The 61,394-nt window shown below is 35.0% G+C and overlaps 4 protein-coding genes across 5 annotated transcripts; 1 reads left to right on the top strand and 3 right to left on the bottom strand.

Moving 5' to 3' along the window:
• Positions 1–3,573: 3,573 nt before the first annotated feature.
• On the bottom strand, positions 3,574–49,095 carry LOC129943404 (WD repeat and FYVE domain-containing protein 3). The gene is made up of 21 exons (XM_056052828.1): positions 48,556–49,095; positions 29,912–30,523; positions 29,540–29,785; positions 29,110–29,464; positions 28,857–29,043; positions 21,254–23,589; positions 21,030–21,184; positions 20,546–20,970; positions 16,757–20,486; positions 16,546–16,695; positions 16,261–16,479; positions 15,923–16,202; positions 15,732–15,862; positions 15,568–15,671; positions 14,591–15,497; positions 14,345–14,522; positions 14,050–14,265; positions 7,555–7,677; positions 7,343–7,477; positions 3,975–4,089; positions 3,574–3,902 (listed from the first exon to the last, which is right to left on the bottom strand). Exons 2-21 carry the CDS (start codon positions 30,203–30,205, stop codon positions 3,737–3,739), a joined length of 10,452 nt encoding a protein of 3,483 aa, XP_055908803.1. The 5' UTR covers positions 30,206–30,523; positions 48,556–49,095; the 3' UTR covers positions 3,574–3,736.
• On the top strand, positions 44,341–45,982 carry LOC129943405 (putative nuclease HARBI1). Its single transcript, XM_056052829.1, has 6 exons — positions 44,341–44,653; positions 44,717–45,039; positions 45,094–45,197; positions 45,271–45,415; positions 45,495–45,632; positions 45,695–45,982. Exons 1-6 carry the CDS (start codon positions 44,514–44,516, stop codon positions 45,943–45,945), a joined length of 1,101 nt encoding a protein of 366 aa, XP_055908804.1. The 5' UTR covers positions 44,341–44,513; the 3' UTR covers positions 45,946–45,982.
• On the bottom strand, positions 45,983–47,389 carry LOC129943406 (uncharacterized). 2 transcript variants are annotated; one of them, XM_056052830.1, is made up of 4 exons: positions 47,188–47,389; positions 46,926–47,109; positions 46,680–46,872; positions 45,983–46,623 (listed from the first exon to the last, which is right to left on the bottom strand). In XM_056052830.1, coding segments are annotated over exons 1-4 (774 nt in total). In that variant the 5' UTR covers positions 47,190–47,389; the 3' UTR covers positions 45,983–46,228. The 2 variants fall into 2 exon arrangements, with proteins under 2 accessions (XP_055908805.1, XP_055908806.1); XM_056052831.1 differs by lacking the exon at positions 47,188–47,389 and having other exon boundaries at positions 46,926–47,168.
• A 10,424-nt stretch (positions 49,096–59,519) lies between the features above and the next one.
• LOC129947890 (uncharacterized) lies at positions 59,520–60,103 on the bottom strand. The gene is made up of 3 exons (XM_056058645.1): positions 60,058–60,103; positions 59,851–60,005; positions 59,520–59,774 (listed from the first exon to the last, which is right to left on the bottom strand). Exons 1-3 carry the CDS (start codon positions 60,101–60,103, stop codon positions 59,520–59,522), a joined length of 456 nt encoding a protein of 151 aa, XP_055914620.1.
• Between the last annotated feature and the right edge of the window lie 1,291 nt (positions 60,104–61,394).

Below are 61,394 nucleotides of genomic sequence, written 5' to 3'. Positions count from 1 at the left end.
TTCTCTTTAATCCTTCCGTATTTCCTTAATCTTGCACTGAGTTTAAACCTTAAAACATGTACAATCTTATTTAAAAACGCTGTATAGAGCTTGCATGAAGTTATGTAATCACTACAATGCCTCTAAGCCCAAAAATGCTATTTATAAAACTTATGCAAGGTTGCATAGTCCCATAATAAGCTAAACGCATTTTGAGGTTGAATAGAGCATACATAAGGAAATTATTGTTATTCATTGTTGAAATTAAAGAGAAAACAATAATGCCTTTCCAGTTTAGCTCGTTTATTAATGATTTTAATAATTTAAGTCGTCTTTTACCAACTCCATAAAGGCGGAAAGTTTATAAAAAAAAGGTTCAACCCAATGAGCCTAAGAAACGAAGAATTTAAAAAAAATATAGATTTTCGAAAGAGAAATACAAATATTTGGAACTATACATTCGGACCTCAGCAGCGACAATAGAGGAGGCCACATCCCCATAGATATCCAAGTAATGGCTGCAATAAGATATTGGGTACGGAACAAGGTAAGTTTGTACTAAATGTTGACACTAAATCGAAATGTGTACCTTTTAAGATTTGTTTATAGATTCAAGACTACGAAGCAAACATCCACGGATTTAGCCAACCTACGCTTTGTCAAATTTGTAGACAAGTGGCAAGAGAATTAGCTACCAAAAGACCTTTGTTCGTTAAAAAACCTATTTATTTTTTTCGCACTAGCTAAGAACCATTTACAAGTTCTCAAGTGGTTAGGGCAATTGGCTATACCCACATAAGGATCCCAATAGTAGGTGGCGCATCAGGGCAGTATTATATAAATCGAAAAAGGTACTACTCGCTGAATACCCAAGTAGTATGTGTTACCGCCACTGTCAACACCCTGTAACTTATTCTACTACATTTCGTTTCAAACTTTCTTATACCCTTTTTTCTTAATATTTTTTAACTTAATCTTATATATTATATAATTGTCATTTTCATTTTACTTCCGATGTCTTGAATTACTTATAATTTAATCTTACAAATTCAATCCAAACTGATTATACTTTGTGTGATTAATAATCTTAAATTTGTGCTTTAATCCTTGGTTTCTAAACCATAAAGTAAGTTTATTATTAAATCATATTCTTATTAGTTTAAAAGCATAACAATATATTTCAGGAATTTTAATCTTCTTTAAACTGAATTAAAAAATAAAGAACCACTTGTTCTAAATTGCATTTGGTTGTCTTTTCTTACAAAGAGATTCAAAATCTTCAAGAGCCAAGCAGATTAACCCAACAGTATGTTTGGCCCTGGGCTCATGGAGCACGAATTTTTAGAGAAAGCAGAATTAAACAAAGATTTGATGATGGGGAATTCAATTGTCGTCTACTTGGGGACGTTGCATATCCTTGTACTAATATCCTCTTTACTCCCGTTTTGAATCCTTGAACGAATGCTGAAATAAGATAGAATATATCTCATATAGCTAATCGTAACACGGTGGAAAGATGGTTTTATAGCCTTATTAATAACTTAGTTATTGAATTCCAGTTATTCTTCCGCCCACAACACAAATGTGTATATTTTATTTGTTATGACAAACAAATAATTTGATAGACATATAAATGGAATAGATAGCTCCATGTTGGCATTTTTTTGACATAAGCTTTGTATAACTAAAATGTATAGCAGAATTTTGTTTATAAATAGGAATTTGTAACGTTACATAGAGCCTACATAAATCCTCATGCACTATTCTTCTGTTCTGTTAAACAAGAGTGGTAAAGTGTATTAATAACCGATTGAGAAATTACTAAAAAAAATCGTACCTTGTATGGACAGCTGGGACAAATGTGTTGTTTAAAACTATAACTAAAATTCAAGTATGACAGTTTTCGGATTTTGCCTTTGTTAGGCAGTGCTAATAGAAGTCAAACGATGCATTTCTACGAAAGGCAATAGAGGTTCGTAACATTATTTTCTCATAGCTCACAGGCTTTTACATGATTTAATTAATAGCATTTAAGACATCTCTTAAAAACTTCCTTTACCAGATTCATCACGAAATTATATTTTCAAAAGAAAAAATCCTTTTAAAAATCTGTACAAGATTGAAGGAGAAACTTTTATGTATATCTTGAGCTATATTATTTTGTTCACCAAAGTTCAATTCAATGAACAAACTATTATATTGTTTTACCAAAAACAACAAAAAATAAATTTAAAAGGCACATAAAACAAACTAAAATGCAGGACACCACAATTCTAGATTTTCATCACAAATTCACACAAACAAAATGTAAGAAAAATAAGATACTAAAGGAAAATTGAAAAAAAATAATTGTATGTTTTATAAATAAACTTTATTGTATATAAATTAAATAGAACATTTACATGCTTCTTGAAATATATAATTATGTTATGTTGTATAGTATAGTATGTGTGTTTTATTGATAATCAAATATGTAATAATATGTAAGTTTATGTTTTTCAGTAACTTTAAAACTTGTATCAAAAAAATAGTAACAAATTAAAAAAAAATCGATGCATAAAGGAGGTAACTTTAATAAATATAATATAATTATAATAATAAGTATAATAAATTCCCAAGAACAATAAAGATTATAAATTATATAATACTACAAATAATTGAAAAAAAAAAATCACATAAAATGTCATTTGTTTTTTTTTTAATGTCATTATTAAAATAACTTAATTATACTTACAATTTTTGTTTATAAATAATTATATAAATTATATTTAATATAATTATATTGCAAAGCCATTAAAATAATATCGCATATAAATAAACAAATTGTCAAAAATATAGAAAACATGCTGTTTCTTTTTTTTTGTTTAGAGACGTTCTTTAAAATCAAAATTTAAATCTTTATATAAATGTTTTGTTTAAATAAATTATTATGTTTATTTTTTTTTTTGTATTTATTAATTATTTTCAAGCACTCAATACTTACAAATGTATGTAATTTATTTTACTTTTGTCTTTTTTTACGTAAGTTTTAGACTTTTTATTTCTAGTTATTGACTTTCAAAAACCTTCACGTCTTTTTGGTTCTCAACTATTTTATATTTATATATATATATATATTTTTTTATTTTATATTCATATTTGAACAACACAATAACAATTATTTAATTTTGTTCTTATTTGCTTTCTTTTTTATTAATACTTTTATTTGTGTATCAATTTGAAATTCTTCTTTTTCTAAATTCGACCTAAAAATGTTGATACATTGTTTTTTTTTTCAATTAATAATTATTATTGTATTTTGCATGGTTCATATATTTATATATATATATATATTATTTAATGTATTTTTAACATTTTTGTTTACATATTTTAGAATGTATGTCTTTTGTTTTTATTTTAAATAAATTATGATTTTCTACTTATATTTTAAAATAATAACAAGCAACACATTTACATTGTTTTTGTTTTGTTTTTGGTACAACTATTTCACTAATATTAAGTATACCTAATTTTTATGCTCTAAACATAAAAAAATACAGAAATATAAATTAAAAATACAAAAATTCCCTACATTACATAAACTGACTTATTTGATTTTGTTTTTTTCTATTTTCCATGATTATATAGACAATTAATGAGGAAAGAGGGTTCTTCTTTTATTTTGTTGCTATTAATTTTATATGATTTATTATTGTTTTATGTTTGCTTTTCTTTTAGTTTAAGTGCAAATTCTTAATTCTAATCATCATACAATTGTTTAACTCTCAACAGATTGAGAACGTAAGCTGCTGTAGCAATTTTGACAAACTCGTACTGGCTTGAGTATTCGTAGTCGTGATATTTCTGATTCGAAACGGCTGCACTTATTGCAAAATACTTGACCACAATTACGACAATGATGTTTACGTTCGTATATATTGAATCTGAAAGAGAAGTTTTTCGTATGAATCTATTTTTGTATTTGGAAAAATGTTTAAGAAATTATGAAAACTTACTTGACATGACATTTTACACATTGATCAGCACCTTCATCTTTAAGCCAATGATCGGCTACACCACGACCAGGTTGTTCTGTAACACTCCATGAAAATATTCTACCACGGGCGTCACCTAGAATAGTAAATAACAGAAGATATTTGTGAATGGAAATGTTATTTTTATATTGTGATTTAAGCACAGTGTATTTGTGACAAAAAAAATGAATAAATGAAATGAGCTACGTACGTTTTTCCAACTGGGACTTGATGGTATAAAATTTTCTTCGTGTTTCAATCATTTGATTAAAAAAAACATTTTCGATATGGCAAGGTTCACGATCGTAAAATCCTTACGAATTAATAAAATTTAGTAACAAAATTCCGACTGGGTTACGACAAATTTAAAAGCGTTAATACAGAATTTTAATCGTTATTGACGTCTTTAAAGACAAGGAATTTATAGTCTATTTCAAAAATTTGATTATTTTTGCTATTGGACGTTTTAATACCAGTGAGATAACGAAATGCCGAGTATATTTTTGCCGTTAAGAATTGGGCCTTGTAAAGTTCACCATATTGCAAAATTTACAAGAGGATCCTCGCTTGGTATTATTAAGTCATAAAGTGCATTGCAAGTGGTGCAAATTTTGAGTAAGTACAGGCAGGGATAGTCGCCAGACTTCTTGCACCTAATTAGACAATTTTATAGCAAGATGTGTTTTTATGAGCAAAGAGGATATTAGTTATTAGTCATTTTGAAATCCTCGTAGGTTTCCAAAAACAATATTTTATCCTGGAACCCAAATGTAGAGTGTGATTTTCACGTCGGGACGGATTTCCTTAGAATGTTTTTCCGATTAAAATGACATGTTACAATAAATTGAAATTTTTTAAAAGTACACGCTGAAGTGGTTAATTGTGTCAAATCGTAGCGATAGATACATTTCAAATTTAATTTGTGCAACGTGTTTATACAAAGACGGTCCTGCCTACATTCTTCCTAGATCGTATGATTATACACCTCTTGACTTTTTTGACTTTTTCTTTGAATGAAAATACGTTAAATAATTGTTGTATGCCCATAAGTGATCCTTATGGATTTTTTCAAGATTAGGATACTAATTTACACCTACAAAATGTTGCAGTCACAAAACTCAGAAAACATCATCTTGATTTTAATCTTGACCGGAAATCAGGATTGTGGACAAATAAAAAACATTGCTAAGCAATTTTTTCAAACACATTCGAGATAATAGTTACCGACCAAGAAGCAAAGCATCCACAAAAATGGAATGTTTAGTACAGTTTCAAGTAGTATTCTAATTATTCACGTTTATTTCTAAGCTTCAAGATAAAGACAAATTTGTATATTCAATCAGCTAAGGTGTAAAGACTCCTTTGAATAAGGTTCTATTCCACTTTACTTACTTACTTAAGGTGGCGCTTATTGCTTATTACTTTTTTTTGTTATTTTTAATTTACTTCAGGGTTATGGTCAAGAATTAAACTTTTTTATAAAGATAAGAGTTTACTATAAATGATTTTGGGCAACTAGCCGAGAGGCCTAACTTTGTAATGTTTTTTTTTGCAACAATTAGGCCCGCACGTCATGTTGTTCAGCAGAAAATCTGTTCATTATAAAATGGTAAACCAACCTGAGCATAAATCAAGTCTGAACTTTCAGAAAGACCAATTCAAAAAAGGGTTTGCCAGATTGAAAATCACATGTCTTAAAACACACGTTTTATCTTTATTTAGCTAGACAAGGTAAAATTTCTGATGGTATTTATATCTGGTCCTTTTCTATTTCCCATCGAATAGTTTTTTTGTTTGTTTTTTTTTTTAAAGAAATGTTGCTAACATGTTAACATCTTCCAAAGCTTGGGTCTCATAAAAATGAGATACATCGAAATGAAAACAAGGAACAACCTCAGGCGAATTTTGCCCCATGGAACCAATTATGCAAGAAACAACACTTACTAAGCTAGTTGATGACATGCACCCTACATAATTTAAGCTCTGTAGGTAAAAGAGTTTCTGAGATATAACACTTCTAAAACCGCAAAAAAACCGTAACTGACTGACGGATAATCATACTTATGAAGCACTTCTAGACATCGCAGAATTTGACATAAATGACATAAAGGTAGGTTTTGTGGTACAAGAAAGGAACAAATCGTAAAACTGCAATTTCAAATTTAGGGCATAAGTTAAAAATAAATAATAAAATATTCTAGTATGTATTGTAGAATAATTAAATTAAAGAGAGTGAATGGGGTCAATGTGTATGGAAGGACAAAAATCGAAAATATGATATTATACACCAAGAGTGCGTGGTGTTCGCCTTCTTCTCTTGTATTTGGAATCGTTTATATGAAATACTGATTCTTATAAAATGATGAAATACAACAGTGTTGAAGTGATTGATGCTTGATTGGAGCTTGATTTGTAAACAAATGAGAATATTGGAATATTGTCAGAATTTGCATTAAATAAAGTAACACTTTCGTTTACGATTAAATTTTCATTAATGCAACAATTGTTTCAATTTATTTTAAAATATCTGATCTATTTCTTATAATAAAACTAATTTACGTTTGTAACAAAAATAAATTCCACGTTTTTGTAATAATAGTAATAATTGTTTAACTTTTTTTTTGTTGATATTCTATAATTCCTATAAAGGTTTACTCTAACCCATATTGAGGCTTTAACAATTGTTTTTTTAATAGTATGGTTGTGGTTTTCCATTCTTTATTAGTTTAATAGATCGCAATCATATGATCATTTAGATGCCTTACCATAAATGTGATGAATATTCTTAAAAATATAAATATTTTCTTTCATTTTGCTTCAGGTTCAGTCAAGTTAAAAAGTCGACGCACTGACTCTCTGACGTCAATGATGATTTTTTGAGCACAGCACATAAAATAGTATCGAAAAGGTTCTTATACATGTTAAGTCAAAGTTATTTGGAACATTTGTTAAATTTGTTGTTTTAAAAAAACAATTAAAAGAGAAGTACAAATCTGAGGTGAAAGGGTGGTACGGAAAGTAACCTGCGTTTGATTCAAATTTGAGTTGACAGAAAAGATACAAAAAAAAGGTTCGTTAATTTTTAGCACTTTAATCTCAGCATAGATCATACTTGCACCACTCCTTACTTGCATCCTGTTAAATTGCGACAGGTAAATTTTGGTTAATTGCTTTTCTATCTCCCTTTCTTATTCTGATAACAATTATTATCAAAAAATGGGAAAACTAAATTAGCACACATAAAACGTACCTGAATTTTAGAATTAAATTATAAAACTAACTAAAAACTTTGTATGAAATGAAATGAGCAAAAACGACATGCAAACTAAAATGAAAGCAAATCCACTTACCAACATATAAAATTTTGTGATCCTTTGAAACAGTTAATGCAGTTATACTAGCTGGTTCAGCATTATCTTTTCTATCGTAAGCTGTATGCATTGTTAATTTAGATCTAAACATTAGCTGCCTATTCCATCTAAATCCTGTAAAGAAAATTAATTTAAAATCAAACTCATAAACAAAATTAAATTAATTAAATTAAGCCGTTTCTAAAACAAACCTTTTCTTAATAAATTATCATTTTTATTACGTTGGTCGTTATCAACAACAACAAATGACTCAGTAATACTTGTGTCTGATTTACTTGGACGTATCGCACGATCTTCGATATTACTCTTTTCAACTAAAATGGAAAATAGAAAAAAATATATTTAGAGTTATATTTATATTTCATCATTATATCATCTATTTATTTATTAGCTTATTACAAGCTTTAGCTTAATCTAGAAATAAAGAGCAAATACTACTATTTTCGTTTGTTTATTTTTGTTGGCGTTTATTATTTTATTTTCAAACCTTAAGAGAGAGACAACAGAAGAAGAAACTCAATTCATGTTGCAGGGAATGACAAAAGGCTGTGTTAAGTGAGAGTTTGTAGTTACATATATTAAAGTCAAAGGAATTTGTGGCCTCATTCGTGAGTCGTAGTATTTGGGACATACATATGTTCAAAGTAAGTTAATTATATTTCTTCCCATGTAATTTCGAGAGCAAATCGAAAAAATCTTGTTCTTCTTACTTGGCAAGCTTATCGAGAGTAGGTCTCATAAAAGTGGTCTAAAGAGATTTTGTTATATAGATTAAATTCCTTAGGCAAAGTTTTATAAAGCCAAGAGATCAATGGGTTTTGTTATAAATAGGATCTATGTTGAAGTTTAAATTAAGTTTCCTATCAGAGATAACGCTGAGGTCGCACTTGGAATCAACTATTTGGATAGGTTTATTAAGAAAGAGATACTCTTTTGGGTTCTTTGATAATCTTTTTTGGGAAATGGTAATATTTTTACATCTATACTAATATTATAAATGTTTGTTTGTAATAAAGTACAATGACATTCTCAATATTTAAGTGTAGTTTACCCTGATTTGATACATGTCATTACATTTTTTTTATAAATTATGGTCACACCGAATATAAAACAGATTCAGATCATTTTAAAGTTTAGTCAAACCAATGGAAGAAGAAATAAATTTGAATATTTTCATATCATCCGCAAACAAAGAGAAGAGTCTTTTAAAATAAGACTGCCATCATTTACTACTGTAAGTACTAAGATCAATGGTTAAAGGTGACTTCCTTGAGGTACCTGTAGATTCGATTCTTCTTCTTGAACAGGTGGAATTATTGATTTACTGCTGAGACACCTGAGCTACCTTCTCAGGAATTAGGAGCAAAAGATAAGATAATCGCTCTGAAGAACCAGTTCTGCAAGAAACCTAAATAGAAGAGGTAACTGAGCTATTTATGGAACTAAACAAAAGTTACAAAAACAAAAACAAATATGGCAATGAGTAAAACAAATAGATATAATACCCCAGGTGGCAATCCAGATAAACTGGTAAATCCACTCTCTTCGGAGATCGGTCCTATGGATTCTGGGGAGGACCAATTATTGCTTCTAGGAAATAGACGGAGTTCAAAAACACTAAGAACTCCACCAAAAATATCACCAAGGGTTACTCCATCGAAACCCCCAACGCAAAAATCAAATGACATAGAAGTCATTAACGAAAAAGGAACCATCCATGAAAAGATCGAAACAAAAGATCAGCAGTGTTTCACAAAAAACAACGAGATCCACCAAGTTGAATCCGAAAATTATTTCGATAAACGGCAAATAGAATCTTAGCCAGAAAACAACTTGAAGCCCTTGTTGAAAGTCTTCAGCAACAAGTGAAGAGACTCGAAGAAAAAGTCAGCTTGCTCGATAAAAAGTCCGTGAAAGACAATATATTAAGTCAAAAGTCACCAGTAGTGAAAAGCCCACAAAAAACTGCTAATGAGTTTCATACTGATGAGGAAGAGCTCCTCCTTGAAACTGAAGGAAAACGAAAAGCAGAGAGTAGCCCAGAGGCTGTTATAAAATGTCAGCAAACAGGTTCAAAATCAGATACTGCTACAAAAATGAGAGCATCCAATAAAGAAATAAGAGATTTACCCCAAAATAAGTCTCACGTTAAAGGTACCAGGCAAACTGCCCCACCCCCAATTATGATCTCCGGATTGGCAATGTTTGGCGAGCTAAAGAGCATAGTAGAAAAATGCACGAATAAGGCATGTAAATATACATCATACAATAAAGACAATTGGAAAGTCATTGTTGAAGACGCCGATGCGTATAGATCTGTCACTGAAGAATTGAACAAAAAGAAAATTCAGTGGCACTCGTACGAAAATAAAGCTACAAGATCGATAAAAGTAGTAGCAAGAGGCCTTCACTCTTCATGTGTTGCCAAAGAAATTGTCGAAGACCTTATACAAAAAGGCTTTCAAGCTCTCGATGCCAATAATCTTATTAAAAATGAGATAGTAAAAGACTCCACTGGGGTATCAACGACAAAAAAAGAGATCTCTACCTTTATTTATGCTCACGTTTGAAAATAAAGAAAGTCTCGATAAGATTTACAGTATTAAATCAATTATGGGCATAGTTGTCAAAATTGAACCACTGCGAAAGTCGAAAAGTGTTCCACAATGTAAGCGCTGTCAAGCCTTTGGGCATACACAAAAATACTGCAATCGCGAGTTCGCTTGTGTTAAATGTGAAGGCAGACATGCAACCAAAAACTGTCCCATGGGCAGAGAACAGAAAGCGAAATGTGTTAATTGTCAAGGCAATCATCCTGCAAGTTACAGAGGATGTCCAGTAGCAAAAAAGTTCCAAGACACAAAAAGAAAAAACAAAACTGGGAACAAGTTTAGAAACTCAACCAACACAAAACCAGTAGTTGAAAGCAAAAAAGTAACGGTCGATAACATTACTAAAAATCAACCGGGAAAAGCAATTGCACTAAGCAAAAGTGATGAAAATAAATCCTATTCCCAGATTGTAAAAAATGTGCGGAAGAATGAGGAAACTTCTATAAAAGAAATGCTGGAACTCATCCTGAAAAGGATAGACCAACAAGATTTAAACATAAAACAGCTAAGCGAAGAAGTCGCTCTTAAAAAACAATGATGGACAGAACACTCAAAATCGCAACATGGAATGCAAACGGTCTCTTACAGCATGTATCAGAACTAAACATCTTTTTAGACATATAGCATATAGACATTTGTTTGGTGTCCGAAACCCACCTCGCTATTGAACAAAATCTTGATAATAAATTACCAAACTATACATGTTATCACACTCCGCACCCAGCTGACAAAGCTAGGGGAGGATCAGCAATACTTATAAAAAAGTGCTTAACACACTTTGAAGAACCAAAGTTTACTAAAGAAAACATGCAAGTAACAACAATTAGTATTGGTATAAAAAAGAAAGAATTCAAAATAACAGCTATATACTGCCCTCCGAGGCGCTCTCCAACTGAAGAAGACTATGCAGAACTCCTACATTCGTTAGGACATAACTTCCTTGTTGGTGGCGACTTCAATGCTAAACACACCCAATGGGGATCTAGGCTCATAACAACAAAAGGTAAACGGCTATACCAAGCAGGCCGAAAATACAACTGCGAATTTTATTCTTCTGGTTCGCCAACATATTGGCCATCTGATACTAACAAAATACCAGACCTTATAGACTTTTTCGTAGTTAAAGGTATTAAACGAAATCATATAAGTGTCGAAGGTAATTACGATTTATCATCAGATCATACTCCAGTAATTTTATCACTGAGCGAACCAGAAATAATAGAAAAAAGTAATCCCAAGCTCGTGAATAACAGAACAAACTGGAACGAATTCAGAGACAAACTTGAAAATTTTATAAACCTAAGATCCCCTATGCAAACAGTTGAACAAATTGATCATGAAGTAGAACAATTTATTGCTGATGTGCAGCAGGCTGCAGAAGAAAGTACTCAAACTATTTCGAATGCGAGAGAAAAAGAAATAAAATATCCTATCGAAATAATGGAGTTGATATTGGAAAAAAGAAGAGCTAGAAGAAAATGGCAATCCACGAGATTCCCAGATGATAAGGTAGTTTTTAACCGTCTTAACAACAAATTAAAAAAAAGAATCTGTGAGTTTAAAAATGATTCACTAAGTAGATTCCTGAAAAGTCTGACGACGGATGCTTCTACAGAATACTCCTTATGGAAAGCAACTAAGCGCCTAAAAAGACCTCAGACACAAAACCCGCCGATAAAATCTCAAGATGGTAAATGGATCGGAAACCCGAAACAAAAGGCTGATCTCTTTGCTGAACATCTCGCGAATGTTTTCAAGCCATTCCCAGCAAGCACAGCTACAGATCCCTTACAGTTTGTTGACAGAAACGACGAATGTGAAATACCTTTTGTCACGCTCAAAGAAGTAAGAAGCATGTGTCAACATAAGCTGTCAAACAAAAAATCACCAGGGTACGATCTTATAACTGCTCAGGTTCTGAAAGAAATGCCTCTTATAGCCTTCAAGAAACTCCAATTTATAATAAACGCATGCCTTAAACTAAGATATGTGCCACATCATTGGAAAATTGCGGAAGTCATTGTTATACCTAAACAAGGTAAGCCACCAACAGAAGTTACATCTTACAGACCAATATCGCTTATACCAATCATGGCAAAAGTTTTTGAAAAACTGCTACTTAAAAGGCTTAACAAAATAATTGAAGAAAGAAGACTAATTCCGAGCCATCAGTTTGGATTTACAAATAAACATTCCACGATAGACCAAGTGCATCGAATTACGGATGTTGTGGAAAAGGCACTTGAAGAAAAACAAGTATGCTCGTCTGTATTCTTAGATGTTGCTCAAGTTTTTGACAAGGTTTAGCACTTGGGACTTGAGTACAAACTGCATAGGGACTTCCCCGTGCAGTACTACGAAATCCTACATTACGAACCGACTCTTTAGAGTACGGTACGACCAAAATTACTCGGAACTTAAGAAAATTGAAGCCGGTGTACCACAAGGAAGTGTCCTAGGACCAACCCTGTATCTGTTATATACTAGGGATATTCCAGTGGACATCAACGCTATCATGGCCACCTTTGCTGATGATACTGCAATATTGGTGCCAGATAAATCCGTTACGAAGGCTACACAAAAATTGCAAAATGCAGTCGATAAAGTTAGTGATTGGACGCACAAATGGCGTATCAAATTAAACGAAACAAAATCGACGCATATAAACTTTACAAACAAAAACATAAACAATGTTCCAATTTTTATAAACAGTACAGAAGTACCTTACTCCAATACCGCCAAATACCTTGGAATGAATTTGGATGCAAAGCTTAAATGGAAAGAACACATCAAAAAGAAAAGAGAAGAACTAAACTTGAAGTACAGAAAAATGTACTGGTTAATAGGAAAGAACTCTGACCTATCTATCCAGAACAAACTAATGTTATATAAGCAAGTATTGAAACCCGTTTGGACATATGGCATCCAACTATGGGGCTGTACAAAGAAAACAAATGCTGAACCCATCCAAAAATTCCAAAGCAAGGTCCTTCGTGGAATAATAAATGCCCCTTGGTATATAAGAAATAGCGATCTACATCGTGACCTTCAAATTGAAATGGTTACAGAAGTGGTTAAGAAACACGCTGTATCACACAATCAGCGACTGCAAAGTCATACTAACTCTGAAATGGAGACCGTATTAAATGTACGAGACAATGTTCGGAGATTAGGAAGAACCAAGCCTCATGAGCTGATGGGCTAAAAGCTACGGGAAAGTGTTATAACCTTAAACTTCCCCCAATGCGATTTTAAAAATTAAGAAATAAAAATCATTTGTCGATCTTTCATAGATTGGTCCTGATTCACCGGTGGTTTTAGTGCGGTAAGAGTCCCACACTACTCGGTACCGATTCTTACCGAGTGTCTTTTGAAGATTTCCATCGGATATATAAAAAAAAAAAAAAAAAAAAAAAAAAAAAAAAACTGTGAAAATAGATTAAACTTTCATCTACTTTGGAAATACAGGCTATCGATCTATAATTTTCGATAACTTTGTTGGGATTTTTAAATTGAATCTTTCCAGTAAAGGAAAATATCGGTGAGAGGTTCGGATATAACATGCACGTATTTTTTAGTTAAAATAAATGGGGTGCCACAGGACCAGGACTGTAATTATCTTAGAGCTTATACATATTTAGCTAAAACAATAATTTAAATAACTAAAGAAGCTTTCATTGGGTACAAATGTGTTTTTATAAGTTTCATATTGTTTGTGGTGTTTGAGAATAAGAAGCTCGGTTTAAGTCCGTCTGACGCGTTTTTGTTGGACAAGAACTTTCAACTTTAAAAATGCGCAAATGCGAAGTTTCATCAATTTCTCCGAAACATAATGCGGAATACAATACGTTCCGAATGCATTCTAGATTTTTAATTAATGCTAGGCTCACTGAAGAAATGAAAACCACAATATTTAAAAAAAAAATTATCTATGCTGCCACCAACAGGTCAAAACTGGCCTGAAACTGAAAAAAGGGAACCGATTGAATACTAGCTGAACTAAGGATGGATCAGATTTAATTTTTCTTATACAAAACTATTTCATGCAAACAACGAACCCCAAATAGTTCTTACCAGTACTTTCGGATCGATCTAATGCTGCCGAACGTGTCTCATCCACTGTTGATGATTTCATCTCATGCAATGACTTTGTCCCGGCCAAACTACTCTTACGTCTTTCTGTATTTGCCAAATCATCCAATTTCTTCTCTGAATCATCAGATTTTGTTGACTTCTCCGATAAATCACATGCTTCTGATATACTACTTTCTGATGCCGATTTTGCAATTTCTGGAATAGACGAACAAAGAAAAAAACATGATTTCATTTAAGTTTGGTTCTAAAGTTTAAAGAAGAACTTAGATCTTACCATTTCCTTCATTTGACGACGTCATACTTTTCATTTGTTTAAATAAATCCAATTTATTTGAGGCTTCATTTGCCGAATCCTTTTCATCTTTTTCGGGGACTTTATCTTCCGATGTCACCTCAGCACATCGTTTTAATTTTCTTTCGATTGGAACTTGAGAATATTCTAAGGACCACATCTTTCAAAGAGACAAAAAAGAATTCATGGTTGATTATTTTTGGAGGTATTGGAAAACTAGAAACTTACTCTAACCACACCATCTGTGGATCCAGTAATAATTACATTCTGTTGATCCCATTCTCGTATCTGAGAAAATGCCACACAGAGAATCTGTTGCATTCGATCGGCACTTCCCACACTCGTGTTAACAGTCGCCAGCGCATCTCCATTAATCGACCACACATGCAGCCAAGTTGCCGAGCAAGTGGCGATGTCTCCAGTCAATTCATTAATGGCCACAGCAGCCACAACCCCAACATGTCCTCGAAGTTGTCTAACAAACGTAAATCTCGACATATCCCACACGATTGCAGTCCCATCTCTCGATCCCGACACAATGACATTGTAAGCGGCGCTAGCTGCCAGACACGTCACTGCATCTGTATGTCCATGCAGAGAATTTCTCACGATCAGAGTTTTCTTATTCGCATCGAATTTCCAAATAGTCACCACCGAACTGGTGCCAGCAGTTATGATCATCTTGGAATTGGGACAAGCACACGAAAGTATCTCACCAGAATTCTGAGCAGCAGCCTCCGACACAAATGACGCCTTATCCGAATCGTACAAACCAATTCTCAACGAATGATCAGCAAATCCCCAAGCTATGTACTTCGTGTACGAGGGCGGCATCATTACTTTATTTTGTTCCACAGCATAAACAGTCTTATCAGGCTGCAGGATCTGTCCCACAGGTCCCTTTAGCTCTTTAATTGGTTGCAAACTTGGTTTTAGGTTATCCAAATTATGGAAGAACAACCGATCAGATTGCAAAACCGTGGTATTTCCAATCAGTGGACCTGGATCGATAACCGAATGACGTGAATTACCCATTTTCTTAGCCGGATGAGCTTTCTTAAACAATTGTTTGGGTATTTGACCAAAATTATTGATAAAGCCAATTGTTGCATTTTTCTTCAAAGGATCATCAATGCTAAGGAGGAGAAAAAGTGTGAAGATCAATTATTCATCAAGAGAGAGAAAAAGAAGCAAAGAGAACTCACTTATAAATATCAACGTTTCCTTCGTAGAACAAATGATGAAATACATTAACTGCATCCACAGCTGCAGGTCCTTGTTGTTTACATCCAAATATTAGATCAATCCACTTAAAAAAAGGGAAACATGAATACCATCCACCAAGGAGTACAACAAAGAAAATAATTACCAAATGTAAATTCTGACTAACATAATCACACTCTAAGGCACTCCGATGAACCCTTATGAATTCTCTGGGATCTTGTTTGGCCCATGGAGGGAGAATAACATGATTAAGGGTATCTCCATTCTGCTTAGAACCTATAAACCAACACATCAATTTTAAAACAATATTAGTTTTAGATCAATAAAGGACTTTACCCAAATCAAAATTATTTGAATTCGTTACAAACTCAGGGAGGTAGAAAAATTCAGGTATTAATTCTTTAACATCAGCCATGTTGTAAATTGAAGCCGATAGCCAAGCTTCTTTTATGCTATGGAACATACGATCCGCTAAATCAAAATGACCACCTTGTAAACGAAGAAAATGCTGTGTGAATGGTTCCAAACGAACCAAATAGGAACAAACAATCATTGCTGAACTGTAATGGGTGCCATAGTGATAGGGTGGTGTTTCGCCATGTGGATCATCCCATTCCTAGAAATTTAAACAAACGTCCAGGTCATCTATAGAATCAAAACACTTCGACACTTACCTTAAATCGCTTTAAAAACTGTTCTAATCTCTCTTCTGATTGGGCACCCATTGGTTTTGAGAAATCTCTGAAAGTCTTGGGATTTGTTAGATCGAGTTCCTCCGAATCGTAGTCGGCTAAAATCCAGGGGAAGACGGGGTATTGCATGAGATCATTGTATGATCTTCCCGCAAGAGTATTTAAATGCATCAAGTACTGGAAATTTGATATTTCTCCACGCTACAAAAAAAAAACACCCTTATTTTTTCCAAAACCGCCAAATTTTCGATTTGATTTCAAACTTACCACCCATCGCTGTGTAACAGAAGTTTCCCCAATCAAACTGCTAAATATACCCGATGTCTGTTCAACACTCGCTGTACGTTTTTGACCAGCAACTGAAAGCTGGGCGTTATCGGAAATGGCTGTTGCATGCGACATAAATCTTTGGTATACCTTAAATCAGACAGATTCTCAATAGAAGATGCTCTCACAATTCTTTAAAAAGAATCCTTACCTTATTTCTAACTTTTCGAGGAAAACTGAGCAAATAATTTCGTCCATCTTCGGAAAACACCTCCAGGGCAATCGGCTGCAAAAGATACCTTCTCTTGTGGACCTCGCGAATCTCCTCGTAGGAGAACTTCGAGCACTGTTTCATTTTCTGGGTCCTTGTGGTTCCCCCAGAATTCGGTATAATTGGATCATAAGTTCCGGGGGGCAATGTGTCAATATCACGAATTTCTCGATTTTTCAGCAAAGTAAATCCATCAACAATGTAACAGTGTTCCTTGCCGAACAACAGAAGGCCTTCGGTTGTGTCGAGACCTTGAATGCGGGCACATCGGAACATGTAGGAGATTTTCTCTTGTTCTTCCAGCAAACGCAGGAATGTCTCATTATCCGACACCATCGACATATCTTCCTCCTCTTCGTCCAAATCCTCTCCGGCAATTGTTCCATCAACCGATTCCTGAGGGGCTCCGATGCCGGCTAATTTTCCCGGCGGTCCTTCTCCTGTTGGACTCTGTGGTGGACTTCCATTCGAAGCACAATCAGTGGACGATCTATTGTCAGGACCATGTTGAATCATACTCTCTGTCTCGCAGAGAATCCTCGGAGGCAATTGGCAATGGGTGAAGTAGATTTTGCTATCGAAACTCGTGGCAACTTTGTATTTTAATTGACGATTGTCTGGCAAATCGATGCCAGGTCGATATGGATACTGCAAGTAGAACAAATCGTTCCGCATAGTCTTCTTTCGCATGCGATGCGGTCCCTCGGTGGTGTCCAACATCCATTTGTCCAGGGTGGATACTCCTTCGGCACCCCAGAGGCCTCGTTCTCGAGTCAATTCGGTTTCGGATTGGATCCAATCCTGAAACACATAACGCTGAGTGTGTTGAATCATTTGGGTGTATTGTTTGCACCGCATCTCCCACAGATCCTTGATCAACTGGACATGAATAGCTGTACATTCAAAGGCACTCTCCTTGCTCATGGTGGACTTGACGCGCACCAGCTCGTCTTTCTTGACTTTTGTTCGGCTAGCCAACCGGGTTAAGCCTCCTGTGACTTTCTGAATCTTTGATTGGATTTGGTTGTGGATCTCCCATGGAATTCGGTATGAAGCCTTTCGCTCGGTGTCGACATAATTGAACCACAGTTTGGATGCAACTTCCATAACTTGTTCCCGAGTTGTTTGCAAATCAGGAGCTTTCGAGTTGTTTGGCGGAGCAGTCAGACTGATCTTGAAGACTTCCTCAATCGCTGGTTTTTTGCAGACATACAGCTCCTCCCAGACTCGGAAGGCTGCTCCCACAATGAGATTTCTTCCCTGTAGCTGATTCAAATGGTCGTCACGTGGTTCGATCACATCTACTTGAGGATTCACATGCCATGTGGTGCTCCTGCTTGTCGAAGGTTCCAGGATGATCTTCATGTCAGCGGTCAGTTGCAGAAGACAATAAGTCAGACATCCAATGAATTCCAATTCATGATTGCCGGCTCCGAAAATCAACAAACGATGTGTGATGATCTTGTGAAGAGCTTCCAGCACAGACATTTGTTCTGTGATGGCTTCTGTGGGTCTGGACAAAAGATACAAAATGGAACGATTGAGAGAGTGATGAAGCTGTTCCAAGGACAACGCCGATGATCGACGTTTTGCCTGCGCTATCAGTTTGATGACAAAATCAAAGATATCATGAGGATTTTTCTGTAAACATCCCTGCCACATTTTGTCCACTACTCGAGCAGTAAAATAGAATACATTGGGAGCTATGTTCTGGACATGGGATTGCAGCAAAGGCACAATGGGAAGAGCTGCTTGTTCTCCCACTAGTACATCAGCTGCCAGCAGATGATCCACCAGAGCTGTGATAATTTCCGTTTGGTATTCCACTTGATGTCGCATGTCCGCTGTTTCAGGCGAAGCATCTAGGACGAGGTCAACAACAGGAGTTGATTTGCCATGCATCGAGAGACTAAGTGAATCCACGACGATTACACGCAAGAAATCAATGACGAACTTTCGAACTGGATGGGTGGTTAATGTGACATGAGGAGTCATAGAAATCGGCGAGTGGACTACATAACAGCCGGAACTGTCAGTTGGCGTAGATGTTCCGCTGTTTGGCTCTGAATCTGGCCCACCCTCCTTTGCCATCGGGAATAACACTGCCACCAGGGAGCTCACAACATCTCCCGACATCATGACCGGCATGAAATCGGGCAAATTCTGATAGAGCGAGAATAACAGCTGAATTATGGTCTCTGGGTGGCTCTTAAGCCAATCAGCAGTTTCGGCGGTGTGAACAATCGCGCGAACCATTCCCAACAGGACACACACTGCCTCCGGGCAGACATTCATTTTTGGAGTTACAGATGATGCAGATGCGTGAGAAACCGGGGTGCCCCAGAGGAATGCCCACACACGATCCAGATCGAATTTGGTGTGCTCCGATGCGAGAAGCTTCACGGGTTGTCCCATGATCAAAGCAGTTATCAGGAAGTACAATTCGGGAACGTCCAGATGATGCTGAAGCAGCCATTCGAGTATCTGGAATCCGGGAACATGCAGAACCGAAGTTCGAACTTCTCCAGCGATCTGAGACGGAAGTTGAGCATTCGGATTTGATGATGACACCATAACCCCACCATTTGTAGCCGATCCTCCGGAGCCTAGTTGAGGACCTCCCAGACAGATGCTCTTCTTCTGCGAGATCAGTTCGGTGAATCTCAAATAACCACCATTGTGGGTGCTATCTCGGAAACGTGCCAAGAAGCACTCATTCGCACACACCACTACCAAGATTCTAACAGCTATGATCACCGAGGTGAAATGGACATGCGGCTGCATGAACAGCAGCAACCAATCCATCCCGAGAGTCTTGGAGATGTCATCACAGATTATGTAATTCACAGTGTTTCGCGGTGTGAATAGCAATCCATGTAGAAGCGACAGGCAACGATTCCTTAGATAGATATTCTGAGCAACAAGATCATCGCCATCCTTCTTAACCATCGATGGAAGAATCACCGCTCGCTCTGGTTGATCGGATTTGGGCAACTTTGCAGCGATATATTGGCCGAATAGGAGGAGATCACTGTGTCTCGGCTGACCGCCCAACAGAGTCTCAACCAAAGAGAACAGAATCTCCCGCGTGGAATGGTCTGTGATGTCGGTGATTATATTCAGCAGCTTATTCAGCAATTGCAAATCTCTCATGATCTTTACATTCTGTTTCTTTTCATTCGATTCCACAGCAAGCTCTAGCAAATGTTCCAGAAGCGATCTCAACAAGCCATTGGGAGCTCCATGCCAGATTTCCAAATCACAGAGTAAGTCCTGGAATGCGGTAACATTTGGAATGGCGGCCATGTCCTGACCACTGTTGACAGTGCCCACGAGGCCGAAAGTTAAATGCAGAATGTGGGAATTGAGGAGGTTCTTCTTCTTCTTGAAGAACATTCCCAGAGTTTGATAGCTGCGTTTGCGATCCATTTCACTTTGAGCCGCACGATTACTTCGCACGACACAAGTAAGAGCTTTAACTCCCGCGTAAAGGCTTTCAACGTCCTGAGCCATAGCGATGATCCCCAGAAGGACATTGCAACCGCCAACGGTGTCGATCATGGCCGACACTGGATGTGGACTGAAGACTCGAACTCCCAAATAGCCGACAACAACTCCCCCCAGGGAACGACCAGCACCGGCCAAGTGTCCAGCTGAATTGTGAAGGATTCTAAAAGAAAAAAAATGCTTAGATGTGATTTGAAAACAAGATAGGAGAAGTCAACTTACTTAATTGGTGTTGCATTCTCATGTGAATTCATCCCCAGTTGCTTAGCTATGGACTTATTATCGGTCCTGCTGTAGACTTTACGAATCTTGACCAAAGTCAATTGAGACACAGCTTTGGCATTCAATCCTAGCAGCACCTTATCCTCGGAAACCAATGGATTCAAGGGTTCGTTTTGTTTGCCAATCTGGGGAGCTTGCAAAGATCCCATATAATGAGGTCCTAGATTGTAGATAGTCTGGACAGTTTGTTGCTGGAGAACATCCTCGATTAAATGACACACTCCCTGTTTCCAGCACAAACGGGAATATCTCCTCCAAATAGGTGGAGTTCCAATATAACCAAATACTTGACTGGCCACAGCAAGATTTGCCGAACCAGCTCCGGGATTTTGTGAGATGTAATGGAGCTTTTGAGTGTGCATTGGCTAGGAAAACAAAAAGGTGTTATATTGAAGGTTCATCAGATAACCCTTTTTGTACTTACAGTTCCATCCAAATAGAGAGACAAACTGGAGTTCTTGAGAACAGCTCGGTTAAGGACAACAACAAGATTATGCCATTGACCTTCGTGTAAGAGATCAGGACACCATATCCTTGCATTTCCATCGTCAGAGCCTTCTGGTTCCCAGTCTCCAAGATCTAAACAAAGAAAGAGATACAAATTGTTGTCTCATCACAGATTCACATAAAAGAAAACAAAAAACATACTTTTACTTGGAGTAACCAAAGTCTCCTGTGTAGAGACCACAATCGCCTTATCTCTCGCGGACAAAAGAATCGACAAACACACTAGATTCTCTTCCCGAGGGTTGTTGATGGTCCTCACCAAGGTCAACAGCCTTACACAATGTGGATCTGTCTTGGGGTCTGAAAACTTCTCCACACAAAACCAAGTGGAATAAGTAAGACCAGTCTGCGGAGGAAATATCCGATCACCAGCACCGATTCCTCCAATGGTACTCGAGTCAATTGTTCCTCCACTGTTTGCAGCTGCCTGAGGAGCTAAACTAGGCAAATAGAGACATCCAAATCCTTCAGCTGACATATCCATTTCTACAAACGGAGGCAATGTACTCGATCCGTGGGCACGGAAGTCCCGTGGGGTTGTCATGGAAACTAGAGTCTTGATTCTGGTCAGTGGCACTGGTCCACCCATGCAGTAGGCTTTATCCAGATTTATATCCGCACACGAAAGAGGTGCCCCGAGTCGGAGGAACTCCCTTAATTCCGTTGGCTGCAGAGCCTGGGCAGCCAGACGTTCGAGGATGTATTGCAATGGAACATGCAGAGGATTATCTTCCTCACTCAATGCACGTCGTCCGATTTTCAACAAATGTCCAGCTAGGCCATAGTCACACATAATCTGCTGATTTCTCTCGCTCCTAACCAAACTCTTAATGATCTCCGAAAGATAGACCTGTAGATTCATGGCTTTGGCCTGTTCCGAGGAATGTCCAACCGAAGGAAGCAGCTGAAGCATGCAGATGACCACGCCTGGATGGACAATTCTTGGTTCTGGATTGGGCTGTGATAAGTTCAGCATATTCGGATGCTGTGTAGGCAGTTCCTGACTTGGTGAGCGTAGTGTTTGATCCACAAACAGATTGATCACTCCATTCAAATTCGGCTGCTCAAAGTTGTCCAAAGCGATGCTGTACAGAAGTCGATAAACCACACACACATACGACAAAGATCTCGGAACCGACTCCCGGAAACTGAAGTTCAATATCTCCCCACTGAACACCTCGTGGAAGTATCGCTGCACCTCTCCGTCGGCCTTGAATTCTCCAAAGATATCGGTCAACTCAGTTCCGCTTGTAAAGCATCCCAGCAGCCTCAAAGTCTCACACAACGAGGCTGTGCAGATTTCATGATGAAAGAACTTGGCATTGGCTGGCTCGAAACGCATAGCAGTTGCCAAAGTCTGACAGACTATCTGCAGCAGTAGAATGAGATCGTCCTGGGTGATACCCAGATCTGCGGTGTTCTCCTCAAGGTTGTCATTCAGTTTGCCATCGAGGGATACAAAAACACTTGTCAAATAAACGAACCCTCCGACTTTCCTGAAGACCGTTCGTGTCCGATGACTGTCTTTTAGGCATCCCAGCAGCATATTTAAAATCTGTATTTTGAATTCGACTTGGTAGGCTGGCACCGAGTGCATCACGCTCAAGATGAACAACATATCATCGTCGCCGCCCAACGACAGAATCAACTCCCGAATTATTCCTAGAGTCTGGTGCCGACAGTGCTTGAATTTGACAAGTTCATGTACACACTTGGCTCCGCCACACTCCCGAAAAACATTTGCATTATTATTGCTCCCGCCGAGGAGGATTGTCAAGGCTTCCAGGACATGTTTTCCCAACAAATCACTCTGATTATCTCCTACATCGACTTCCAAATTCTCATCGTCGTTCGTGATCTTTCGCACGTAATCCGAATACCTCATCAAGCAGGTAACGAAAACCTCCAAAATTCCCACCTCCCGATAGACATCCTTGAAGACATTATTATGTCGCAGGATATTCAACAACGTCTTCAAACACAATATACTACACGATGTCGAATGATTGTTCTTCAACAACAACGACAATGAGATCAATTCCTTGCAAGGAACAAAGTTCAACTGGAATACAATGAATTCCAGTAGATCGAAGAATTTCTCCTGGATTTGAGGTCCTTTCTGGTGGATTTTCTCTGTAAATTGACTTAGGGTATTTTCCGAGTCTAGAATAAAGTAATTGGCATTTTCCGAATGATAAACTCTCGAGATAGCATCGAGAATTGTGCAACAGAGAGTTGGTGATGTTGATTTAAGGAATACGGTTTGTAGCACCTGAAAGGCATAAATGTTACGAACACAAGTTTCACGGGATGTTGCTTGTGGCATTTGGAAATTTTGCATTTTAAATAGGCTGTTGGCTTGAGCGGGTGGTGGTCGGAGTTCGACGAAACCACACATGCAAAGCGATGAGATCATTAGAACTAGATTGCGAATGGCAGCTTGGACTTCTATGGAACGAGTGCGATCGCTTTCAAATCTGGAAAGAGAAGAAGTAAAAATTGCATAAGATGGAATTTAGATCAAAGCTCTGGAAATTGTGTTGTCAATTTTCATTGACAGTGGAAAAACATTCAAGCTTTCGTAAGAAAGTCCTGAAATGAATCTCCTATTTATTCAAAAAGTTTGTGGATATGTTTAATTTATCTACGTGATCTTCAAAAAATGAGACTCTTTGACGTCTTTAAGGACGAAGAAGTGTTGTTTCATGGAAAGACTTTTAATAAAAAAGTCTTTTGCAACTATGAAAATTGTTAAAGTTTAAAAGATGTGTGGCGACATCTCTTTTGGGAAAAAAACTAAATTATAAGAACTGACAATTATAGTCACCGACAGAAATCGAGTAAAGCTATGGGAGCCGAAAGTCTTTCTAAAAGACTATTTGTCGATTTCTGCAATAAAAAAAGGCTTGTTAGCAGAGGTACCATATGTTTTAGCATTAGACATGTCACAAAGTTAGTTGGGAGTCGACTGATAAGCAAGTAAGGTTGGATAAGTTTAAGGTTGCTGATGTAAGACTTCGAGTAGCTATAGTTTGGAGATCCCAAGGAAATATTCGAATGCTCTTGTTTCAAAGTCCGCCGAACACTAGAGTGACCACCTTTCATAAGGATTGAACGCTATCGGCAGCACTGAGCCCACTTATATCAAATACTACGTCCTTCGGCAAGGACGAAACATTGCTTGGCTTTCCGGAGAAACTTGGGCAAGGATCGCGAAAGAAAATAACTAAAAGGTTGCATCGTAGCTACCTCAGCAACAGGGAGAAAAGAGCTAGTGTTAATGTGTCACATGAAGATGACGAAAGTTAACGTAGCATACGGCGTGATAAGCGGATCTATATAACGCATTGTCCATCGAAGCAGAAGAAACTACTATTACTATACAATACTAAGGTGAGAGTTTCGTATTAGATGAGATAGAGGACCGATCGGTGCTGCTTAGAAGGATGGGAGCTACCCACGAGATCTACGAACAGAAGAGGAGAGAAAAACACCAAGTTTTCAGAAGGAAAAAGTGAAAGCAAGAGAAGCGTGCTTTAAAAGATATTGAGAGCTTCAAAAGCAGAAATTAAGTTCAAAAATTCTATGAGCAGGTTATACGAAATTCACAAGTGCATAAACCTTAAATTGAAGGCTGTAAAACGCAAGGTTATTTTATAAGCACAGTTATTTTTGTAACGTGGTTTTTTTATTATTTTTTTGCAAAGGTTATTTTGCAACGTAGGATATATTTTAACCAAGCTCATTCTTAACCTTTGTTGTCAGAGGAATTTGAAATCCAAATGGAGCTAAGCAAGGCTGAACATTCGAAGCAATACTGTTCTTGGCGAAAAGTGACGAACTGCACAGTCAAATGGAAATGGAAAGAATTCAATGCACTTCAAACATTATGCGGAAGATGAATGCTTACTATCTAATGGGATCATGGATTTCCATTAAATGACAACAAGGGTGAAGAGAGAAGTAGACATCGCACAGTGTGGTATTTTAACCTGAAACGTGGCCATAAATAAATTTTTTCATTTCGTCAACTTTCACTTTCAGTATTAAGCCTGTTTTCCAAAACAGATATATATCCAGGCTACTGTTTAGTGAAGTCGATCTATAAATTCGTCACCCCCGTTAGCGACACCATTAGTTACAACCTGCACTTTTTAAATAAGCACAATTTTGTTTGCGATTTTATTAAAAAAAGTGTTTTTCTAAGTTTATATTTTAAGCAAAGAAATATTTATATATTCAACATAAGTTCTTCATATCGATGTGTTAAAGAATGTACTTACAAAGTTTGCACTTTTTCCGTTGTTTTTATCAAACATTAGTGTTTTTGAATATTGGCAACACCACGCAATAAAGTTTGTCATATATATTATTTAACTTCTGGATATGTAAAACAATCCTGCATTTCAGAACCATTCACAAGTTTTCACCTAAGAATAAACAAATCATTTGAAAAAAAAAAATCCTTTCAAGCGACCATAACTAAACATTTTTTCTATTATTCCAGATGACTCTACTATGAGGTGGTAAGAGGAAACTCACAAAGACTCCTTGACGGCAAACTTGAAGATTTGAATACAAAACGTCGAAAAACAGAGAAACTTCGAAAGAGTGTGCCTTTTGATGAACTGACATACGCAGCACAGTTGATTCAACGAGCAGCGGGAAATATTGATGTTTCAAAAGTGATGGAGGTTGCGACCCAAACTCCAACCAGGGATATGAAGTTCCGTAAAGCAGCTGCGATTTACAGTAAAACCCTGAAAACTGAGAAACACACTCCTAAAAACGCTTTGAGGATATTTGTCGAAGCTAATTTAACTGCTGGTCAATAGGAAGTGATTCATCAGGCCAAAAAAGATATATATCTGTGCTTTGCCTACGTGTATAAAGCTAAACAGAATTTTTACCCACCAAAAAGCGTAAGTGAGACAGTTGCCGAAGAAAAGCTCCAAGATTAAGTGGATCACACAACATCACGTTTACATAAATATTTGGAACCTAAACTCCAACAGTGCCTTGAGACCAGTGAAACAGATTTAGAGCTCATATGCAAGTGGGGATACGATGGGTGTACTCAAAGCCAGTATAAGCAGAAATTCGAAGAAGACGATAATAGTGATGCAAATATATTTTCGAGTTCCCTTGTACTAAGTATGGCAGTCAAATCTTATTGCTTTGGAATGAAAGTTGAACACCAGGATTGAGAAAATTTCACTCACAAAAAAGGAAAAACGGGATTTTCTAAGAAAAAGTATCTTTCAGTTTTTTTTCTAATTTCTTATAAACTATAACATTTATGGAATGAGGTTTTTTGTATTTGACTAAAAATATATCAGGTCATTAAATATTGACAAAAAAATGTATTTGAAAACAGTTTAAATAACCGAAAACAATTTTTTTTTTAAATTTCAACTTTAAAACGTAATTTCTCAAAAAAAAATTAATTAAACAAGTTGAATCAAAAAACAAAACAAAGAATAAAATATTAGCTTTAAAAAAAGTGTTGTACGCGTTTTTTTGGTTTTTAATAATTTTTTTTCTTGGGGCTAATCGGGGTGGACATTTAAGTGGGTTTTACTGTACCTAAAATATGAAAATTTATCCTTCCAAATAACTTTTTAGTCATTTGGTATCTATTTGATATGAAAAATGTGTTGGACAGGTTTTCGACCAAAATACCGCACTGTGCATCGTGGGGCTAAAGATCTACTCAGTAAAAACTCAAAGGATGAGCCTTGGATCTTTCTCATCAATCTAAGTCAATTTTTCTTGCAACCTCTGCAACCAATATCTTGGCAGTATTGTATTTATGGTAGCAAAACTAAACTTAACGTAAATAACCACATCAGAGAAGAAAGGGCTACTTTCAGAATGCTGTCAAAAATATGGAGCAACTTGACGGACGTAACAGCTTTAAGGTAATAATTAGTTATAAGTAACTTAGTCTATAGGATCATTTAAAAAAATCATTTACCGCTTATTTAACCAGGCCATAATGAAAAAAAGGAAAAAACATGACAATCAACTTGGTAGACAGAAATGGATAAAATAAATCAAGGATCAGGCTAAGGTTAGGTTATGTTTTGATGCAACATGCGTGAGTAATAGCCGAAAAGCATCTCACTTTTACTTTTTTGGATCCTTTGTACTCCCAACAAAATAATGACAATTGGAAAGGTGTAGGCAGGTTGGTGAGGATTAAAGTTGATTGCACTTTCCTAATTCCCATAGTGTGCCTTTGGCATATTTAAGATATACAAAACCCTTTGAGTGAGCGCTTAGTATGAACAAACAAAAAAAATCTGATTTTTTGGAGAATTTCAGAATTTCCTTAGACAGCAAACGCGAGAAGTTGCATAAATAAATAAATAAATTAGGTGAAGCAACAGTTCATGAAGAACCAGGCCCTAGTGACTTACAACTCTCAACCATTCCTGTGTGCGAGTAATGTTGTCAGAGATGGAAGGGTGACAAGAATTACTCTTGTAGGATTTGTCAATTCCTCGCAAGAGGCAGTACCCGTGAAACATTTTTTTGTTTAATTTAGGTGGCACAGGCAGGGATTGAACCCAAGATCCCTTGCATGACAGTCCAACGCACTAGCCATCACGCTACGGGTACTATGAGAAGTTGCATGGGTCGTCGAAAAAGTATTTTCCCATTTTTTTGTATTTTTCGTTTAGCTAGTCTTGGGCATTAGCAGACAGTGGACGTATCCTCTTCCATCTCCTCTACATAGATCAGATCAGTTGATGCCTATTCAGCTCATGTAGGTACCCAATAAGTTGTGACCTGTTAGGATACTTATGAATGAGTATAATTTAGGCCTGCTTAGTTGTAAAAAGTATTATTTTTCCATTGAAAATATTCGGCAACAGATCCTGGAAACCCTCCAAGTTTCAACAATCGACCAGCTGTGGTTTAAAACTTCAAGAAATCTTTAGTGAACTTGACCATGAACTTGAACACCATTGTTACGAAATTCCTCGGATAAACCAATGCTTTTTTGGACAATTTGTCTTTTTTTTATCTCCGTTAATGTCTCAGTGCCTAAGGACCCAACGAAGGGTAGAGATGTTGGTTTCAGCACTATATGGCCTGAATTGCTTTTCTATGCAAAAAGTGCAGATATGGATACATAAAAAGATTCAGTAATTTCTTTTAGGTAGTGGTTCTAAAAAGTTCTTAATAATGTTTGTATTCTGGGTCGAAAGGGTTAAAGTTACTGGTTTAAATCTATGTAAGTCTTTAAATAATCTGTTTGAGTGTCTAATGGCGTCAACAGTGTTCTTGGTGATTGATTGGTGATGACCTAGACTAAGAGTAATATATGAAGAGGGTCTAGCAAAAGAATTGTCTCTAGAATTGCAGTTGGTGTAATCTTCATGGCTTTAGTAGTTTACATTCTATTCTCTAAAATTGTTGGCATGTTTTTAAGATTGGGTGATGAAGAAGCAGAGATAGACGCTGACATAGATGTCGTATCGAGATTAGGAAAACAGTTTCAACAAACTGAAGATAGTAAACTCAGAACCGAGCTAAGACAGTTCTAATATATCTTAAGAAAAAATCGGGGCTTATTGAAAATTGTCTTATAGTGTATAATAAATGCTTCTATTAACTATTAGTAGCTGTAACGAAGCTGAATAGGAGAAGCAGTTTGGTTAGGACCCTCTGCTTAAAAATACTACATGAACTTAATAACAAGTTTAAAGTAAAAAAAAATAAGTGTAATACTTACTTGAGCAAAAATTCACTGAGAAACAGATATCCTTGAGAGGCCTTAAAGTCATCCATTAATATCTGTGATACTTGACTAGAATCTTTTAGAAAACAAAAAACCGTAACAAACATTTCGACAATCTCAAGAGGATTTGCATCTGTTAAACGTTGCATATTATCCACACAAAGTGCCATGCATCCTTTGGCTAGAAATAAAAAACAAACAAATCATTACCCATTGGAATTTTATAAAGGTTCATCTTTAAACTTACAATGTATATAACTAACAACTCCATCCTTCAATCCATGTCTTGACAGAGTGGTCAAAACCTCAGCAGCGCTCTTTCGCCACACAACATTATGCGGTGGACAAGGCGATGTGATAGCTGAGAATAACAATGTCAAATCATCCATTCTAGCCAGCTCCTCAGCTGGATATGGATATGAGCACAGTTTGACTAGAAGTTGTACAAAAATCTTCTGAAGCAATGTCCTTCTTTCCATTGCATTAAAATCACTAATTGCTTCTCCATTCTCAGCTGGAGGATCCTCAGTGACTTCGGGTAAATCAAAGAACAAGTACAGGCATTTAACCAATGTCGATGGTACAGCAGCTGCAGTCATTACCTAAAATGCATAACACAAAAACACGTTTAAAAACAAGAGATTTTATGTGGAGGATTTATGCTTTAATGCTCTCACCTGAATCAAGGAAACATCACCATTTGCTAGCAAATTCAATGTTGACAATAACATCCATCCACTACTTGTTTCCTCGCTCGTTTCGATTTCCAGAAATTTAACAATAGCTATTGATGCTGCTTCGGTGCTCTGATTGGAGGCTCTCTTGCGGATTTCCGCAACCATGAGACGAGCAACTTGCTGACAGAATGCAACTACGTCCCAGAATTTTTCACTCATATCCGACGAGGGACATGTACTAAATACCTATTCATATTTTTGTTTTGAGATGAAGATGGAAAGAAGAAAAAAGAAAAGGAGTCAAAGCGGAAGCTAATAAAGGAAATGAGTTTTCCCTAGAGCTGAAGGTAGCTGTAGGGTAGGGTTTTTTACCTTGCAGAACAATGGAAGCATGTTGTAGAGTTTTTGATCTCGTTCATGTTCGCTGAGTGCTTCTTTCGGATGGGTGTACTCATTGAAGAGCTTCTTCAGGTGCATTAGACTTAGTTGAGTGCGCGATTCTGTGACTGGATCATCACTTGCAGCAGTGATGATGGCATTGGTTGTATTATTGGATTGTGTTGTGTTTGCTGATGTTGTTGTTGTTGTGGAATTAGCTGCAGTGGGGTTTGTGGTGGCACCAACGTTGTTGGCACCACCGCCACGTAATTTACGCATTACGTTCATTGCTGCTGTTGTCGACAACGACGACGATGTTGACGTCGTTTTCTGTATTTTTATTTTAAAGTTTAGTTCCTTAGTTTTTATTTGTTTTCTTCGTCAACTCTATCAGTCAGTCAGTTGGTTTCTGACTGATTGAAGAGCGCAAGTAAGGTGCTACTGGGGAGGAGTGAGTGTAGGTGTGGAACTTCAGGTCTCTTATGATTTGCGGTTGGTTTTCGGTTGCTTCAGGCAGGCAGAGGTTTTTTTTTTTGTTTGTTCTTTTTCACAATATCGAAAGTATTCTTTTCCTGCGGTTAGGGGTTTTGAGGGTTCTTCCTAGGTCTGTTGGGAGGAAAAAATAAGAACACAAAAAGTGAGTTTATTTTGATTAAGGAAGTAAATAAAGTGGTGATTTTGTGGGTAAGTAAGCAAAATGAAAATTAAGTGAAGTGGAAAATATACTCTAGAGAAGCTTTTCAATTCTTTCATGAGCTTCAATTTCGTTTCTTTTTTGTCTTAAATCAAAATGGCTAGATACATTTTAGTAGGTGGGCATTTGAAAGAAAGGCGTTTAAGTGGATTTGAATCGTAAATAGATTTTGTGTCTGAAAGATGATGAGAAACATAAGTTGATTGATGTAGGTAGGTGCCTACCTTTTTTTATTTTGTGTTAAGAAAGACTGATTTGATAAAAATAGGAACAAAGACTAATTGAATTTTTATTTTTATTTAATTTTTGCAATCTTATCTTTTACCACCTCAACCTCCCCCTATACTTAATTACGCTTTAAACAGAAATAAATTTGATATGAATGGAGAAAGGTAAACACTCGGCGGAGGGTGGTTAACCCACATGGTTGGTATCTGCTTACACAAAATTGTTTTCTTTTAAAAAATAAATCCAAACAAAATAAAGAAACCTTTGAAATGAATCATTTTTATAAAGAAAAATAAAATTATCAGGAGAATTATTCTTTAACTTTATTGACTTCAAAATATTTACAATTTTTTGAGATTTCAATTACTTTGTGGAATCAAACGAATGGAAATTTTTTTTAAGAATTTTAAATGGATTTCAGGCAAGATGCTTTAAAGCGATGATAAGGTCAAGGTATATGGATGGATAAAAAAAGGTATGGTTGTATGGTTGTGACGAAAAGTTTCTTTTAAAGTCACAGGGTTTGATATGTTCAATTTAAAGAAGTTAATAAATATCGGTACACAGGCATGGAAAGAGTTAAGGATTCAACAAGAGATATCACTTAGTTTTTGAAGAAATAATTGTTTGAATTGTTTTTATTTGTAGGTGAAAGGTTGTCAATATCTTAACCATTTAAGTTTAAGTTACTAGGCAGAGAAGTCAAGGAACGCAAGCAATGAGTGTTTAAATGATCAATCTGCATAGATTGAAAACTTTCTTTCTATTAATTTGGCGTCTTTTTTAATTGTCCCTCTGTAGAGAATTTGAAGACATGTTTTCTAAAACTGCGTAAGTCAATTTTCAGCTCTAGGTTTCTTTATTACTAAACAATAAAAAATAATTATGTCTCAAAAGATTCGCAGTTTAATATTGATTCGCCTAAGTCATTTTTCCAAGTTCTGTTTTATATATTTGTATGAAAACTGGGCACTTCCAGTACTATGCAAAACCATTTACAACTATCACCGCCTATCAAAAAAATGAACATTCGTGTATATAGAAGTTGTTCCAATCAAATTATTTTTATTGCTCTGGACTTTTTTATGTGTCACCTGATTGATTTGATTTTTCTAGTTAGTGTCAGTCGTGATTTTGATCGATAAAACGGTTTTTTAAGATAAATTCTTTTAAATGGAAAAAAAAGAAATTTTAAAAATGACGGGAAATATATATTCATCGGATATAAAATCCCGAATTTTTAGTGATTCCAAAATAGGAGCATAACAAAATGCAATTTTAAAAAAATATTCCATTCAAAAATCAACTATTTGTAGAATCATCAGCTATTCATCAACTATTTGTAGAATCCTAGAAGCTCCACAGCTAAAGATGATTGAAAAATAACAAACACCCACGACATCATCCAAGGAAGCAAACGCATTGTGTTTTCAGATAGCAAAAGAGCTATTTATTAAAAAGAAATGTGAAAGCTCTTTTGGCTTTTGACAAAAATTCATCTTAATTGGATTCCCCAAAAATGGGAAACGGTATTGTTTTCTAACGAATCAAAGTTCAATATGCACGCATCGGGTGGTAAACAACATATCAGACGGCCAAGAGTTAAGAGGCTAAATCCAAAATACACTTAATGGACAGTTAAACTTGGAGGTGGTTGAATTTTGGTCTTGGGCTGCATCTTTGACCAAGAAATCGGGCCAATTCGACAAGTAGAGGGCATAATGAAGTCTGAAGACTATGTAGACATCTTTTGTAACACCTTTGCCTTATGCCTATTGGGAAATGGACGTTCCAACACGATAATGATCCCAAACACAAGTTGAAGTTAGCCACAAAGTGGATTGCAGAAAAAAAGATTGAGGTTTTGCCATGGCCAGCCCAATCTCCAGACCTAAACCCAATAGAGAACCTGTGGCAAATTGTGAAGAAAAGAATTGGGAGCAACATTTTCAAACATAAAAGTGATCTATTCGCTGGAATTCAGAGGCAGTGGAATGACATTCCAAACACGGTTATTTATAACCCTATAACTTTGATGCCCACAAGGTATACAGCCGTTATAAAAAATAAAGGGTATGCAAATAAATAAACATTTCCTTGCCTTGAAGTAAGAAAATACTTTTAAATTTAGTTGTGAGGTTTAAGTTGCAAATGTTTTGCACAGCAATTTTACCAACTATGAGGGTATTTAGTTATTTATTTTTTGTTTAAGTAAAGAGTGTTAATTTTGTTTCCAACAATTATAACGTAATATTAAAAGAGTTTAGAAACCAAAAGAAAGAATTTTGCTGTTTGATTTTCTTAACAATTTTTTTTTAAAGAAAAATGTTGGAGGTTCTAGTTGCAAATGTTTTGCACAGTACTGTATGTATAAAGCTATTAAAAAGAGTGTTTGGGTTTATGTTTTTGTAAAAGCTATTTAAAATCAGAACGAGAAGAAGGTATTCGTCATTGCATCTGTACATGTTTCAGGCCTTATCTCAATGAAAAAACTTGTATTTACAATATTTCATAAAGTAGCTTCGAATAGTGTACGTTTTTTTTATCGAGTTAGGTTCATGTGATTGAAAATGGTCGGATTTATGGTTTTAGTGTGACTTAATTATTTCCATTGAGGCAACATAAGGGATTTCACTGAATTCTTTGATTTCACATTTTGACCAAAATACATAAATAGTTACTTTTTCAAGTGTCATTATTTTTAAACTCGGGACTTTACTTAACTAACTTCTACCTTAAGTTAATCGTACAAAAGCTACCTAAAATATAATTGTCTATAAAACACTCCATAATCCCGTCACGTCCTGTATTTTGTATTAATTCCTCGAAAGTATCAATGTACAGTAACATACATTATACTGAACCTGTATTATAAGTGGTTTAAAATGAGACAGTTTGGTTGTTAGAGAGAAGATTTTTACTCGTAGGTCTTAAACCTTAATATTGTTTTTTTTTTTTTTGTATCTGAAATTGAATTCAGCATCGTCAATGTAGAAGCTTTTTCACAATGTTCTCACTGGGACTCCTTGACTTTGGGGATTTATTAAGCAATGAAACTAGATTGGATCATGAAGAACTAGGACATCTCTTAAAATAAATGTTGAATTTCGTTGATGGATAAATAAATAATTAGTTTACTAAATTTGTTGAGCATTAGGAGAAAATAATATACTTTTTAGTATTTATGTAGAAAGTGTAAATATGTTACATTCATAGTCATATTTTAGACCCGAGTCAGTGGAATACGGCTTGTACAAGAGACACAAATCAAATGCGTTTTCTGAACAGCGAAAGTTTTTGAAATCTTCGAAATTATTCTTCATACTGTTAGTTGACAAATTTATTGTAAGTTGCCTGTTTCAACAAAATATTTACTTACTGTCGTTAAGATGCATACAGTAGCAAATATTACATTGCCTATGTCACTTTGTTGAGCATACCGTCATACCGAGCGCTGCTGTTAAGACTTGGTAACAGACATATATTGGCAAACCAGTCACTATATTTCGATCTTCAATATTTAGAAAGTTAATAAACTTTGCAGTTTTTTTTTAACAAATCGATACCTTTCATACAAATCATCGTCATCTATTTTAAAGGGGTCTGTTCAATGCTTAGGTCTATTGACATTTTAATTTGTTTTCAAATAAAATGACTAGTTACATTCTCAATGAGTTTGTTTAGTTTTGACATTGGGTAGGTCCAGGCAACATAAGGGACTTCATTTGACCAAGTCAACTAGTTATTTTTGTCAAGTGTCATGAGTTTCAAATTTAGAACTTTACTTCACAAACCTCTACTTTAAGTTCATGGTACAAAAACTGCCAAGAACATTACTGCCTACAAAACACTCTTCAGACATGGTACAATTCTATAACGATTTGTATTTTGTGTTGTAAAGAAATATTACTTATTTCTTTAACAAATTTACAGAAAACATTAAATGAAGTTGTGCAGAAAATAAATAAATCATAGAGTAATAAAGTTCAGCTTTCCGTTTAATAAAAAGACATGATCAACTGTCACTTTGACAGAAGTAGAATTGAGTTGATAGTTAGGGAGATTTTTCTCGACTAAAATTCCAGTCGAGCTTCTTATAAAATTGCTTTAATTGGAAGGCTATCCAAGTGTCATAAATTTGAAACATCGAACTTCACTTCGATAACCTTTACTTTCAATTTATCCTACATATGTATGTAACTTTTAAAAACATAGGAACTTTTAAAAATCTTATTTTACAAAAAACCCTTTTGCACAAAAGATTAAATGCGCTAAAGAGCAATAAAGTTCAGCTTTCAGTTGAATGAAAAAACATTATCAACTGTCATTTTGACATAAAAGGATTTGAGTTGATAGTTGTCGAAGAGTTTTTTATTGACTTACTTTCCAGTCAACTTTCCAATAAAGTTGCCTTAATTGGAAGGTGATTTTTTTAGCAGTTGGCCAATCAGATAATAGAAACTTGCCTTACTTTCAAGTCCCTTATGTCGTCTGAATCTGTCCATTAACTCTCGGAAGAATTCACAGCTAAGAAACATACATTATACTGAACCTGCATTATTAGTGCTTTAAAATGAGATAGTTTGTTTGTTATATTGAAGGCTTTGATGTCTTTGATACCTTAAATTGAATGTCGATGTTAAATATTCCTAAACTTGACGTTTTTTTTATCGAATCAATGCTTTTTATACAAATCGTTGTCATCTATTTCAAAGGGGTCGGTTTGGGATAAAGATTCTTTTTGCTGGTAGCATTCCAACATTCAACAAAATATCAAATATTGATCGATTCTTAGGTCTATTGACAAATTAATTTTTTTTTTTTCAAACAAAATGTCTAGTAATTTCATTAATAGTTAAAAAAAAGGTTTAAAGACAGGTTCTGTCGTACTTATTTTTAGTCTCTACACTTTCGTTTTAAAATGGGCTTAAATGAATGACATAAACTGGACTTTAATTTAGCAAAAACAAATTCAGAACTTATTAAAGAACTATGAATATGGCCCAATATGATGAGACGTTTTATTAAGCAGAATCTACAAACGTTTTTTTTTTTCTTAGTTGTAGTTCCCAAAGTCAAAGCTAAGTATGTCTCATTTGGAAGTTTCATTTCATAATTTTTCTTTTTGGTTTATTTTATAGTTCTGATGATTCCAGTACATAAAGGGTGATTTTTTTGAGGTTAGGATTTTCATGCATTAGTATTTGACAGATCACGCGGGATGCCAGACATGGTGTCAAAGAGAAAGATGCTCAGTATGCTTTGACATTTCATCATGAATAGACTTACTAACGAGCAACGCTTGCAAATCATTGAATTTTTTTACCAAAATCAGTGTTCGGTTCGAAATGTGTTTCGCGCTTTACGTCCGATTTATGGTCTACATAATCGACCAAGTGAGCAAACAATTAATGCGATTGTGACCAAGTTTCGCACTCAGTTTACTTTATTGGACATTAAACCAACCACACGAATGCGTACAGTGCGTACAGAAGAGAATATTGCGTCTGTTTCTGAGAGTGTTGCTGAAGACCGTGAAATGTCGATTCGCCGCCGTTCGCAGCAATTGGGTTTGTGTTATTCGACCACATGGAAGATTTTACGCAAAGATCTTGGTGTAAAACCGTATAAAATACAGCTCGTGCAAGAACTGAAGCCGAACGATCTGCCACAACGTCGAATTTTCAGTGAATGGGAAAAATAGAAAAGTTGGCAGAAAATCCGCTTTTTTATCGACAAATTTTGTTCAGCGATGAGGCTCATTTCTGGTTGAATGGCTACGTAAATAAGCAAAATTGCCGCATTTGGAGAGAAGAGCAACCAGAAGCCGTTCAAGAACTGCCCATGCATCCCGAAAAATGCACTGTTTGGTGTGGTTTGTACGCTGGTGGAATCATTGGACCGTATTTTTTCAAAGATGCTGTTGGACGCAACGTTACGGTGAATGGCGATCGCTATCGTTCAATGCTAACAAACTTTTTGTTGCCAAAAATGGAAGAACTGAGCTTGGTTGACATGTGGTTTCAACAAGATGGCGCTACATGCCACACAGCTCACGATTCAATGCCATTTTGAGGGAAAACTTCGGAGAACATTTCATCTCAAGGAATGGACCGGTAAGTTGGCCCCCAAGATCATGCGATTTGACGCCTTTAGACTATTTTTTGTGGCGCTACGTCAAGTCTAAAGTCTACACAAATAAGCCAGCAACTATTCCAGCTTTGGAAGACAACATTTCCGAAGAAATTCGGGCTATTCCGGCTGAAATGCTCGAAAAAGTTACCCAAAATTGGACTTTCCGAATGGACCACCTAAAACGCAGCCGCGGTCAACATTTAAATGAAATTATCTTCAAAAAGTGAATGTCATGGACCAATCTAACGTTTCAAATAAAGAATCGATGAGATTTTGCAAATTTTATGCGTTTTTTTTTTTTTAAAAAAAGGTTCTCAAGCTCTTAAAAAATCACCGTTTATTTATTTCTGATTGATTTAGGTGCAATTGATCATTTTTCTCTTGCTAAGAAAACTTTTCTGGATTTCAATACGATATTTATTTTCCTCTTGTTACTTTATTACAAATTGGTCCCAAGCAATATTTGGCTCCTTGAACCTTATGCATGGTAGTGGAAATAACATATTCTAATAAATGTGTGTATGCACATATGTATGTTCGTATTTAAAATTCTGTGTCAATAAAATTTGGTAATGTCAACATTCTGTATTTCAAAATTCTGATTAGTCAAGCTGCTGTGAATAAGCCGAAAAATATTTTTTTTGAAAAGAAATTTTGAATACTATTTGTCATCTTCTATATGCCTTTGTCTTGAATTCTAAAACAAAAATTCTTCTAGCTTAAAAAAAATAGTTCCTTAACATCCTAAACAATTGAATTTAAGAGACAGTGTTTTGTCATGAAAAATTCTATTCGAATTCCGATTCTTCTTTCAAATAGTAGAAAGTAGAATCGGATGCCGGTTATACCAACTTGTTTTGAAAAAATGTTGCACTTTCGAACGAGTATCGAGTTGTTTGACAGTTTTAAAAACAAAAAACAAACATGAAATTTTTGGACAAGAACAATTATTACAAAAATGGACACCGTTGGAATTTGGTTTAATTTGCAGGGAACCGAAGAAGGGTAGGAGCAAATTGAACGCAGAAGAATAAGAGGTAATTCCCAAATAATGAAGGTAAGTGAAAAAAAGTTTGTACATACATATCCATAAATACGGTAGAATATTTGAACGCATTCTGAACGAAAAATATATACTTTTGTTTTAGTTTGTTAAGAACTATCATCTTTCTAAAGACAGATTTATGTTCTTACTTAACTCCATATCATCCGCCATGACTATTCGCAGAAGACAAAATGCTGTTTCGATTATCATTAAGTTATCAGTAGCGTTGAAATTTTTGGCAACAGGAGGTTACCAAAACCAAATCGGTGGTGGCAAGAACGCTGAAATTGCACAGCAAACCATGTCAAAAATACTTGCCGAAGTTTTGACTTCAATCAAAAGAGTCATGTGCCTACTGATGATGAATTTTGAAATGAATGAGGAAGAGAAACGAAAGTCCAAACGCTATTTTTGGAAAAATCACGAATTTCAGGTGTAATTGGGGTGGAAGATGGAACTCATATTCAACATTTTACTTACACCTTGTCAAAAAAAACGTCGCTCGCAAGCACATTCAATGAAGAGTTGAAGAATCGAGTTTTTTTAAGTTTACAGTGATTAGGCAGAATTTAAGACATGCAAAAATATAAACAAGCAGAATACAAAATTTTGATCATACAGAATTCTAGAACTCAGTAATTCGAACCGGCTTAAAAATGAGTTTATTCCCGAGTTTGTCACATTTTATGATTGCAACGAATTCATTTTTCTTTTGGAATTGGCAATAATCTTAATAATACAATCGAAGATTGTTTGGTAACCAACAGATCAGGCCACGAGCTAAAAATGAGAGGTATACTAAAACTTTAAACGTAAATTCTAAGGTTTTGTAGGTTGTAACCAGACCAGAAGAAGAGACAGAAGAGAGGTGATTTATGATGCCTACGATGATGATGCACATAATAATGAGAACATTGATATGTCCAGATTCAATGATGCAAGTTCACCTCAAAGATATTGGAAAGGGTTTATATCTTTAACCACACAAGAAAGCATTAAGTATTTGAGGCATTAAATTCCACGGGGATTTTTGTTCCTCATTGTATTTACAATGCTGCTAAGGTCGCAATTTCATGAGCTTTTCATAATTTTTCTGAAAAGAAGGTTGGAGAGTCTGAAAAAGAAAATGGAAAGCAAAGTGTACTACCGTCAGAGAAACAAATGGGGACAAAGCGAAGCGGACTTAAATCTAACTGGATTTAATCAAAATTTGCCTAACTTTCGAATGAAGGGATTGTAAGTTAAATCGGTCGATACCCTGAAGGAGAAGAAGACTGACCTTTTTGGGATTTATTTAAATGCTGCTTTCCAATTATTTTGAACCCACCCAGAAGAAGAGCATTGAAAAAAATTATGTATGGAATTTGCATGCATGAAAAAACAGACAGTTCCATTTCAGATTCTTTTCAAAAAAGACCTCAAGACCTGGATAGTGGAACTAGCAACAAACTGTTTTACAAGCAAGTTTGCTTTTTTCCATAAAGTCAAGATTTTCAAATTTTCTGGTTGAATTTGAGCTGATACTAATCAGAAAAAGGCATGCAAACCAATATTTTTATTACAATTTGGAAAACGAGTTTAAGGCCTAAGTCCTAGTTTTCATTTTTGGGGTCCTGAAATTTGAATAAGTTTTCGTGGGTACGTAACTTAACTTATTTTAATTGATAAAAGATCTTGAATATTCCTTAAATGTTTTCTTTAACAATTTACATCAAGATGGAACAACAATTTAATTATGAATCACAATCAAAATATGTACATATATCTGATGTGTGTGAATATTAAAACTTTGTATAAATACACTTTACAAGTATATAAATCTCAACAATAGAATATTAATTTAAATTTCCTACACCATTCCCAAGTCATAACAACAAAAAATCACACTCCATGCAAATTAATTCCAAAGAATGACACAATGTTCCAGCTTGTCTATAACATGTGCAAAATAAAGTTGATGAAGAAGAACCTCACATATTCGTGTCGTCGACGTCGTCATCATTGTACACAAACATTACTCTAGTCAAATCTCTCTGGAAAAAGCAACAAACAATGTGATTATTTTTCATTGAGTCGCTGTCCTCACATCCCACTTATCTAATTTTTTTTTTAAGTTAGTTAGTTAGTTTCTGCCCTATTTGGGATTACTCGTAACTCGTAATTCAACAATATTCTACGCAATATGTATTTTTCAGTTCATATAGCAAAATAAAGAATAGAGTACTCATATGCAAGTGAAGAGGGACGTTGGAGAAGAAGTCGATTCGGCGGCAGCGACGACAGAGGTGGCGTTAATTATTGTTATTATTTTCACAATCAACTTGAGTATGAGTGTTTAATCATCAGTTTCTGGAGTTGATTTTTGTTTTTGTTGAGAGTATATGACACCCAAATGACAGCAAATTAATTGGAAGTAATCAGAACCAAGTTAAAATTTATTAATAAAATCAGCATAATGAAACGCATGCAAATTAAGTATCACTGTTATGGATTGGTGGTCGCTGACGTTGATATTAAAGAAGATAAAAATTTTTGTTTGCTTTTTTTTTTAGAGGAATTTATCCAATCAGTGTGTCAAGGCTTTGTAATACGCTCATTAATTCCTCTAGATTAATGTGTGTTACTTTGTATTTTTGAAATCAAATGGATGATTTAAAGGATACTTCTTCCTAGCGGAGAATTTTGGCCCTGACTTATTTATGAGTACATTAGGTCTGGTTTAAAAGAACCTATACACTTTGACCAGTTCTTGGTCCCTTGGATGTTCCCAACTCGTTGAAGCATGTGAAACTAATTACTGAGTGTTTCAAAAACTTGATGTCTAGATCTATTAGAAAACTGCGATCTTGAGAAGGAACTGCCTCCTGCTTCTCTTTATAAAATTCAGCTTTGATTTTTTTCTGCAAAAATCCTTTAAAGGAGCCTCAAGAAGAAAAGCTTGCCTACCTTTGAAAAAGTGCCTAGTTAAGAAAGATAGAACGGAGCTTAGGTTCAATGTACCGAAAGAAATTATTTACTTTTTGATTATAAAGCATCAAGCATTGGACAAATTATGGTCTAGTCTTTCTGTGCTTCAGTTTCCATAAGCCTTGTTAAGCTTAAGCATAACTTTACATAAGTTTATGGTGAATATTAAACTGTGTTGTTATCCCTACAAGAGAAGATCGCCAATTTAGGGCTATTTGTAAATTTATAAAGACATATTGCAATGATGGTATGATCGTTTTACGTAATTACGTAATCTGATCTACAATGGACTCCGACAAGCAAGAGAGCAACTCCGTCACTTTGGCACGCCAAGAAGAGGAAAAATCGTCACCAGTCTCTCCACGTATTGGCTTACGCATTATCGGCAGCTCCAAATAAGCTGTACACGATTCCTACATCCAGATAGATCAGGCGGCACATAATTAAAGAAAAAACAAAATATATGGAGAAATCGACTGTGAGAACAATTGATCAAACATTTAAGGTAGCGTAGCATGAATTTGAAACAGTGAAATCGTTCAAAGACTATTGGAAAATAGCAGCAGCCGATAACAACATAAAAGAAGAAATATTTGGGTGGGTGCTCCAAAGCATCTGTCAAAGCTTTTGAGTTCCAGGAAAATTACCACAACTTTTCAGCTGCTAATTTACAAGCCTATGGTTCTGCTAGTGCTTACATATGGACCCGAGACTTAAAGGCCATACGATCTCTTGGGTACATTGGAAAGGAAAATTGTATGGTGAACCAGAAAGCATCACAAAAAATCAGCTCTGTAGACTCCAGTGGTCTAGACATCTAGTTCATATGAGCGAAGAGGAACCCGCCTGAAAGTCTTGTATGAAATTGTATCTTAGACGATAGAGGGGCAGAACATGCTTACACTGGAGTCATGGTGTAGAGCAGGATACCTGAGGTCTTGGGGAGTGCAATCAAAGTTGACTTAAACTGACAATCTTAGGAACAAACAAACCTCCAAGTTAATCGACCATCAACTAGATTCACTACAATACTACTTGCTCATAATATTTGTATAGTGGCTTCGATTTACATAGGTACTTTCCAAGGGTCTAAAAATGACTTAGACGTTTCACCCAAACTGCGAATCGTGGTTTCTACTGGCCAAGTAATATAATTATATAACGGCGATGACGAATCTTATTCCGCTGTAAGGGAGATAGAACCACTCAACCTAGTCTACGCAGATCAACTATTCCGCCTATCTGACCTCGACAAAGTGAAGATAGCTATATCTAAACTGAAGTCAAACAAAACTGCTAGAGCTGACGACATCCTTGCCGAATTTCTGGAAAATATGGTCGGAAGAAAGCATGCCCGATTAGTGGAATCACAGCCTAATGTGCCCGATACATACGAAAGGAGACCCTCTTAACATTGCCTATAAGATCCACTCTGCCGTATTATGTGAACGTCTAAAGCCATTCGTCAACAACCTGATTGGTCCTTATCAGTGTGGCTTCATACCAGGAAAGTACACTATCGACCAAATATTCACACCACGGTAGATCTTGGAAAAAACAAAGGAACTTCAAATCCCATCTCACCATCTCTTTATCGATTTTAAAGCCGCGTATTACAGCATCTATAGGGAAGAGCTCTATAGAGCAATGTCTAGTTTTGGCATCCCTGTCAAATTTATCCGTTTGTGCAGAATGACGATGGAGAATGCACGCTGCTCTATCAAGGTCGGTAAAGATCTCACCGATGCATTTGATGTCAAAAAAGGTTTTAAACAAGGCGATGCACTGTCATGCGACTTCTTCAACATCGTTCTGGAATGAATTGTGCAAAACTTAACCGTCATCACTAGAGACACAATCTTCCAAAGGTCCATCCAATTACTCGGATACGCAGATAATATTGACATAATTGGAAGATCAAAGCGTGATATTAGTGGAGCGCTTTTGAGCATTGCGACGGAAGCAAAGAAGATGGGTTTAGTGGTCAATGAGGGCAAACCAAGTATATGCTGTCATCAAGAACAACGACGTCTTGGACAAAACGTCACCATGTACAGCTATAATTTTGAGGTAGTTAAGGACTTTGTCTACCTAGGCACCCACCAGCGCTAAAATCAAACGAATAATAACTCTTGCAAATCGCTTCTTCTTTGGACTTAGAAGGCGATTGAGTAGTAAAGTCATCTCTCGAGCATCTAAAATCACCATCTATAAGACACTCAGCATCCCGGTTCGCATTTATTGTGCTGAGGCGTGGAGCCTGTCAAAAATAGGTGAGAGTGGCTTAGGATGCTTCGAGAGAAAAATTGTTATTTTTATTCCCGTATGCATAGATGGAGAATGGAGGAGAAGATATAACGACGAACTGTACGGGCTTACCTAGTTAGCAGAATTAAAGTCCAACGGCTTAGATGGCTGGGTCATGTAGAGCGAATGTACATCAACGCTCCAGTCCGCAAGGTCTTCGAATCCAATCCCGAGGGACGGTGCAGTAGAGGAAGACCGCGACACAGGTGGATGAAGACCTTAACCATCTTGGCGTGCGAAACTGGAAACAGCCAGCTAAGGACCGAGCTGGCTGGAGACACATGTTGGTTGAGGTCCAGGTCCGCCCCGGACTGTAGCGCCACTTTAACTAAGAGACCAAGTTGGCTAGACGGCTCCAGTCTGCAAATTTGTTTTATCGCTCATCTTTTATCTCAACTTATTCTTAATTAAGGTCCACAGTTATAAGAACATTTTCATAAAAATCCCGATATGAGAGAAAATATGACGAATTCTTCAATGTGGATTCTCAAATAAGATGATCATTATTACCATCCAGCAGCCATTAGAAGTGTTTGTTATGAAGATATACGACAAAGCTGTGTTGTCTTAACCCAATGGTAATTTAAAGGAGTATAATCATCTGTTTTAAGCTATACAAATCACAAGGAAAATGGAATAGGTTCAGCAGTAGACATGCTACATATGGACAGCTAGTCGATTTATATTCCTATAAAAATTCATCCTTAAAAGTGATTCTTTAAAGGTTTGTTAGAAAAAACAATAATTTATTTTAAAATCTTGTTTCTAGGCCATTAAACCCAAAGGCACAATTAGCGAACAGAGGACATCAAACCGTATTTGACTACTCTTAGTCCATATCTAGTAGGCCAATAGGTCGATATCTCTCGTAGTTTTTGTAATTACAGGAAAACGTTGACCCTACTTAAAAGCTAGCTTAAATAGTAAACAATCATTACCCTAGTAGATAAAATATATAAATAGCCTTCTTCTAAGAAAATATCAATATACTTTAAGTTAAATCAACAAAGTTATCACTACAGAACTGCATCAGCTGGGGTGGAATCATGTAAGGTGATTTGTGATAGTTGACAGTCACAATCAACAAATTCGGTCTGTGTAAGGTGATAGTCATCTGTGACAATCACAATTTTGTGATTATTTCCCGTGACAGCTATTTAGGTGTCACTTTCATATGAAATTGCTATTATTTTTTCTATTGTCTGTCGTGTCTAGTCAAAATGAATGTGTTCGTGCCTTTGCCATTGTTTTTTCCATCTCAAAATGCTGAAAATCAAGATATAAATCGTAATAGAAATGTCCGGCTTTTGAGAATAAACCTCCGGAATAAATTTAACGTACTTGATCTTCCAAATCCAAAGTAAGTGTACATTGCCTATTCCTTCATACATGTTTATTAAATGTATCTTTTTTAATAAAATAGATTTTTAAAAAACTTTCGATTAACGAAAGAAACATTTTTGCATATCCTTCACCTTTTGGAATTGCCAAGTGGAATTCGCTCAACCCACATTTCCCCTATACTCCAGTTAGCCATAACACTTAATTTTCTTGGAGGTGGTGCATATCAAAGGCAAGTTGGGGCTGACTGGTCAGCTCCCATAGCCCAGAGTACAGTTTGTGAAGTCATCTCTTCTACATTGAAAAAAATGGAGAGAACATTGTGTCCCCTCAAAATAAAGTTTACTCCATCGAATTCGGAAGCAACCAAAAGGTACTTTTATGAGAAGTATGACATACCTGGAGGTAAGTGAGCTTTGTTTATTGTAAAAAAAATATTTCATTTTGCTATTTTCCTAGTAATCGGCTGCATAGATGGAAGTCACATTATGATTCTCCGCCCATCAGATAACGAGCACATTTATTTTAATAGAAAAGGAAGACATAGTCTAAATGCTATGATAGTAAGTTAACTTTTTCATAAATTGTTTTTTATTAATGTATATTGTATGTACATCATATTTGTTTTCATTCTAGATATGTGACGAGAGCAGAAAAATTCTCTCAATAAACGCTAAATATGGTGGTAGTGCTCACGACAGTTTTGTTTGGAGACAAAGTGCTCAACGAGAGAAGTTAAACGATCACTTCTGTGCAGGCAGAACATCATCGTGGCTTCTAGGTATAACACAATTTTTTTTTAAATTAAAAAAAAATGTTGGTCTATGACTATCCACTAATCATTCATTTTATTTCTGAAGGTGACAGCGGTTATCCCTTAGAACCATTTCTAATAACACCGTATAGAAACGCTGCAGAAAATTCTCCAGAAGCTCGCTTTAACTATGTACACTCCCAGGCTAGGAGTATTGTTGAAAGGTGTATTGGAGTAATGAAAAGTATTTTCTCTGTCTCTTCTTCAATTATACCAAAAGTAAATGAATTTTAATTTTACTAACAGCTCGATGGAGAAGTATCTTAGAAGAGAGAAAGCTGAGATATTCCCCAAGAAAATCAGCACAGATTGTAAATGTCTGTGCTGCTCTTCACAACATTTGCTGCGAGCATACAGTTCCACTGCCAGAAGCAGTATTGACAGCATCACCATCTGAACATTCAAATAACCAGCAAGCTGAAAATGCAAGGAATGAAGGAGCAAGAACCAGAAACAGAATCAGGGATGACCTGTGGGCAAAGCGTCCAAGACTTTAAAGAAAAGAAACAAAATAAATGTAAATGTATACATAGATACATATATTTTTTATTATAAGAATATAAACAAAATCAACAAAAAAAAACTTCATTAAAACAAAAAAAAAACTTCATTAAAACAAAAACATCACAAATTCACAGCATGGATTTGAATATTATAATAAATATATATGTACATACATATGCTTATATGAAATATATATTTATTTATAACACATATGCAGGTACGTAATTAATAATAATAAAGTAAACAAATAAATAAAAATAATAAAATTGAGCCGGCTCATTTTTTGTTTAACTCCAAGACTCGGATCTCATTTACTGCTTTGGCCAGCTCCAACTCCATTCTTTTCAGTTGGAGTTCTTCTTTTTTCAGTGCATTTGAGCACTCTCTTTCCTTTTGCTTCTCCTGGCATAGCAACTTTACGCAATCTTTCAATTCAATTATTGAATTGTTGACCGTTTGCAAAGTTTTGTCGATGTCATCCAGCTTTTTTATTTGCAAATCAATAAATTTTTGCTGGAGTTCCAATTGCTTTTCGGCCAGCAGCGTATTCTCCTCGACTTTTGTTGGTGGCTTGTTGCGTTTGGAACTAGACGCTGGAGTCGGCGTGGGTTGTGGTTCCAATGCCACATCCACTGGCTCGGAAAGGAGTTCCTTTAAAGCATTATCTAACTCTGCAAATAAAAAAAATCGTAAATTAACACTGAAATTAAAATTTCTGAAAACTCACCATGTTCATTGCATCCGAAACTGGATACTCCAAATGTTCCCTCCACTGCTGCTTCAATACCACATGCTTGGATTATCACCTCGTCGACACTGTCCAAAGCTTTTTCTGTAAAAGGTCCTCCTCCTGTTTGTGCTATTGATTTCTTATTTGCAATCAATTTTTTTTTTGCATTATATTTTCGAATGGTCCAAATCTGTGCAATATAATCAATGAGAGGACACCAATCAATTAAATATAAATACCTACCCTTTTCCACTCTGCAGTTGATTTTGTAGGAGGCCCATTCTCGTTTAACATTCGAGTGAGCTTCTCCCACTGGATTCTCTGTGAATCTCTTGAATTTATTGTGTTTGCCGAAAAGGATTTGGCCAAATCGGGATATTGTTCCATATAATTAGTAAGAAATTGGATTTGAGCTTTGTTGGGAAACCTGTTGATGTAAATTTAATATTTTTAACAATTACAGTCTAGTAAACAGTAATAACAATATACATAAATGCTTACTTACATTTTTTTGAAAGTAATTCACTTTAAGAACACACAACGTCTAGTCTAGACGAACAAAACACAAACCAATTTGCCGGCAAATTTAAAAAAAAATCAAATGTCAAAGTTTTTCTTCTAAAGTGATACCAAATTTGAGAAATATTTTGGTGATCACATTACACAGACGAATAAATTCTTTTGATCACATTTGATTGTCACCAATGTGACAGTCACAAATCACCTTACATGATTCCACCCCTGATAATGATTTATAACCATCAATCATACCGATAAGACTTTAAAAAGTAAATTAAAATAATCTACGTAACTATTTGAAATATTTCATGCCACGAAGTTGTAAGGTTGCAATAGAATTCAAGAAAAAAGATAACTACTACACCAGGGGAATAAATAAATCAATTAGTTTAAGAATTTGCAAAACTCCATCACACAACACTCAAAACATCATCATTAGCATGACTAAGCATGAGACCGACCACGTCCATAAACACAGAGAATAAAATCACACCAATCAACCGGCAAGACCTGTTTTTTTGTATTTTATTTTATTTATTTGTAACTTGTCTCGCCAATTCGTCTCAAATCTGTGTTCCAATATAATGAACCTGTGATGTGTGACCGCGTTTCAAGAGTGACGCCATTCAAGGTCAAACATGTTATTCATTCCAAATGAGAAAAATAAAAGTGCACCCAATTTCAAAATCACAAATCAAGTGACAGATCCATAAAGAGCAGGAGCAATCGTAACGTAAACGAAAAGCAAACAGAGAAACAAAAAAGCACCAAGATTACGAAGAACGACTTAATCAATTAGTTCCTGACAAACCAACACAGTAAATGTACAGATATTCGTCTTGGGATTCAATTGAAACCTCGCATGCAGCCTAATCTTTTATGCAAAGCGACAACGCAAGTGTTTTGTTTGTTTGGTTGATTGTCAGCGGGCCTGCCTCTTCCCGAATAGATAACACGTCAAATTTCCGAGGGGAAGGAAAAAAAAAAACAAATCAACAACAAAGGGGCACACATTAAATGAACTACACAGACTTCACTTATATTGGGACTCCCATGCGCACCCGAGTTATGTACATTTTACTTCGAGAATAATACAGCCAACAAAGGCGTTTCGTTGGATCAAAATGCTCTCCTTTCCTTTTGGGGCTTCCGATTTAGTAAATAACTATGACAAGACCATGATGATGGGACGACGAGGGAGTGAAAGACACTAGAGAAAACGGGAGGAACTTGGGAAACAACAAAAAGACTTGACGAACTCTTCACAATGAAGCAAGAGTGCGAACAAAAAAAAAATCACAGAACTTTCTTTAGTTCCAGATTTTCTCTTTCCACTTCTACTAGAAAAAATTACCTCTTCCACCAACTTATCCATTGCGTTTTTGGTATGGTCTTTGGAATGGAATTTCCTTGCAATTTTCCTCCAAAAGATGATCTAAATTACTTTTTGTGTTTCACAACGAAAATTAAATGAAAATAGAAATAACCAATTTTGCAGCCACAATCCGAGTCCACAAAGTTGGAAAAGAAAATATTGATTTTCTTTCTCTTGGGTATGTATGTGGTGCTGCTGCTGCCTGCTGGCTGGCTGGCTGATTGGGCTTTTTTTCAAACACTTTTTCACACTGAGTTTTCACATTTTTCTTCAATTTTTCACATGCAATTTCATAAACAATCGATCGGGCAAGATTTTACGAATAATTTTGTGTTAATTTCGAATGGAATTTCTCAGATTTTCAGGGTAAATTCATAGTTTTTCTTTTGAGGGACGATAGTGAGACAAGAACAACGACGACGACCGCACAATTTTCGTCTCAAATAAAAATCATTCAATTGGATGGAGTTTTTTTTTGTCTTGATTGGATTTTGAGTTTTATTTCTTGGCGATTCTTTGTGTTTTTTTTGGTAGCGCAGGCGCTTTCAGATGTTGTCAAAAACATATGATCTGAATTGGAGTAGATTATTGGACAGATGACAGTAGATGGAATAGATTGGTTGAGTGGTTGTATTCAGGGGCCAATGGTTTGTGGATTAGATAGAAAGTGGATTTTATGAATACGTTTCTGAAAGATGGCGCTAAAAATGTGCCTAATTTAGTACTCCTGTTTTTAAGGTATGCAGTGATTTTCCATTTTATATGGTCGAGAAAAGAACTTGTACGTATAAAGAAAGCGATTTTGAGATATTTAAAAGAGATCATAATGAATAGAAAAATGTACATTCAAGCTTTGCAATAAAATGTTGTGAGACGTCAATTTGTGTTAATTTCAACAAATTTTAATGTACTTTGACATTGGCAGGCAACAATAGGTTGTTTATGACATTTGTCTTAAAGTACTTCATAGTAAGCTAGTATCAAATGAAATGATAGAAGGTACAGGACTCTACAGGAAGGCATATATTTTTTTTTTCAATTTTGAAGGGATGCAACCTACACTGATAACTTCCTATCCCTTCTGGCAATTTGTCTTGCTTAAAAGGTTTGTAGGTTTTTGATAAAAAAGTTGTCAGTTAATTATTCTTAAAAATTAAAAAATTAGCAACAACATTTTGAATATGGCGAAGCAGTTTGATTTTAAAATACATGTTTGTAAGCGAGATTTTTAGTCCAGAACCAATTTTTACCAATTTTAATAGTGTTTCTTAAAAAATTTTATTTCTTATATAAACAAATATAATGTCTTCTATTATTCAATATATATAGAAAACCGAAAATCAATTTTTACCAATTTCACGTACAATTTTGTGTAGATTTAATTTTTTTATGAAAAAACTGATAGTTGGATTTCTATAAGAAATTTAAGTTTTACTAATGTTTTTTAGAGTTTTATTTTTTGTAAGAAAAGCTGTCAGTTCAATTTTTCTCAGAATTGTACTGAACGATGAAAAAAATTCTTATGAAAAAAAATAGTTTGGAGCCATAATTTCAAATTTTTGACAAGATATTTGAGTCGCAAATCAATTTTTACCATTTTTTTTTACTTTGTGTAAAAAAACTATCAATTCGATTTTTACCAAAATTTTACTGAAAGTTAAAAACAATATTTTTTATAAAATTCAATCAATTTCAAGCCCATATTTTTAAAAAGATACTTGAGTCGTAAATCAATTTTTACCAAGTTTTAGTACTGTTTTTTTTTTAGGTCTTTATTTTTTGCAAGAGAACTGCCAATTCAATTTTTCTCAAAATTTTACCAGATGTCAAAACTTTATTCCTGCATACAATCATTTTGGACATAACATGATTTTTAGTTTATAAAATATTCGACACTTATTTCTTTTCACTTTTTGAATTCATAAAATACCGTTAATTGGATTGTTTTCCAAAAATATACTAGTTTGGTATAACTTTACAATACATAGCACAAAATTTAATTTACGTCGCTAGAGTTATGGGTTCGTAAGATATTTTGGGTTAACCAAAATTTCCCCCTTTTTTTTAAATTACTTTGGTATAAAAGTTAGTATGTTAAAAAGAAAAGTGCAAAGTGAAAAATTGCATTTCTGCCTGGATCTTATGTGATGCTTTTTTAAGACATATCAAAATTAAACAACTATCGAAAATTTGGTAGACAACTAAAGCTAAAATTTAGCTTTAATGCCAACTTCTCTCCAAAACTTGGTCAAACTAAAATTTAACAAGGCATTTTCGCAAAAATTTTATTTTGCTGTTTTCTAGAGTGCATTATAGAATTGTCCAAATTCAGCAGGCTGATTAGTTGCTCTGTGCATTTATTACGAGTTAAGTTTTGACAGATTATGTGAGGTCGTAACTAAAAAAGGGAATGGTCGGGATTGCATTTCCTCAGAAAATTTGTTTCAACAGATATAATTGATATTTCGAATATGATTGCAAATGCATATTTTGTCTGATAATATAAATTAAAAACACATATTTTATAAACCTAATGTTTTTTTAAACTAAAATATTTTCAAAACAGATGCTCTTTTAAACTTTCTATGGCTACGTTCAATTGAGTTGGAGTTCAACTAAAACCGATTGGAAGATAGTTTCTGTGAAAATTAAGCTTAGGTTTAAGTTGGAGTTTTAGTTTATTTATTTATAACACTTGCACAGTAAGATAACAGACATCTTATAAATTTGTGAGAGCCTGTGACTAAACTTTAGATAACAATTCGAAATAAAAAAAAAATACAAAATAAAATAATATAAAATAAAATTAAAGAAAATAAAAAAGAAAAACAAATATTTATCCATACAAAATTACTTTAAAACAAGGGAATAATAGAAATATAGAATAGAAGAAGAAAAAAAGGGGAAAAACATATTTAAAGTTAAGAAGAGATGATAAGCTAAGTTAAGTTAGTTGCTTTGGATAGAAAAGAAGATTTTAATACTATTTTGGAAAATGTGTATATCACTTATATCCCGCAGATAAGTGGGCAGTAAGTTCCAGAGGCGACATGCGGCGATGAAAAATTGCCTTTCTGAATTCAAACACGAAAAGCGTGGCAAAATTACCGATGTGGATCTGTTCCATGTTGACATTCTGATTTTCAAAGAGATAGGCTGGTTGACGTGTTTTTAAGACTTTAAAAATCAGTATCAATTTTGGAAGCTTCATGAAGTCATTTAAAGGCATATGAAGTAGAATCTCTTGCAAACGTGAAACATGGTTGTACATTCTTAACCCAAAGATGTATCGAATGATACTATTAAAGGCTTTGTTTAGCTCTTTTTTGCTGATTTAATTGCAGTTGTATAAAATTTCGCATCCATGAGTGAGAACAGCCATAACTAGGGTCGTTTCTAGCATTAGTCTGGTTTTAAATGGAGTAATGTTTTGGGTGGTCCACAGCAGCGTTACATAAGTTTTACCTATCAATTGGTTGATGTGATCTTTCCAGGTCAATGTACTATTGAAGATTACACCTAGATTTTTACTGGAATTTACGAATTCTAATGGTTTCTCGTTTAAAATTTTGGAAGGAAAGTATGTAAGATCTAACTCTGTTCTTGACATAACCAGGCATTTGCATTTGCTTGCATTGAGAAACAACCCATTGCAAGACGCCCAGAAAGATATCTTTTCTAGTTCTTGATTCAGGGTGAAAACGCAGACTTTAATTAAAACCAAAGGACAGTTTTTGTAAATTTTAATGTCATCGGCATAACAATGTTTTTATACTTCATTAATAAGAAACCGATTTCATTCACATATAATGAAAAAAGAAGGGGGGATAAAATTGATCCTTGGGGAACTCCTTGTTGAATTGGAAAAAAATCGGAGAGATTTTCATTTAAGAAAACGGCTTGCTTTCTATCAATGAAAAAGGAAGAAGGCAGTTTAATAGCTTCTGAAGATATGTGGAATTGGTGACGCAGTTTATTCAGAAGTCTCGAGTGATTCACCATCTCGAATGCTTTTGAAAAGTATACTAGGACTAAATAAGTTACTTTGTCAGTATCGAGTTCAGTCCTGAACGAAAACCCGTTTTAACATCGACTAAAAGTTTGTTGCTTAATTGTTTTTGCAATATCCTTTAATAGACATTAGATAGAAAAGCACGTATTGAAGTCGGTCTAAATTCATTACAGAGCGAGTTTTGGGGATTATTTTTGCTTTTTTCCATTGATGCGGGAAAATGGCAGTGGTAACGATTGTATGTATTACATGTGTAAAGTAGGGTAAAAGCAGTGGAAGAATAGCTTTAATGAAAATTGGATTCAACACATCAGCACCAGTAGCATTGGACTTTATACTTATGCAACTTTCAACTATGTCTAAGGCTTTCACACAATAGAAACTGAACAGTTTAAAGAAATAATCGAGAACTACATTTTAGCTCGAGCTGTGAATTATACTTTAAAGCGAAAGATTGTATTAATTTTACACACACATTTGAGAGCGACCACTGACCGCCAAATAAAAGAAACAAATGGCATTCAAAACATTTGATAAGTCCAAATCCTTCACAAAATCGTAAAAAACTTAATTATATTCATGTTACCATACTAAAATTTGCGCTTTGATAGCCAAAATAAGTGAAATTTGAAAAAAAATGAATTTGTCGGCACGAATTGCGATCTGAACTCTACGAACTGTCAAACTCTTATCGAGTTCCACGTACCATCCACACTGGAACGAATGAATTATTCGCTCGAGAATAATCTCAAAATCTTTCTTGTTTTTGTTTACTTGGTGATTGGTCGTGGCTGAAACGAACATGGATACAAATTTAAATTATATTTAATAAATAAAAATGTATATAAATGTACATTTATACCGACGATTAAAGATTTTGTTAAATTTATTCAGTTTCGTAAACAGTTGTTAAATTGATTTTGAAACTAATCAAGAGAATTGGCAAAGTTAAACGTCATTCGCAACGAATTTTAAATGATTTGTAAACAAAATGTCAAAGTAGATCGTTAGTAGCTCTCATGTGAATAGTCGTTAAGAGAGGAAGTAATTCCTTCTGCTGTATATTTTCTATCGGCCAAAATTGAGTACAAAAATATTACAGCTAATGTTTAACATTATAGTTTTTTTATAAAAACTAAATTTAAAATACACATTTCAGTTATTCGATCAATGTATGTATATTTCTTCCATTCAGAAGTGATGTGAAATTTATTTTCGTTTAACGTTTTATTCTCCATAAAAATATTGTATAAATTGCTTAAATATCCTCTGATTTTTGAAGATTTTTTAATTGCATTCAACTTCAAAAAGTGCAAAAGTAAACAAATCTTTTGTCTCTTGCCAATACACTGGCAATTTCTATCTCTCATCTCTATAATACGGCCTTAACTTTCAATCTTTTTTAAACCATCAATGCATGCAAACAAAGTTGAACAATTGATTTGGTTACCAAATCTTTTTTGACCGATGGCAATATCTGTTCTCAGATTTATGACAGCAAAAAGAAAACTTTTCAGATTCCATACTTAAGGCTTTGAATAGATTGTGGAGCATTGGCAGTGACGTGGACCTTTTTTCATATTATAGCTTTAAAGAACTGATAGTGTTGGATATCAATATCACATTTAAAATTTTACATTTGATCTTGATGTAGAACTTTGGTTTTTGCTTAGTTTCTTTCCCGAATCTGTAAATTTATAACAACCTAAAGTACGGCCAAAATTCATACCAAAAGTACAAAAACACCTGGAAAATTGTTTATTTCGAGCATCACATTTCTTGTCATTTTGTTTGATGGTGTCTCAAGAGTACTCCCTTATTAACTGCCCATAGGAAGCTATTGTAACCGGTACGATTTGTCAAATTCAAAATGTTGACATTTCTCGACGTTTCAAGGTCCCTAGAATCTAAATAAAAGATTTTTAGAGAGATGTATGAAAGTGCGTGAGTATGTACCTACATACGTTTGTACGTCCGTTGCTAAGATTTTTTAACGTCCATATCTCAAGAACTTCAAATAAATTTGGTATACAGATAAAAGCACAGAATGATTCAGAAAGGACTCTCACACAAATTGAGTGGTTTGTTTTACCCAAAAAATCTAACGAACCAATAACTCTACATAGTTTTCAACTTTCAGTAAACTTTGGGGAAAAATTGATTTTCGACTCAAATATCATTTTTCAAAAATGTAAGATATTGGTTTCAAACTAACATTGGTTTTTATCTTACAGAAAATATTGTATTCGACATTTAGAAACATTTTTATAAAAATATCTTATATGTAGATAGTTTATTCATAATTGCTAAAAATTGATATTCGATTCTCGATATATCGCGGATAAATTAAGAGGTGTTGACTTAAAAATGATTTCACTCTGTGAACATTTTTATTAAAAAAATACTGTCTTACTAACTTAACTTTCAAGAAATGCTACTTAAATTTATAAAAAAATTGTATTCGACTAAAAATCTCGTTCACAAAAATAGATTTTGAAATCAAACTATTTGATCACATGTAAAATATCGTTGGTAATATTTACTTCATTTTTTTAGAAAAATTCAAAACTGGCAACTTTTTTAACAAAACCCGAAAGCCTACAAAAAACTTATAAGAAATGGTTTTTGACTCAAGTATTAGAAGAACAAAAAAAGATATTGATTTCAAATTATTTATCCCAAAATTGACAGACGGGATTGGAAGTTATCAGTGTGGGTCGCATCCCAGCCTCTTTTTGTCTTTTAGTTTTTGACAGATCTTTAAAATGCCAATTTAAGCAAAACAAAAATGTTTATGCAAAAGAATACTGACATTTCTTAAAGTTATCAGTATGACGTTTAAAAAACAGGTTTTGACTATTTATTAGACCTTGTTAAGGTTCAGGTGACCCAATATGGCTTCTGAACATGGCTCTCTTAATTGAAAAAATTCTACAGGGTGTTTTTAAGATTTGTGGTTTTCGAGAAAAAATAAAACATGTAATGTCCAAGAATTTAGCTTTATTATAAAGATAAGGGTTTAACTTTATGTTTTGAAAGTAAATATGGGCCGCTGCGTCGTGGCTGGCTTGATTAAATTTCAGCTTTGAGGTCCAATTTTCGACATCTTTTTACAGAAATTGAGCCATATGTCTGCGGATTATCTGCGTAGACAAGCGAGTTCACATAGCCCCACAAAAAATAGATCTTGGAGCACAGGCCCACAACACGAGATAATGCTATCTCCACAAGCTTCCTTTAATAAATTGATTGTTTCGTTGCTTCGAGCGAACCGAACCATTGTTTTGGTAATATATACATTTGCACGATTTGCAAACGTTCGTCATGAATCAAGTGACATCTGTCAAAAAGACAAACTCCGAAAGAGGTACTGCCAGATTAAAAATCCCAAATGTAAAAAACACCCATTATTATGGAAACTGAATTAAAACTGTGAAACGTCAAAAAAGTCATCTGAATCCAAAATGACTGATGACAAGAAAGAAAGTTGGCTTAATTTATATTTTGTACTGTCCTGAAAGTTTATAGACAGTTAATTTTCTTCCAATATACCTAATTTTTGTATGAAACACACAAGCTTCTTCTTAATGTTTCCCACATGTTACAAGTAGGTAACAGTGCGCTTAAGTGTCCTTTATGGTGTAGTTTTCAGTTATGCACTATGAAGAACTTTTTTATGGTTCCTGGGAGTAGTTAAGTCATTTGGATTTTAGATTTAACAAAGATCCTTGTAATTGCGTTCTTTAAGAACATTATACAGTCACTGCCACACATTATACAAAACAAGGCATGGATACTCAACAGAAGGCAAAGGAAGAAGTACCTTCATGTCATTAGAGAATGTGTGGAAGACTGAAGTATATGGAAAGGAGACAATAAGGAAGCAAGAGAACTAAAAACTTAAGCCCCAACTTCATGATTAAGTGCAACCTTCTCATAACTTGCAACTAAAAGGATGCATCTCATAAAATTCTGATGTTGATGCTAGCTAACGACGCGACGGGTATAGTCAAAGTACTCTTCTTTCTCTCTCTCTCTCTCTAATGATGTGTCATTGTTTCGTTAGGGTGTTTGCATTTTATAGGAAGTTCTTTAGAAAATGTATGATTTTAATAGTTTTGTATTTTGTTATTGTTGTTGTGTTTTGGTAAAGTTAAGTTTTACTAACCAAGGAAAAGAGTAAAACATGAAGAAGTAATTTCTTACACATGGTTACAACAAATGGGGGGTGAGCAATGAGCACTTTAATATTATTCACATGAAACTTTATGGAACACTTAAGCTATTGAAGTTGTTCAACATGTTGCTTAAAAAAAGAAAAATATGTACGTAGTCAAGTGATTTTATTTATCTTATCGAGCGACGACGCTTAAACAGGGAAAGTTTTCTTTCTGCTGTGATAATGAACTTTTTGTGAAGGAAAAGTTTGGCTATTTGTAGGGAGTCAAAAAGTCTTTTGACTTAATGATACTTTTAGGTTTTCCGAGCTTGTTAGGATTTCCTTTGTTAAGGTTTTTTGTTAACGTTTTTTTTGATATAAGAATAAGGGCGAAGATAAGGTTTTAAGTTTAAGTGGGTGGATAAAAGTGACAAATTATAGGTGACGGTAGATTTTGGCAGTATTTCATGGCAGTGATTTATCACCATTTGAAGTTATAGCAAGGGAAACAACAAAGGGAAAACTTTTTATCCAAAGCCTGGAGTTGTAGAATGGAAGCAAATTGCTACTAAAAATAAGGAAATATCATTTAAGACGGTCAATTTTTAAATAAGCAGGTAGTAAAATACTTAAAAAAGTAAAATTAGTGGATGTTTGACAGTTTAAAAAGTAAATTGAATGTGAGACCCCTTAACATCTGAGTATACACGATTGAAAGATGTTACAATATTTGGAGAACCGTCAAAAGTCTTTCAATAGCACCCAATTAGGTGACAATTTCCTATCTTGTGAAAATTATCCGTTCATACGGTTGGTTGAATTTATCCAAACAGACAATTTTTGGTAGAAAATCGGCTGACAATTGCCGATAGTTTTGTATCCTCCAATTAATAATTGTCTATTTACACGGATGGAAGGATTTAGAAAACAATAAATTTGGTTAGCTCATTGGAAGAGAATTCCTTTGACAGGTGACATTTTTATAATTTTGTCGTATGGTGACTTCTTATCTCTTTCAATTTTCGTAGTTTTCAAATTCTTCCAAAAACCTGTAAGCTTTTGTTCCTGTTTCCTGCTCAAAAACTTTCTGCCAATTAAAACTTCGATGATTTTGTTTGAAAATACACACAAATTGTGTGTTTAGACGAGTACAAGCGATTGAAAGATAGAACATTTGTCGACAATTAATTGCCAATTTTCTTCTGTCACTTTTGACATATAAAAATGCGTGTTTACATGGTTCAAGAAAATTGGTTTGCCGAAAATCAACCAACATTGAAAGATCTTCCAATCGTGTTGGATTGGAAAAAATCACTAAGTTCCTAAAAACTCAAAATCTCTTTTTGGAATGAAGGCAGACAAATACAGAAATACATATGTACGTACATATAAACAACATTTCTGACAGCTAAAGTGAAAATCTGAGAATAAAATTTTAATGATTCAATTTCTCGAGAATTCTCTATCGCACAATAAAAAAAGGAAGAAAAGAAATCCAAAGCTTATTTGTTGCTTGGTGAGAGTGAATTGTGTTTATATTTCATTCTACTGCTTGCTTGAGAATATTCTCAGAAATTTCAGAAATATAAACCGGCCAAATGTAAAAATTCAGGACTGTTCGTTAGCCACGTCTTACATACAATGGGTTTATACTACGTTTCCTCCAAAAAATAATCCGGGGTCTATGGCAAGAGATTGCAAATAAATCATGAGCTGTTTTAACCAAAAAAAGGTTAACTTTGATATCATATTAGCCACTCGTCAAATTATTTGTCACCCGAATATTGAACTCAGCGTGCGACGCACCAAGAAAACCGAAAAAATTTTGCATGGTTTGTAAACGTTGTTCAAAAGTTAGCCTAGTCATTTTAAAAAGCGAACCAAATAAAGCATAAATTAAGTGACAGCTGTCAAAACGATCAACTTCGAAATAGTATTGCCAGATTGAAAACTACACGTCTAAACAAAATTTGTTATGCATATAATTTTTTGTGGAGTAGAAAATAGAAAAACAATAAATTGTTTAAATATAATGAATATTGATTCTAGGAGTTCGACGAACGATTAATTTTAAAGGTTGAAGCCAATCCAGCTCTATACAACAAAGCCGAACGCTCATATTCCGACCGCTACAAAAAGCAAGAAGATTGGCAATATTTCCATTGTCTTGAATACAGATGGTAAAAAGAAGATCTTTGTTAAATTTTACATTCATTAACAAAATTTAGTTTCATTTCAGTGAAACTGTGCTAAGACAAATGGATAAATTTGCGCGACACATTCGAAAAATATTACAAGAAAGAAAAAAGCACGACCAGTGGTTCGCAGGCTCTTCTAAAGAAGACAAGGCCATACTATGAAATTATGAAATTTCTTATCCCAAGTGTTTAAATGCCAAGATAACATCAAAGATGTTCGTCGCTTCTTTTTTTGTATTCAAAAGTTTGTTTATTTCCAGAACTTTCGGTAATATGTAGAGTCAAAATGAAACACTTAACGAAGTCTGCAAGGAAGAGTGTGATGTTGAAGAATCAACAACACAATCTTGTTAGCGACGGGGTACTTTCGAAGACCCAACACCGCTAAAAAAAAGCAAAAAAAAAACCTGAATCGGACGCAGGACAAATTTTGGAGGCGTTGAGTGAGATAAACGAACCCGAGTCTCACCCGCTAGAGAAATTCTTTCTTTCTCTTGCGCAACGTGCAAGTACGAGTACTTCGAGCCGCAAAAAAACAATCCAATCTTGAAATGCGGACTCTGCAACTATTCCATCAAATTGAATTTGAGGATGAATAATTGGCACATCGCACATCGTATCCACTGGAAGTCGAAACTGATGATTCGTCCCTGTCGACTTGTGTTGCTGCGGAAGTTGTCGTTTTACGTGGGGTTGCACTTTCAAGGATGTCCATGCGTAATAGATTGTGCAAAATGCAACAAACAAGAATAACATTGATTGCCGATTCTGTTTTAACCTCGAGTTGCTTCAATAAAATTCTCCAGGTATGAGCCATAATACCAAAAACCTAAATAAAAATAAAAAAATGAACAATATTTTTTTTTTAAATAACTTTACCTATAATTGAAAATCCTTTCTTTTACCGAGAGTTTGTGGCCTGGATAAGGCCGAGGAATTGTTGACTTTAATGCAAAGCCTTCATCCCCGATTAAAACAAATGGAATTTTGTTTGATGTTCCAGGAAGTGGTGCATCTTCCGGCAGGTTAAGGTGTTCAGGATTCTTAAGCCATGCACTCCCTAAAGGTGAATTTGAAAAAAACGGTAGAATCAGCATTGCTGCCATACGCACCTATATCGACCAGAATAAACCGATATCTTGCATCCACAGCCGCCATGATATTTTAGGAGAAACTAATCTTATAATTAAAATATAAGCTTCCACTATTTTTAGGAGCAAGTGTTAGGACATGTTTCCCATCTATTGCGCCTAATCAATTGGGAAAATTCCAATATTGTAGAAAATCGTTGGATATTTTAAGCCAATCAGCAATAGTTCGTCAGCTGGGAATTGCATTTTCAAGACATTTTAGAATAATTGCATCCATATTTTTGTTAATGACACATCTTATGGTTGACACTCCCATCCTGAACCTAAATCACAAATCGACAAAACTAGTGCCGGTAGCTAAATATCTGTAAATTTTAGTACAATTAATTTTTTTCGCAGCATAGCTACTTATATTTAATCTTACATACCTCAAAGTTACGACCAGCTTCTCTTTAGGAGAAATTAAATCTTTCCTAAAGGCCAAGTGGTTTGGTTTTAGTTCCTCTTTAATCAAATCAAGAATGCAATTAAATTGTTCAATGGACATGCGAAAATATTGGTGGAACCGCCCAGTATAATTTTCAAGCTGGTTAACTAGCAAAAAAACTCTCCTTTTTCGTGGCGATCTATATTGAATGGATGCACTATAAATATTTTCTTTTTTTAAATATTTGTAAATAATAAAACTTCTCAGAAGCTACTTTTTGTAAACAAATTAAGTTTTCTTTTTAACACTCTCATTATTTTTGACAATTCTTTCGAGTTACATAAGCACAGGGATGTGTTGAAAATAAATTTTCTCTGAGTACACATCCCTGGGTCAAGTTCATAATTCGTCGCTGCCTGCTAATAGAAATAAAACCTCATGTGAAAGAAAAGTCAAAATATGCGAACATATACAGTTTGCAGTTCGTTGCTCATGTGCAAGATGCTTAAAGGCACAATCTTCCAAAGGTCCTCTCAATTACTACCATGCGATGATATTGACATAATTGGAAGATAAGTGCATAATGTCAGTGGGGCGTTTTTGAGCATATGATGTCATGAAAAAATGACATTCAACGACGACGCCTTGGACAAAACGTCACCACGGACAGCTATAACTTTAAGGAAGCTAAGGATTTTGCATATAAATATAATAAGCGACAACAGCGCTAAATCGAGGAGTAACGTCCTCTTTCGACAATTTAAAGTAATAAGGTAATCATCATCACGGTTTCCATTTATGGCGCTGAAGTTTGGAACTTATCACCTCAAATAAGTAAGTAAGTTATACTTTTTTATCGATGATGCTGTCCACATTTAGCATTTAGTGTGGTGTATCTGGAAATACATCCCCATTGCTAGAACCTCTAGAA

The sequence above is a fragment of the Eupeodes corollae genome, chromosome 1, assembly GCF_945859685.1.
Source record: "Eupeodes corollae chromosome 1, idEupCoro1.1, whole genome shotgun sequence".
Lineage (NCBI taxonomy): Eukaryota > Metazoa > Arthropoda > Insecta > Diptera > Syrphidae > Eupeodes > Eupeodes corollae.
This window is presented reverse-complemented; position numbering and strand designations above follow the sequence as displayed.

Coding starts and splice junctions, on each gene's coding strand:
- LOC129943404 (XM_056052828.1), bottom strand. CDS start 30,205: ATGAACGTAATGCGTAAATTACGTGGCGGTGGTGCCAACAACGTTGGT. Junction 16,480..16,545: donor CTGTTACACAGCGATGGGTG/GTAAGTTTGAAA, acceptor TTTTTTTTGTAG/CGTGGAGAAATATCAAATTT. Junction 3,903..3,974: donor TGTGTAAAATGTCATGTCAA/GTAAGTTTTCAT, acceptor CTTCTCTTTCAG/ATTCAATATATACGAACGTA.
- LOC129943405 (XM_056052829.1), top strand. CDS start 44,514: ATGAATGTGTTCGTGCCTTTGCCATTGTTTTTTCCATCTCAAAATGCT. Junction 44,654..44,716: donor CTTGATCTTCCAAATCCAAA/GTAAGTGTACAT, acceptor TTAATAAAATAG/ATTTTTAAAAAACTTTCGAT. Junction 45,416..45,494: donor AACATCATCGTGGCTTCTAG/GTATAACACAAT, acceptor TTATTTCTGAAG/GTGACAGCGGTTATCCCTTA.
- LOC129943406 (XM_056052830.1), bottom strand. Junction 46,873..46,925: donor CAACTGCAGAGTGGAAAAGG/GTAGGTATTTAT, acceptor TATATTGCACAG/ATTTGGACCATTCGAAAATA. Junction 46,624..46,679: donor TTTCGGATGCAATGAACATG/GTGAGTTTTCAG, acceptor TTTTATTTGCAG/AGTTAGATAATGCTTTAAAG.
- LOC129947890 (XM_056058645.1), bottom strand. CDS start 60,103: ATGGCGGCTGTGGATGCAAGATATCGGTTTATTCTGGTCGATATAG. Junction 60,006..60,057: donor GTTTATTCTGGTCGATATAG/GTGCGTATGGCA, acceptor ATTCACCTTTAG/GGAGTGCATGGCTTAAGAAT. Junction 59,775..59,850: donor ATCCAGGCCACAAACTCTCG/GTAAAAGAAAGG, acceptor ATTTTTATTTAG/GTTTTTGGTATTATGGCTCA.